Raw genomic sequence first — 71,112 nt, 5'->3', positions numbered from 1 at the left:
GTGTGCTCCGGCCCGCGGAGCAATCAACTGGAGCTCGAACACCTACCTAGAACAAATGGGTTGGTGGGGGACAAGAGGTGTGAAGAATGGCAGCAAGACAAAAGATTCTGATCAAGCTACAAACTTTATTTTTCCGAACTGGGTGTGTGTGTGTGTGTGTGTGTGTGTGTGTGTATATATATATGGAGGGAGAGATTAGGTTGCTTGCTATTGGCTAGCTTGAGACAAAGAAGGGCCCGCTTATTGATTACTTGGGTGCAACTGGTACTCGTGGACACCTCATGTGCCTGTAGCCGATTGGCTTGGGGAGCGCACAGGTTCCTGTAATCAATGCAATGTTTTTAGCTAGAAGCCAGGTGTAAGGTTCCCAACAGCTCCTCCCCTTTTTATTACTTTGAGGGCGAGGAGAATGTAGGTAGGGTAGACTTTAACCGGCTGGGGGAGGCAGAGGCCTGACTCCTCCTGGGCTCATTCTGAGCTTTAGGCTACCTTTTGGGAGGAGAGGAGTTGGGTACCAACCTCTTTGCAAGTCTGCTTACCTCTCAGGAGACTCGAAGTGGCCGTATGTACAGGCCTCTCCTTGCAGTGCTTTGCCTTGCACCCAGCGGTGTCTATCACAGCTACTTGGCTGTGAAGCATATCTTCGAGGGGTTATGCTGCTCCCGCAGGAGGGGAACCTGGCAGGAATCGTGGGCTAGCACCCCAGCGGCTGTACGGCTCAGAGTCCGCTCCATGTTCCAGCATTTCTAATTGTTGATAGTGCACCTGAATAGGTCTTCCTAGTACACTGTTAAGTTGGTCTTTGACTAAGTTGGTTATACGTCTAAGAATCCAGGGGGCAAAGGAGAGGATGAGGGTGATAGAAACTAAAGGACCTAAGAGGGGAAGGAGGTAGGGGAGAATTCTGTTGAGTCTACCCCAAAGGGGGTGTTCGGAAAGTTCTTTTCTTCTTTTTTCTAAGTCTTCTTGTAACTGTTTTATCTTGTCTCGGACGATGCCTGATTTGTTGGCATAGAAGCAGCAGTGTTCCTGTAAAGCCAAACAGATACCTCCCTGTTCTGCAGTAAGTAAATCTAGACCTCGTCTGTTTTGAAGGACAACTTCTGCTAGGGAGTCTACTTGGTCTTGGATGTCACTAATGGTACTGGACAGAGCCTGGACATCATCAATTAGTTGTTTAGAGAGCTTTGTGTATGAATGGACTGTGACTCCCAATCCTGCAGTCCCTGTGGCAACTGCTCCAGAGACGCCTAATCCAACTAATAAGGGTATGAATGTTAATGCTCTTTTCGTCACCCCGCAATATAGTCTAAGCTGGGAATGGGGACAGGCTCGTCTCCGGGGAGAACATCTATATCTGGTAGTAAGGTAGCCAAGACATATAGCCCGGTCCAGTTAGTGGGCAAGGCTGAAAAGGCCAGGTTGTTTCCACAAACGAATATTTGTCCATGACCTGGGCAAAGGGGGTTACTATAATTGGTTATGCTGCTACAACTAGTAAATTCTATAAAGCCGATGGGAATGTTGAAGCTATTATTTTGAGCTATGCCTTGTAAGCACCGGGAGGGTGGGTGTGGGCGCCACTAGCCCCCCTTGGCAAAGCCAGGGGGTCAGGAATACCCGGCATAGCTACTGCTCGTGGAGACGCGCTGTAAACCCCCCCTTGGCAAAGCCGCTGCCCGTGGCACAGTTTCTCTCCACCTTGCTTGGCTCCCTGCCTGGAACCTGCTGTGGCTAGACAATAGGTCTCCCAAGAAAGCTAGACAGCCTGTTTCCCTGTAGAAGGGTAGGTCATGCACCGGTGCTTGATAAACAGGGAAGTTTTGATAGCACCCTGTGTTCCCCTGTTGTTCCGTGGAGTAGCTTTGCAGAAAAGACAAAGAAACTGGCTTAGGTGCAGCCCCCTCCTGCTTATTCCCCATAATTGTAATAAAAGCCTTGAATAAACGGAGTTCGGGGCTCAGCGGGATGCTGAGACCTCTCCAACCTGACTCCCTGCATCCTTGACTCATTTCCGCCCCCTCCCCTCTCCTGGCGAGGCTGGTCCGCGGCAGGTGGGAATATTGTAGGTTGGACTGTAAAAGGTAAACTGGGGTTACATTGTAGCTGTGATTCATTAAGGGTGGATATATTGACAGGAATAGCTAAAGGCATGGGGGTGGATACGGTCAAATCAGTGAATTCTTTTTTTTTTTTTTTTAAATCAGTGAATTCTTTAGCCACGGCCTTGATTTCTCAAATGAGAATTAAGGCTTCTTGAATGGAGGTTTTTTGGAGAAGGGGTTTTTGGTGGATTGTTGGTGGCTCGGGGTTGTTTAGAATGGGGGCCAGAACACGGGTGGCCGCGGGCGGTAGGTTCAAGGGTGCATAGGGGGGCTGCCGAAAATCTGGGAGATCTTTAAGTAAGGGGGCAGAAGAGAGAGGAGGCCAGTCAAGGTTATTGTAAGAAGCTGCCTCTTTTTTGAGTTCGGCCTCTTCTGCTGGGTTTAATTGGTTGACATGGTTATTTGAGGAATTACGGGAAGGGTTAGGGGTTTTTTTAATCTCTTCCTCTATGTTAATAGAAATTGAGGGGCAAGTTGAGGGGGCCCTCGAAGGAGGCCGAGATTGATTTTTTGAAATTTCTTGTCCCTCTTTACAGAGATTTTGGGCTGAAGGGGCCCTTGAGGGGGGCCGGGATTGATTTTTTAGAACTTCTTGTCCCTCTTTACAGAGGCTCTGGACATCCAGAGAATGCCCATGAGTTACTAAGATTTCTTTAATAAGATTAAAATAACTGAAGGCGGTGATAGGGACGGTCTGGGGGCCAAAGACTCGATAATAGTCGTTAAGGCAATCTCCGACCCGGTTCCAACACCGCGGGTCAATCGTCCCCTCTTGGGGACCAGGGGCACATTTTGAATATAAAGTCAAAAATTAAAACTAAATCTTTTTTCTTAACTCGAGTTCCTCACACCTTGAGAGTTTGCTTTAATTGACTTATAAAAATATCATTTTGTGAACATGCTTGTCCCATGATTGGGCCTTACCTGGCGGAGTTCACCGTCGAGGGGAGGGGCTCCTGGATCTGTCTCGCGGTGGAGTAGTCGCGGCGATCCAATCTGTGTGGGGAAGTCACTGGCAAGGACGGCGCTTTGTTCCGGCGGCTATCGGGCCCCCACATTGGGCGCCACTTGCTCTGGCTCCGGCCCGCCCGCGGAGCAATCAACTGGAGCTCGACCACCTACCTAGAACAAATGGGTTGGTGGGGGACAAGAGGCGTGAAGAATGGCAGCAAGACAAAAGATTCTGATCAAGCTGCAAACTTTATTTTTCCAAACTGGGTATATATATATATATATATATATATATATGATGAGGGAGAGTTTAGGTTGCTTGCTATTGGCTAGCTTGAGACAAAGAAGGGCCCGCTTATTGGTTACTTGGGTGCAACTGGTACTCGTGGACACCTCATGTGCCTGTAGCTGATTGGCTTGTGGAGCACACAGGTTTCTGTAATCAACGCAATGTTTTTAGCTAGAAGCCAGGTGTAAGGTTCCCAACATCTGTGTGTCTGGGATCTGGAGTCTCTTTGGGTGCAGCTTCATGTCCTGGGAGGGTGTGTGGGGCCCATGTGCAGCTCTGGCTCTTAGCTCTGATGTGTGGAATCTGGCGTCCAGCATTTGCCATCAGTCCCTGGCATCTGGGGTGTGGCATTCAGAGTCAGTGGTCTGGCCTGGGTTGTGCGGACAGTTTTGAGATTGGGGCCTGGGTCTGGGGTTCAGCTTTTGGTTCTGGGTCTGCTCTGGGGCCCAAGTTCTGGAGTCTAGGGCCTGTGTCTGGTTCTGAGTCTGTCTGTGGCGTCTGGTGTCTGTGAACTGATGGTCATTGGCTCCAAGTCAAAGCCAGCAGGAGTTCCAGAGTTGGGGTGTGGGGGAGAAGGAAACTGTATGTAGTACAAATGTAATGGCCATTAGTAGTGGAAACATACAGACAGCCATTAGGCATCTGCAGTTCCTGAGACTGGGTAATGAATAAACATCCGGGAACGGTTGGGTTCAAAATTCTAGCCAAATAAGGTAACTAACCAGGGCCCGCCAGAAGAGGCCCGCCAGCAGCCGCACCCACCAATTCGGGACCTTCGCCGTTTTCAACTTAGCAACCTAGCTAATAGCTAACCGCCACATCTGCTTCTGTAAGCCCGCGCTTGCTTGCTCTGCCCTATAAAAACCCCATAGTCTGTAAGCCACGCGCGACTTCCATCTGTTAGTTCTGGGTAGCTACGTGGCTCCGGTCACATCTGGGAAGTTCGCCCCTGCGCAGGTGAAGCTTGGCCACTAAATTCATATTTGGACCATTATTTTGTGTTAATAAAACTAAAATTCTTTGAAACCAATTTCCGTCTCCAAGAGCGTGTATCGACCCATCTGTTGCCTACAACACAAATAGCTCCGTTTTGGTACTAATGGGTGTGAGTGCAGCATGGCTGTTAGGAAGCTCCATGTTGGTCCAGGTGATTCATGAAGCAGTACCTGTGTGGGTCAGCCCAGTGGTGCTGCTGCTTAGTTGTGAAGTGTCTTGGCTGTGAGGGCCCCTCCCCAAATGAGGCAGCCCCAGGGCAAGTTGCCCCTCAGGCTGTGCTGCCCAGCTGTGCTCTACTCATTCAGGTCTGGTCCAGTCATTTCCTCTCCGCTGGGCTGCATTTGCACACAAAGAAGTGCACTTTGGAGAAGGGGCCCCTCTGAGTGAGGAGATTGGGCTGGGAGAGCAGAGAAAAGGCCTGTGGTGTTGTTACCATAGCAGTCTGTTTATTCTTAAATTATGCCATGATTTCCTCTTGTACTGTTTTATTACCCAAACTGAGAATGATTTTTTTTTGTGGCAGCTTACTTGAATTATACATAAAAATAGAATGAATTCAAAATCTATTTTTTTAAGTATATCCCTTTCTAGACATCTCCTTGGGTATTTTCATTCTTCTACTTTCCAGGATTTAATTTATTTTTCTGGGTTTGTAGCATGGGTGCAAAACATGTGAATTTTCAACTGTTTCTGTTGTAGGCAACAGATGAGTCAATACACGCTCTCGGAGACGAAAATAGGTTTCAAAGAATTCTAGTTTTATTGATTACAAAATAATAGTCCAATTATAAATTTGGTGGCCAAGCTTTACCTGCGCAGGGGCGAGCTTCCCAGATGTGACTGGAGTCACAGTAGCTTCTCAAAGCTACAGATGGAAGTCGCGCGTGGCTCACAGACTACGGGGTTTTTATAGGGCAGAGCAAGCGAATGCGGGGTTACAGAAGCAGATGTGGCAGTTAGCTATTAGCCAGGTTGCTAAGTTAAAAAACGGCGAAAGTCTCTAATTGGTGTGTGGGAGCTGGGGGTCTCTTCTGGCGGGCCTTGGTCAGTTACCTTATTTGGCTAGGAATTTTTAACCCAGCCGTTCCCTGACATTTATTTATTACCCAGTCTCAGGAACTGCAGATGCCTAACGGCTGTTTGTATGTTTCTACTACTAATGGCTATTACATTTCCATGTAATGTGCAGATTTATTTCTACATTTTGATAGGTTTTTAAAGTATTTTAATATTATTCAGTTGAAATCATTTTTAAACTCCAATTGTGATTCATTTGGAGGATTACTTAGAAGTGAATTTCATAACTTCTAAGTGTGAGAATTTTCTGGTGACCTTTACAACTGATTTCTAGATTATCTACAACGAGAGTCAGCAACTTCATGTAATTTCAATCCTTTGAATATTTTTTGAAACTTCATTATAATATGGTCAATATAAAAAATGTTCCAAGTGTGCATCTCTGCTGCTGTCTTGTGGTCACTTTTGGGAATAACACCTTAGGGCAGGCCAGCAGGAAAAGCTGTGCATAGTCGGTTCTCTGTGAATGTGGAATCCAATTTGCTGCTCATGTGTTTCTCATATTCTTACTGAATTTTTTTGAGGTAGTCTCTTGTTTCTGAAAGAGGAATGCTGTATTTCTTATGAGAAAGTTTTGTTAAACCTATTATGACTATACATTTTTGTTTGTGTCTCTGTTCTATATAATTTAAGTTCATGGCATTGTTTATGAATTTGGATCTTCCTGGTAAATTAAACTCATTGATATGAAGTGCCCTTCATCTCTAGCCATTGTTACCTTGAAGTCCATTGCATGTTAGTATGTAATTTTCATGTGGTTTATGTTTGCATTAGACAGGGTGAGTACAAGAAACAAAATTTATTGTTGTGTTATTATTTAATAATTATGACATTATTGTTCATGTCATAATTATTAAAATTAGCAACTGTTTTGCTGCTTTTGCACCATCCTGTATGTCTTTTCCCATTTTTTCAGTTTTGATGTTTTTTCACTCCATGTTTTAGGTCATTCCTATTTTCTCTTAGTTTGTGTCTTGTCCTTTATTCTCTGAACTTTTTCAGAGTACTGTACAATATTATGAAGTATACACTATTAATATATTTCTTCATTACATTGCACGTCCACAAATATACTTGATTCCTGGCTGGTTTAGTTTAAATGGACCACTAAAAAAATCAAACTTACAGATGGGGGTGGGGTCTTAGGTCAGAGGCATGAGTGGGCTGGAGGTGAGAGGTCGCCAGGCCGCAGATGTGGGTGGGGCTGGGCGGGAGGCAAATGTAGGCTGGCAGGAGTGAGGGGCGGCCAGTTCTGGTGGAGAGATGAACCAGTATACGGGCTGGGGGTTAGGCGCCCCCGGCTCCTGGTCTCCGTGGTCACGAGGTGATGCTCACATCCTAACGTGATGCAAGCAATGCAGTTCAAGGACAGGAGGTGAGTTGCCTGGGGGCTATGAGGTGACGGGGCTGTGGGGGGCAGATACAGCCACCCTGTGGGGAGCACCAAGGGGGGGCAGACTGTTTCTGGGGTACATGTCTCAGGTCCAATTTAGCTGACTACTTCCTGTGAGAGCACTTTTCTTTATATATCTAGATTATATTTCAGTTATAGATAGCTTTGATAAATAGAGGTATAAAGATAGCCATTTTTTAACTCCCAAATAAGATGAAATTTTTTATTTGTTAAAGTTTGTTATTGCATAGCAATTTTCAATTTTGTTCATGCACATCCTGTACATTGCTACGCTTATTCCCAAGTTTTTGCCCCCTGTTTTGCTGTCATTGATTCTTTAAAAAAATTATATATTTAACTTACCATTTCTACATATTTATTTCTGCATGTTATTTTTCTCATCACTGCACTAAATTTTACTTATGGTACTTTTACATTGATTCTCATGAGTTATGAAGGTAAACATGCTCTCATGCAATCATGATCATTACATGGTCATAGCTGTAGGTGACCTAGAAACAGTTAAAGCTTGAAAGAAAACAAGAAGTGAGGTAATGTGAGGAGCTAGAAAAATTGTCTTTTTTAGTCATAAGTACATTAATGAGTAAATAAAAGAGTAACATCCTTCTTAGTATTTTAAATGAGTTTGGAGCATGGAAGCGCGGTGTTGCAGAAATCAGAAGTATTTTGTGACAGGCAATGTGCCCCAGGTAGGTCATCTGAGGAACACAGAAGGTAGCAAATGTGCACATTTTCAAAGAAGAAAACTTCAGATGGTCAAATGTGGAATTTAATAGTAAGATTCTTTGTTCTAAGTGACGTTATTGATATGGGAAACTTTGAAAAACCTCTGTTTAACCTTTCTTTGCCCAGGCCACAGGCACTTTAGAGAGAATGATGGGGCCGTCTGGGAGGGCGGGTGGCCGGATAGTGAGGACTGGAAATGAAGGGAGAGGTTCCAGGAGACCTTTGCTCACCCAAGACCCCAGGCGCCATAGGAGAACAATAAGGCCGTCTAGGAAGAGCAGATAAAGCAGATAGCCGGATAGTCACTAGGACTGGGGCTAGCACCCCCGCAGATAGAACCAATTTTCACATTTAGCCTTTGAACTCTGCTTCTGCCCCGAAGATAGAACTAATTACCGCATTCTGCTTCTGTATCCTGCTTTGCCACGTAGATAGGAAGACCCCTAATCTATATATTCCCTAAGAATCTTTTGTTCGGGGCTCAGAATTTGGAGACTGACTCCTCTGGGCCCGTGCACGTAAAAAGGAATAAACCTCGTACTCCAGAATCCCTCGGTGTCTGGTCTCTTCATTTCCCGTAACATTATGAGTCAGTTATTAAAGTGATATATGACCAGTGGAAAGAAGCAGGGATTCTCAGATGACTGCTGTGTTTAGTCAGACTGTGATCTGGTCTCCCAAGTGGACAGATCTTCCTTTGCCACCTGACCTATTGCCCAGGACACTTCTCCCCAATGATGGCAAGATGGCTGGCATTTTTTGTTTTTTAAGTTTTAGCCTTCATGCTTCTTGTTCCAAGAAAGGCAGCCTTTGAAATGGAGGATGCAAAGGGCTATGCTGTTTGTGTTTTAATGGAGTCTTCATGATACAGAGTAGGGGGTTTTATTCTCAGCACCGGGCCAGAGAATTCATTCTCCTGAGGGATTGTCCTCTGCATTGTAGGTGCCTGTTAGCATCCAATACCTCTGTTCACCCTCACTTCCTTTCCCCTCGGGACAATCTAAAATGGCTCAGTAAGTTGCCTGAAGTCCCCTTGGGGGCAAAAGTCACCTTTGGCTGAGAAACAGTTTGAAGCTTCTTTCATTTTTGAAATCAGAAGGATCTTGGTCTGGCATGCAGTATTTGTGTTATTTTTCTATGTAAATTATTTTCCACTCTGACTGATTTATTTTGGAAAGGTATTTAGAAGTGTATTTTAAAACATGTAAATATTAAGGACTTTGTAGTTACCTTGTGATGGGGCAAAGAGAGCCATAAAAATTGTTTGTGAGACATTTGTTGACACCTGCTTTATAGCTAAATGTAGTCCTTTAAAAAAAAGTTTCAAGTGTGCCTGAAAAGTATTTTTATTGTACTTTGTTGTTGTTCACTTAAACAATGAGAAAACATTTATTCACAATTCGATGCTATGAGTTAAAAAGAACTGCCATCATTTTATGTACATTCACTTGCAGATATGTCAATGTGTGTGTTTCTGTCTACTTTCTCTGGATTTCATTTACTATTTTAGTTTCTAAGTACGGGTATTACCGAACAACAAGAGGTCCGCGGGAGGGGCAATACAATATTTGGTCCACCTAGGGATGCCCAAAACTGCTATACAACAGGGGCCCCTCCCAAAAACAAAATACTAAAATCTACTGGGCCCTTCTGTCTGCCGCCAATTGGAAAGACATCTCTCAATGCCAGAGATTTGTGAAAAGGAAACAAAATGTTTATTTAATGCTATTCAGGCCTAATGCCTCCACTAAAATATCAAAGTCCTTTAGGGTATACTCCTACACCCACACAGCTCCCTTCTCTCACTGTTCCAACTCTGGGTACCGTAAATCAGGAAAAGAGCACACGTCTGTGTTGCAGGCCGCTGGCACCGTCAGCTGTGTCACCGTGCAGGCAGGATCTCGAGTTAATCCAAAGTACTGTGGTACCCTCTCATGGTCCACTGGCAAGAGTCCTTTGTACCCAGTTCCAGTCAAAGTCTCTCCTGCTTTCCAGGCCCCACGGCCAAAGGGGGCACCCCAAAGCCGCGTGGGCCTCTTCTGCCAAAGCTGCAGGAGTCCGCACTCCACCAAAAGCATGTGGCTTTCTTCTTCACCTGGCTGCAGGGATCTCCATTCTGGCAAAGCTGCGTGGGTTTTCCCTTTCACCTGGGAAAGAGGGGGTCCACACCCTGCCAAAACCACGTGGCTCCCTCTTTCACCTCACCAACAGGGGGTCCTCACTCTGCTGAAACCGCCTGGCTCTCTCCCAGGCCTTCTCACTCAGGAGTGCAGCCCCTCGTTACATCCTGAGTCCTCAAGTCCTTCTCCCTCAGGAGTGCAGCCCCTAGTTCCCATCTTGAGTCCCTGCCACAACCTTCTCCCTCCTCAGGAGCACCAACCCTAGTTACATTCTCCTGAGTCCCAGTCCACTCACTCAGGAGTGCAGCCCTTAGTTCCCATCTTGAGTCCTCCTAGTTCCATCCTGAGTCCCTGCTAGTTCCATCTTGAGTCCCCAAGCTGCTCTCTTCTTCCTTCTCCCTTCTTCTTGGCTCCAAACTTGGCCACTGCTATTTAACATATCTATGAAACCAGTTAAAGGTTATAGATATGTTAAATAACCATTCCTCCAGAGGTTAGCTCCAAAACTGTTGCTATGCAAAATAGTTCTCAATGGCCCTGGCTCCATTCATCCCTTCCCCCTGGGGGGGGCGGTGAGGACATCTTAATATGTCTCTCCAATATTCCTATACACCTTGAATTCTGGACACCATTCCAAATCTGTTTCTTTGGGCCCCCCTCCCCTCGCTGCACCCTGTATCATATATACATTACATATATATACACATACACATATAAATATGTAAGTAATATAAATATAGAAATATATATAAATTTCAGTCTTTTAAAGTTTGCTGGAACTTGCTTTATATCAAAATATGGTCAGTTTTTAAAAAAAATTCCCAGGGAGCTTGGAAAGCATATGTAATTTGCAGTTTTTGGGTTGTAGTTGTTGCATTCGATGGGCGAGAAATCAGACATCCAGAAACTTAGAGCTTATGATGGTATTTATTGGCCAAAAGTTTCTTTTTACCTGCGCAGGGGCGGCTTCCTTCCCCCCTGGGGAGTCAGGTAGCTTCTCAGGGCTACAACATGGAAGCCGCACGTGGCTTACAAACTATGGGGTTTTTATAGGGCAGAGCAAGCGAATGCGGGCTTACAGAAGCAGATGTGGCGGTTAGCTATTAGCTAGGTTGCTAAATTGAAAACGGCGAGGGTCTCTCTAATTGGTGGGTATTGCTGCTGGTGGGCCCTGGTTAGTTACCTTATTTGGCTAGAATTTTTCTTTTTTTTTTTTGAACCCAACTGTTCCCGGAGGATTATTTATTACCCAGTCTCAGGAACTGCAGATGCCTAACGGCTATCCCTATGTTTCCACTACTAATGGCCATTACATTCCCCCCTTTTCTAGTTACTAGTCAAACCCTTGACTGTTGTTCTTCTTGGGGCAGGATGGTATAGGGTTGAGCCAGGACCATTAATTTGATTGTGTTAACCCTATCTTTTATAAAGGCAAGCAACTTTTTGAGGATGATAGGCCCTAAAGTTAGGGCTAACAACAGCAGAATCAAGGGTCCTGCTAACGCTGATATTAGGGTGGTCAGCCAGGGCGAGGTCTTAAATAAAGAGGCAAACCAGTTAGGACTATCAGGTTCACTTTCTCTTTCTCTAAGTCTTTTAGTTAGGGTTTTAATACTCTCTTTAATTACTCCAGAATGATTAGCATAAAAACAGCATTCTTCTCCTAAGGCTGCACATAATCCTCCCTGTTTGAAAAATAATAGGTCTAACCCTCTTCTATTTTGTAGGGCTACTTCTGCTAGGGAGTCGACTTGCCTTTCTAGGTAGACTACCTGATCTTGTAGCAGGGAAATGTCTTTAGAGAAGGTCTGGGAAAGCACCTTCAAGCTATTGTCATTATGCACATAAGCTCCTGCTCCTACTGCTGTCGAGCCTATAATTCCTATGGTAGCTATTATGGGGATCAGAAGCGGGTTCCTCTTAACTCGCCTTGGTGGTTCTAGCAAGAAGGTGGGATCCCCTCTATAGAGGTACACTTGCGGGATAATATATGCACTAACACACAGGGTAGGACCGGTAGGAATCAGGCATTTGAATATTCCTTGGGTACAAATGAACCACACCCCTTCAGGAGCCCTGGGAAACTGGGGATCACTACTCCGGCTGATAGTGATGTGGACTTGATTTAAACAATAACTGCTATAGTTAGAAGAGGTGAGATTATAGTTTCCTAGTATGTAGCAGGTCCCATTTCCATGGAACTCATCTAAGGTTAATGTTCCATCTTCTTCACAGCTCTCTATAGCTGAGATTGGGACTGTGCCTAATGTTATCCCTGAGGTGTTTATCCCTATCCCTACATAAAAGGGAGACCTGGGGCTCAAGCACAGCCAGCAAGACTCAGTGATTTCTGGCTGGGTCTCATTTAGGAAGGGGAAGACTTTATCAAGTAATTCATAGGTAGACGTCCTTTCCTGTGGTCTATGCACATCCTTTGGGGGCCACGGTGCCCCCTTGTCAGTAAGGGGGGCTGAGCTAGTTCTCTCCCCTTCCGTTGGGGTAGGTGTCAGGGACGGATTCCCTGAGGGAAGTACCCTGCTGGGCGGTTTGGCTGGTCCAGGAGGTCGGGGTGGCAGCCCCTCACCTAGACCCCTCAGTAGTGGCCTGTTCCCGAAAGGTAGCCTTTTAATTGTAATGAAGGTTCCTGGGTCAGTTTCTCCTTCTATATAAAGTCTTATTCCCCAGGTACGGCCTTTTGTCCAGTCGGGGGCGTCGGGGGTTTAGGACAGTTATGGTGGTAGGGTTACAGTTGTCCTTTCGGCAGTCCTCAGGTTTGGGTGGCCTTCTTTCCCTGAGGAGGGTTATGTGCTTATCTGTTCCTCCCCCTGGCGTCCAGCCCATTGCGAGGGTTTCACAACCCCATGCTTTACAATAGAATTCTCTAAACCCTCCACACCTGAGTTGTGTTTTTCTAGTGGTCTCGGGGCACCCGTATGAATTAATAAACCACAGGCCGTAATTTTTGGCTGAGTTTTCGCAAGGGGAGAATGGGACTTGCCTTGGGCGGGGGACGAGGGTGTTCATAACAGGTATGGCCGCCTGGGAGTCACAGAACCGATCATCAAAAAACTTAGAGAAATCAGTCTTTAGGGAAACCGGAGCACCTCCCCACGTATAGTTGGTGGCAATCACAGTACCATCAGCAGTCCTGATCAGCACCCATTCTTGGATCCTAAACCCCCCTTCCCAGTAGGGGGGCCTAGGACTACTAGGATTGTCAGGATTTGAAGAATTTTACTCGTAAGGGTTCCCCTGAAACTGGCTGTACACTCCATTTTTCACTCTCGTCAGGTGTTGGGGCCGGCTTGATGTGGGCAAGATGTATCCAGTAGGGTTTTTCTGCCACTCGCACGGCTGAAGGTGTGCTCAACAGTACCTGGTACGGCCCAATCCAGCGGGGCTCGAGACTCCCCCTTCGATGATTTAGGATCCACACCCACTGTCCAGGCTCCGGAGCTTCTGCTCCTTGCTCTTTAGGATATCTCTCCTGCTGGAGAGCTCTCACCTCACGGCGGATGTTCTGCAAAGCCTGCAAGGACTTGAGGAAGTTAGAGTTAGTTAGTTCTAATTCCTCAGCAGTGAGTTTGGGAACTAGAGGAATAGGCTGTCCAAACATAATTTCATATGGTGCCCAAGTCTTGACATAAGGTGTACACCTTACCCTGAAGAGGGCGAAAGGGAGTAGCTCAACCCAGTTTCCGCCGGTCTCTTCCCTTAATTTCATTAAAGTTTCCTTTAAGGTTCTGTTCATTCTTTCTACCTGACCCGAACTCTGGGGCCTGTATATACAATGTAGTTTCCAGTTAATTCTTAGCCTTGTGGCAAGTTCTTGTGAAACCTTGGATACAAAAGCGGGCCCATTGTCTGATCCTATGGCTAGGGGTATTCCATACCTAGGGATAATTTCTCTTATTAATAACTTGCAGACTGTGGACGCAGTCTCACCTCTGGTGGGAAAGGCTTCTACCCACCCAGAGTAAGTGTCTACTAGTACTAAAAGGTATCTGTATCTAGACGTGCCTTTTGCCATTTCAGTGAAATCTATTTCCCATAGTTCTCTAGGAAATTTTCCTCTATATCTAATAAATGGAGGCAATCTCTTATTTTGGGCGTTAACCTTAGCACAAGCCTGACACCTAGCGGTTACTGAACGAACTGCATCCCTGAATCCTAGCCCTAGGTAATATTTCCTAACTAGCGTGTCTAGCTTGTTTTGACCTAAGTGGGCACTGGTGTGAATGTCTTGTATCACCTTCCCTAGTACTCCCTGGGGTAAAAATATCCTTGAATCTGGCAAAACTATCCACCCAGCTTGGTTTTTGTTTCCTCCTAACTTTTCTCCGAGTTGTTCTTCCTCAGCAGTGTAGTGAGGGGACGGTGGAAGGTTTGGAAGAGGAAGCAGTGGCAGCACAGTCCTTTTTTGCGCGGCTGCTTCTCTCGCAGCTGCGTCTGCAAGGTTATTTCCTCTAATGATTGGCGTCTCGCCCCGCTGATGCCCTCTGCAGTGGATTATGGCTACCTTAGCAGGGAGCCAAATGGCATCGAGAAGGGCTAAAATTTCTTCTTTGTTTTTAATGTCCTTGCCTCCTGCAGTCAGGAGGCCCCTTTCTTTATATATTGCACCATGTATGTGGGCCGTGGCAAAGGCATATCGGCTGTCAGTGTAAATGTTTACAACCTTACCTTCAGCCATCCTCAGGGCCTGAGTCAGTCCGATTAACTCAGCCTTCTGCGCCGAAGTTCCAGCAGGCAATGCCTGCTTCCACAATACCTCAGTCTCAGTGGCCACTGCCACCCCAGCAAGGCGTTGTCCATCTTGAATATAGCTGCTCCCATCTGTGTAGAGGGTGAGATCTGGCTTCTCATATGCCTGGTCCCTCATGTCTGGCCGAGACCCAGGAACTGCATCCAGCACATGGGAGCAATCATGAATAATGGTGGGATCTGGGGCTGGCAGTAAGGTGGCTGGGTTCAACGCTGTTGTTTTCAAAAACGTTACGGCCGGAGGATTCAACAGCTGAGCCTGATACTGGGTAAGCCGTGCATTTGACAGCCACCTGTCAGGCGGGGCTCTCAATATCTGCTCTAAATAGTGTTCTCCAATTATCTGAATATCTTGACCTAGAGTCAGTTTACTGGCTTCTTTCACCAGCACGGAAGTTGCGGCTAATGCCCGTAGGCAGGCCGGCCAACCCGAGGCCACGGGGTCTAATTTCTTGGATAGATAGGCCACAGGTCTCCTCCACGGCCCTAACTCTTGACTTAGTACCCCGAGGGCTACTCCCCCCTTCTCAGCTACAAAGAGCTGAAAGGGTTTAGTCAGGTCAGGCAGGGCCAGTGCAGGGGCGGTGGTCAGGGCCTCCTTTAATGCTTGGAAGGCCTGCCTCTCTTTCTGTGTCCATGTGAAAAAGTCCTCCTTTCCTCTGGTTAACTCATGGAGAGGCCGGGCTAACTCCGCAAAGCCCAGTATCCAGAGCCTGCAATATCCCACGGCCCCCAGAAATTCCCGTCTGCCTCTTGTTGGTGGGCTCAGGAATCTGCATCACGGCCTGAATCCGTTGGCTGGATAGCATCCTTTGTCCGCCCTGCAGATTATAGCCCAGATAACTCACGGTCTGTCTGGCAATCTGGGCCTTCTTAGCAGACACTCGGTACCCCTTCTCCTCTAGCTCTCGCAGAAGGTCTTTTGTCGCAGTTTCACATTCCTTCGGACTCGTGGCCGCGATGAGCAGGTCATCTACATACTGCAAGAGCACTACGGAGGGGTGAGAGGTGCGGAAGGGTTGCAAGTCCTTGCCCAATGCTTCACTAAATATAGTGGGAGAGTTCTTATAACCCTGCGGCAGGCGGGTCCAGGTGTATTGCCCAATTAGTCCATTTTCTGGATCATCCCACTCAAATGCGAAAATCTCCTGGCTTTTTGGCGCCAGTGGAATACAAAAGAAAGCGTCTTTTAAGTCTAGTACTGAGTAGTAGACATGGGTCGGAGGCAGTGAGCTCAACAGGGTGTACGGGTTAGGCACAGTGGGGTGAATAGTTTCTACTCGGGCATTCACTTCCCTTAAGTCCTGCACGGGCCGATAATCTTGGGTCCCGGGTTTCTGGACTGGTAGTAAGGGCGTGTTCCAGGCTGATTGGCATTCCCTCAAGATGCCTGCCTCCAGGAGGCGCTTGAGGTGCCGGGCTATGCCCTGCCTAGCCCGAGCTGGGACGGGATACTGTCGCACTCTGACCGGGCTGGCTGTGCTCTTCAGCTGGACGATTACTGGGGGCTGGTGCGCTGCCAGCCCTGGCGGGTTGGTCTCTGCCCAGACCCCAGGTATCTCAGAAAGCAGGTCTTGCGGGACATCATCCCCCTCCTTACCTTCGAGGAGGGCTGCGAGCAAGTACTCCTCTGAGATTGGCACGGTTACCTCTAGCTGGACCCCAGGCTTAGCTTCCGCTGGGCCTTCTCCACCCGGCTGGCCGCTCCCTCGGAAGGTAATAGTGGCCTGAAGTTTTTGCAGTAAATCTCTCCCAAGTAAGGGGTAAGGGCAATCTGGGATGATTAGGAAGGAGTGAGTAATAGTGCCTGAACCCAAGTTCGTTATCCGGGCCGTGGTCCACGGATATGTTTCCTCTTTTCCTGTTGCCCCCACTACCTTAGTTTTTGCTTTCTGCACTTTTCCTTGTGGCTGCTTTAGGACAGAAAAGGTGGCTCCCGTGTCGACGAGGAAGTTTATTGGTTTCCCCTCAACATCTAAAGTGACCATGGGCTCTTGGGAGCCTACAGGGATGGAGCCCCGGCCCCGTCAGTCCAAGGTTTGGAGCAGCACAGCAGGTCCCGCCCCCTGCTCCATCTTCTTGGGGCATTCTCGTTTCCAATGGCCTTTCTCCTTGCAGAATGCACACTGGTCTTTGTCTAATGACTGCCTCTGATTCCTGTGTCTCCTTTCCCTTTTCTGATTCTTGGGAGGGGGGTTTTTGGGCTGCAATCAGGATTTTTGCAACCTCCTTTGCCCTCCCTATTTCTGGGTCGTCCCTGTTCACATACACTTTCTGGGCGATCTCTACTAATCTACTGATATTTTCTCCTTCAAACCCTTCTATTTTTTGTAACTTCTTTCTAATATCTGGGGCAGCCTGGGTTACGAAGGCAATATTTAGCAGCCTCCAATTCTCTGGAGCTCTTGGGTCGAGTGGGGTATAGACTCTGTAGGCTTCTGTAAGTCTCTCCAAAAATGCCGCGGGAGACTCTTCCCTTCCTTGTATTATCTCACTAATCTTGCTAAAATTTGTTGGTTTCTTAGCTGCTGCCTTTAGCCCTCTAAGCAGAGCCCGGCGGTACTGGAGTAGCGCCTCCCTTCCCCCACTCGAATTTGGGTCCCAATCAGGGGGATCCTCGGGTAAAAGGTCTTGCACTTCCCGCCTCCCATATGCTGTCTCTCCCTCCTCCCCCATCACTGCCTTCGCAGCCTCCCTCATTATCCTATCCCGTTCTTCCGAGGTAAAGAGGGTCTGCAAAATCTGCTGACAATCATCCCAGGTGGGCTGATGAGTCCTGAAAATAGTTTCTAGCAAGGAAATCAGCCCCTGCGGCTTTTCTGAAAACGGAGGGTTTTGATGTTTCCAATTGTATAAATCACTGGTTGAAAAGGGGACATAAATTAGCCGGGGTGGTGCCCGCGGGGGGTGCATCTGGCGCTGGCGGTACTTCCCTAAGGGGTAAGAGGGCGGCGCCGCTCTGGGGCGGTGCCTCCCTCGCCCCGTACCGACTTCCTCCCCTTGTGTGTGGAGGACTTCGCACTCCTTCCCTCTGGGTGGTGTCGGGTTGAGGCTGCCCTCCCTTGCCCCTGGTGGTGTCAGGCTGAGGCTGCGCTCCCTCGCCCCTGGTGGTGTCAGGCTGAGGCTGCGCTCCCTCCCCCCTGGTGGTGTCAGGCTGAGGCTGCGCTCCCTCGCCCCTGGTGGTGTCAGGCTGAGGCTGCGCTCCCTCCCCCCTGGTGGTGTCAGGTGGAGGCTGCGCTCCCTCGCCCCTGGTGGTGTCAGGCTGAGGCTGCGCTCCCTCCCCCCTGGTGGTGTCAGGTTGAGGCTGCGCTCCCTCGCCCCTGGTGGTGTCAGGCTGAGGCTGCGCTCCCTCCCCCCTGGTGGTGTCAGGTTGAGGCTGCGCTCCCTCGCCCCTGGTGGTGTCAGGCTGAGGCTGCCCTCCCTTGCCCCTGGTGGTGTCAGGCTGAGGCTGAAAGTAGGGAGGGGGTGCCGAAGGGGAATCTAAGAACTCCTCAGAGTCCCCTTGCAAGACGGGGTAAAGCCTTGGCCCCCCTTTTTCCGGTGGCGTCTGCTGCGGCGAGCGTCCCGGGGCCCCTCTGGGCCTGTTGCCTCCGCCTCGGGGTGCCGCCAGACACACTGCCTGCCTTTCCCTGCGCCCTTTACTCTGGCACCGCCGTATATATCTCGGGCGGTCCGCTGCAATGTCCACCCAGACATTTATATATATTATTTGATCGGGGTGGGGCACCCGGTACACTACCCCTCTGACAGCGAACAGAAGGGGCAAATCAAAGGTTCCTTCGGAGGGCCACCCAACACCAAAAGTCGGCCACTCCAGTTCACTGAGGGTCCGGAGGATTTCAGGATCAGGTGCTGGTCCGCCGTAACCCTGCGCTCGCCTCTGAAAATCAGAAAAATTATTTAATAGACAATCGAGGGGCGACCCATGTACGGATCCACTCTGGCCCATCCTGATGCGCTGGACGACCTCGGGGATCTCAGAGGCGAGAACACTGACAACTATGACTAACAGAAAACACACACACACACACACACACACACAAAAAAACAAAACAAAAACCCAAGCACTCTCTTATCACACACACAGGCGAACCGCGGCTCTCAAGCATACATCTCGCAGCGCAGCGCAGCGCAGCGCGAAAACCAGGTGCGACCAAGTCGCTGGGAGCCTAGCTCCGTTTCCCGAGAGCGTCCTCTCCTTGGGAAACCCCCCGGGGGGTCTGCCGGTAGCGTCCTACCTACCCCCTCGGGGCTAAAAGGTCTAGACCACCGAAACCGAATGAGGATCCTCCCAGAACTTACCGGGCCCGGCTGCTCTCTCAGTTTCTGGACGAAACTTCCCTCCTGGGAAGTGGATCTCGCTGGGGCCTCCAAATGTTGCATTCGATGGGCGAGAAATCAGACATCCAGAAACTTAGAGCTTATGATGGTATTTATTGGCCAAAAGTTTCTTTTTACCTGCGCAGGGGCGGCTTCCTTCCCCCCCTGGGGAGTCAGGTAGCTTCTCAGGGCTACAACATGGAAGCCGCACGTGGCTTACAAACTATGGGGTTTTTATAGGGCAGAGCAAGCGAATGCGGGCTTACAGAAGCAGATGTGGCGGTTAGCTATTAGCTAGGTTGCTAAATTGAAAACGGCGAGGGTCTCTCTAATTGGTGGGTATTGCTGCTGGTGGGCCCTGGTTAGTTACCTTATTTGGCTAGAATTTTTCTTTTTTTTTTTTGAACCCAACTGTTCCCGGAGGATTATTTATTACCCAGTCTCAGGAACTGCAGATGCCTAACGGCTATCCCTATGTTTCCACTACTAATGGCCATTACAGTAGTGAGTACTTATGCACACTGAATGCCATTTTTTCTCATGCTATTTTTAAAATAATTGTACTGTTTTTTGTGGGTTTTGTTGATTCTGAAACAACCTGAATGATAGAGGTTGGATAATTCTCCTATTATGATTGTTAAGTTGTATATTTTTCCATGCATATATTTTTTAGTTTATGTTAGTAAGTGAATAAAAACTTGGAACTAACAGGTATATTGAACTTACTGATATGAAGTACTCATCTTTATTTGTAGTAGTGGTTCATTTTTTGCCTTAAAGTCTATTATATGTTATATATTTTTATTTGGTTCATGTTCGTATAGTATATTTTTCCCATTCTTTCACTTTAGATCTCTTGGTGTGTTTTAGATGGTTCTCAGTGTTTTATGTTAGTTATGAGTGGCTATTGAAATCAATTAAAGAATTGATTTTGGTGGAGGATGTAATGTAGGGGGCCAAACATTTTTCTCATTTAGTTGTTCCAACCCCTTTTATTATATGGCAAATATTTTTCCCACAGATCTAAGGGGATATCTTTATCATAGAAAATGACCACGGCACCTCACATCATCACTGCCTCATTTATGCTCTTGTCTGTGTGGGGTTTCTGACTCTGTCCTGTGAGTGAGGTTGTCCTGGCTGTGTGTGTCTGACAGTTGGCTATTATTACTTGCTAATCTGTGTCGTACCTGTTTGATTATTAGAGCAGCAGAAAGATTCTTGAGTTTCCAGAAAAGGTTGTTTCCCCACCACATAAGCAAGCAGTCAGGTATTTAATATGGGGTGAATTTAATATGGGGGAGTACAGGCATATCACCGTTTACTTCAATAAGATTTAACAATTTAAGTCAAGTCTGATTCTCAAAACTGAATGATTATGCCAGTGAAATGTGGAACAACGTACTAATGTAGGTGGTGGATATACAACTTGTATGTAAAGTATCAAGGGCGGTCATGAGAGGGCCAGCATTTTGCACTTGGCATGTTGATGTAACACTGGCTGTTCAGAAAGGCAAGACTGAGAAATTCCTTAGGATTTTCATCTCAGTTCTTCCTAAGAGGTTTAGTTGCCACAGTTTGGTTTAGGAAGAGAGCTTCAGCCCAATCACCTCAGCTTCAGACAGTGACTCCTGTCCTCGTAAGAGCTTGTTGACCCTCTTCCTATACTCCTTGCGTCTGAAAGTTCTGGGAGTTGCCCAACAGAAATCAACCTGGCAGGTATGCTGCCTTTTTTTCTAGATTACCTGAATGTGCCCCACTTGACCTTTGAAATCTCAGACTCTGTTCTTCCATTTTTCAAAATACCTCATATGCTCAATGTTATCTCATTATGTTTGGGATTCATTTTAATATGAATTCCCCTTGCCCATGTAGTAGATGTTGAATTAATCCTCTCATTAATTGGATTATGTGAATTTGATTGTTATTCCAGCTGTTAGTGATATGGGAAACTTTGAAAAACTTTGAAAAAGTGAATAATGGGAGCCTTTGAACACTGCCCCGTAAATAGAACTAATTATCGCATTCTGCTTCTGCCCCGTAGACAGCTGTGTCCTTTTACTCTGCTACCGCCCCTGGACAGAACTAAATTATCGCATTATGCTCCTGTGTCCTTGAGCCCTGGCTCTGCCCCTAGACAGGACTAATTACCGCATTCTGCTTCTGTATCTTGCTTTTGCCACATAGATAGGAAGACCCCTAATCTATATATTCCCCAAGAATCCTTTGTTCATTGCTCAGAATTTGGAAATGATTCCTCTGGGCCCGTGCACGTTAAACAGTAAACCTCGTACTCCAAAATCCCTCGGTGTTTGGTCGCTTCATTTCCCACAACATTTGGTGCATTGGCCGGAAAGGCGCGCGACCTCACACGAATTCAGGCCGTTTTTTGCCACCGTCTGGAGACGCTGGGAGGCGGCCGCAGGTCCAACTGGGGAAGCAGGGGTGCACGTGCCCTGAGATTTCTTAGGCCCCGTCCAGTTGGGGCGGCGGCCGCTGACCCGCACGGCCAGGCGGGAAGTGAGGGATCCGGATTACGACTTGACTGGAGGCGCCAAACTTGGTGAGTGCCCCGGGGACTTGTCCCGAGACTGGAAGAGGCTGATCACCTCTCATTGGAACCTTGGGTCGGATCCACTCCGACCATTTGACCCCTTCTGGGGGGGGGGGGGATTGTCCTGAGTTTAGGTCGGATCCATACTGGATTCGACCACTTGACCCCTTACTCAGGGGGGGATTGTTTAAACTCTCTCGGGGAGGGATTGTTTAAACTCGGAGTGCTTGAGCGTGAAAGTGTGCGCGACTGTGTTTGTGGCTCCACGGGCTGGTCCTACGGAGCAAGAGTGGGTCCCAACCTGCGGTTCCTGTGTCAGGTCATACGGCATAACGGTTGGCAGCTAACCCCGAATTCTGCTGGGGCGACCTTAGCCAAGACCCACTTCGTCCCGCGAGGGAGCAGGCCAGGCGGACGAGCGAATCTACCCCACCCTTTGTGTGTCCGCGTCGTGTGGGGCTCGGCGGGTATGAGTGAATGTGCCCCTGTCCTTTGTGTGTCTACACCCTGTCTTGGGGCTCGGCGGGTAAGCGCATATCCAGCGCTCCGAGCCCTTTCAGCTGTATAAGTAAACCCAAAACTCAGAAAAGAATTTCTTTGATCGGAGGGGGGCGCGCCCCCTCCCCCCTTCTCTTTTCCCTTATTGGCACTCCAGGTGGCGGGGCCGGGAGGAGGAGGCTATCTCCTCGGCACAATCGGGATTGCCGAGGTGCTGGGTCGCTCCTCCGGGCGACCGCTTCCCCCTCCCCAGCCCCGGAGGCAGGGTTGGAGGGCGAGAGCCAGGGGCCCGGCGGCAGGGGGCAGGACGGGCAGTCCCCAGTGCGCAGCGGGCTGGTCGAACTGTCCGGCCTAGAGCAGGAGGTTTCCCTGCTGGCGGGAGGCCTGGATCTTCTTTGGGAGTGCTGTACTGTGGACCCCCTCCCCGTCACCGTGCCGCGTCACGCCCAGGTGCGCCCGGCAAGTGCGTGTCCCCGGTAGTGACCCGCTGCCTCGAGGGATCCTGGCCTGACTTCGGTGGCCAGCGGCAGCCCCCCCCCCCCCAGGCTACTACCTGCGAGATTTGGAAGGCTGACCAGGGCGGCACGCCCCGCTGGCTGTTTCCTAGCAACGGGTAGGGTTTCAGCCAGTAAGTAGGGCTGATGGCACTGAAGTGGGTTTTCTGGTGCCACAGCTTGAGGCGTGAGGAATTTTTAAGTTCTGAAATGTTTGCCAGTGAGGACCTTGTAATTCGACTGGTCTGGCAATTGTGAGACAGGCTCATCATACTTTTAAAAGAGTCTTGAGCCTTTCCCCCCAAGTTTGATTTTATTGGTTATTTTAACTCTTAGCTCGGAGAGGGGAGTGTGCTGTTTGCCTTTCTGAATAACCTTTAGAACTGCAAGTGATGAGAGTGAAGCCATATCACAGAAAAGGCCTTTGCCAATGGGTGACCGATTTACACACATTAAATTCTCCTGATCCAGATTTCTCCAAGCTGTGTGGAATTCCAACCAGCGCCCCTGGAGTAGTCACCTAAGAGAGACTTTTTAAAGAGACTAAATTAATGCTGCAACCAAGCAAGAGTGTTTTCAGATTCTTCATGCTGAAAGTAACTTTGTAAAGTCTGTGCTAATTCTTCCAAAATTGAAATGTAACCAAACCTGTTACTTTTATGTATCCCATGTGTTTATATGATTTTTCAACTGACTGAATTTAAGAGTTTGAGTTATAACAACCCAGAAATGCCTTAATTAATTCCTGTTTGTACTCTATAATGTATATAGAAATTGTTCCTTGTAATTGCATTCGAGAATAGCAAATAGCAGATTTCACAGGCCTATTTTGATTTGATTTTATAAACAAGAATAGGGAGATATTGCTGACCGCTCTGCCTGATTTTGGAATTGTACCGCTGCCCTTAGGGTCTGGGGGCGAGAGACGACCTCTGGAGTGCGAGACTCCCTGGTGGCAGGCACTGCCTTGGGTTTCTCTCCCTGCCCCCCCAGAGCTTGGTCGGAAGTCGGTAGCGGGTGGGACTCCCCCCAGCTTTGACAAAGCCCTGAGTCCCCGTGTATTCTGGGAGAAGCGCTTTCTGACTTCGATCACCTTAGGCCTGAATGCCTACTGGGGAGAGGTGCAACTCCCGTGCCTTGCTAGAGTTAGGAAAAATCTGGCGTCACAAAGGCTTGCTGATGAACCTGTGAAATCTGCTCTGCTAGGAGTGCTTTCATTCATATGATAAGAGTCCGAGGGGTCTTGGTGTGTGGGAGGCTTAGATAGAGCCGCTGGGACGGCGGATGGGCTGTCTCTGGATTGGGAACAGGCTTGGGACCTTGTTTGCCCCTTCCCTCTGGTGCCCCTCGGTTGTCCCTGCGCCCCTGCACACTGGCTCGGCCACTGGGGCATGCTCTGTGCTAATTCCTGTCATCTGTCTATGTAGGGGAGCTGACCTAGGTGTCCTGGCTTCCCATGACTTTGGCATGGACTGCCCTGGTTGTGGATGGGTTCGGGGTTCCCTCCGGGGGCCGGCCGGCTCCGAAGGTCGGCCATTCTGGGGTACAAAACGTTTCTAGCTACAGCAGTCAGGTTCTCTGTGTAACTGGTTCTGATAGGAATAGCTCTAGTTTTGAAAGTCATGAACTAAGGTCCAAGAGAGACCACCTAATTTATAGGGTATTTGCAAGGTCTAAGCTTCAGAAAGGTTGAAAAGAATGTGCCTGCAAATCTAGGGACTTTTAGTAGAAGATGCCTATAGTACTAGGGACTTTTGGCTGTCAGATACTGAGTTTAAGTAGAGTCCTTCCCAGTGTGGGAAAGGAACAGAGATTAAAAGTGAATTATAGATAAATCTAGATAGGTAAAAAGGCTATAGAAGGTTTGTAAATATTGCAGAAAGTCTGTAAGAAGTTATAAAAATAAATAGAGATGTGAAAGTTTTGAAAAGAAATTATATAATATTAATAATAGAAGGTATAAGACATAGAGATGCAATCTTAATAGGTATCAGAAGGAAAAAGATTTTCCATCATGCTTTGTATTTTTCTCCTGACCCCTCCAGAATTTGGCATTGTCTGAAGGAATAATGACACTATAAGGTTTCTTTGCATAGATCCAATAAGACCAGCCATTAATAGTAGTTTTGTTAACCAGGACTTTGACTGGAATGTCACGCCTGAAGGAGGCATATGGGTTCTGGTCATTACCAGAAAGCTCAGAGGAACTGGGATTGACCTGTGAAGCTAGTGAAAGCCCACAAGAAAAGCCTGGTACTTTGGTTAGTTGTGTGGTTCGTGCCAGTCTTTCCAGGGGAGGAATGAAGGTTGCTTTCCTGAAAGATGGCTGAAAAGGAACCTATAAGCACAATGAACGCTCAAGGATTTGAGTGAAACAACTGGTACAGGCGAGGCCAGATGTGTGGCGCTGCTATGCCCTGAGGGGCAGATTGAAAAGTCAATCTAAGAGTTCCCTGGGTGAGTGTGTGAGTTCCAGCAAAGCAGACTTAAGGATCACAAGTGATCCAGGCTGCTCTTAGTGTGTTTATGCAAACGAACAGTCAAAATCATAAGCGGGACCCAAAGTAGTCCCTGTAATAACAGTGAGGGTAATCTTAAGGAGAAAAATTATAGTTCAAAGAAAATCACAGTGCTCAGTATTGGACATCAGAATAGTACAGCTAACTGTCTTGAAAATTTGCTCTCATTTAAAAGTTAAAACCAGGTGTGTGATGCCACCAAAGATATACAATTTACAGGTGCAAAGGACCTGTCAAATTGCCACTGTTAAATGTCATTGTAGGAAGGACCTTGCAATAGAATGTCTTCCCAAAAGACAGTCTCACAGGTGCAGAGACTGGTTTGGGGATTGTTGTGTGAATTAACCTGTGTGTTCTTCTGTTTTCATAGGGCCTATGCCTATGACTTGCCTATGCCTATGAGAGATTGGTTGCAAGATAGGCCTCACTTAAGGAGCCCATCTCCATCATTGCCCCACTGAGACTCAACGGTTTGGCTGAACTAAGTAGTTGGGTTAGTGAAAGACTAGGGCGGTTTGTGGGCTTCACTTTAGAACTAATTTTCTCTTTTCTGTCTTGATAGCTTGGACAGAAAGGGCTCCGAAACCTGAAAGGAGGGAACTCCTAATCATTACTGAAGTACCTGCCATTGTCAATTAATAGTTATGATTAAATTGTGCTTCCAATTTCTTGCCTAATCTGTCACCTCCAGAATATGACCTGACCAGAATGACAGCGGTCCAGTAATGCCAGCCTTTGGACACCAAGCCTGCGATGTCCGGGTGACAGCCAACTGACCAGTACCCTGTGAGGTCTTTCCCCTTACAGGAAGGACTCCCTCCGTGCTGCTCCCCTTCAGGGCACCCCGACCCAAGGGTAAATAAGACAGCGTCCATTTCCAACTTAGAAGAAGTTAAAAGAAGATGAGACCTCCGTCCCTTTTCCTTTATATAATTATGAAGTAGGTATAAATCTAAAAAGAAGAATATTGATACGGAGTACATCCACGGGGAGCCCCAGAAAAGATTTGGGATGAGATCTAAGGTTCGGAGTATCCAAGAGATATTGAGGTGTACTCACCACTCCCCGGGAGAGGGGGACGAATGGAGCGGGGCCATTGAGAGATGTTGTGCATAGCAACAGGTTTGCAGCTGACCTCTAACGTGATTATTTGACGTATAGCTTTTGGCTAGTTTCATAGATATATTAAATAGTATAGCCAGGCTTAGAGCTAAGGAAAAAGAAAGTGTTAGAATCCCTCCATAATAATAGATCACAGAAAGAGAAAAATAATGAAGAAAGAAACCTCATTAATACTCTAAATCTAAGAAAAGGGGGGACTTGTTTATTCTTACAAAAATATATATTATGCTTAAACAAGCAACCAGTGCTGTTTAGCATAAAAGGGGGGAATGATATGGGAAACTTTGAAAAACTTTGAAAAAGTGAATAATGGGAGCCTTTGAACCCTGCCCCGTAAATAGAACTAATTATCGCATTCTGCTTCTGCCCCGTAGACAGCTGTGTCCTTGAGCTCTGCTACCGCCCCTGGACAGAACTAAATTATCGCATTATGCTCCTGTGTCCTTGAGCCCTGGCTCTGCCCCTAGACAGGACTAATTACCGCATTCTGCTTCTGTATCTTGCTTTTGCCACATAGATAGGAAGACCCCTAATCTATATATTTCCCAAGAATCCTTTGTTCATTGCTCAGAATTTGGAAATGATTCCTCTGGGCCCGTGCACGTTAAACAGTAAACCTCGTACTCCAAAATCCCTCGGTGTTTGGTCGCTTCATTTCCCACAACAGTATCTTTATCCCCATTCTGTTTATTTTGTAATTCGAATCGTTGTATTTTTGTGGTTATTTGGAAGTGTATTACATAGCTACGAAATATAAGGACTTTCCAGTCACCCATTCGTAATAAATTCTAGCTTAAGTGCAATAGAAGCACTTAGAGAAACGTATATGCTTTCAATGCTGCGATGCTTGTTGAAACTATCTTTTTATTGGCTTGTCCAAAAGATAAAAACTTTTGGGAAGATAGAATTATGAAAGTGCCTGAAAGACTACAGAAAGCAGTGGGACGAAATGGTGAATGCCTTGTTCAATACAATTATTGGTGAAAACGAAACACGTCTCTTTCATTGTGTCTTTACCTAAAAATCTAATGAACCTTTTGGCTAAGGAAATGGTAGCGTTCCAAGTGTGCATCTCTGCTGCCATCTCGTGGGCCTTTTGGGAATAACATGTTACTGGCAGGTTGGGGGGGAGTGGTTGACTGCAGTGGAATATCAATGAATGTTGATTAATTTAGAAGTGTATTTAGTAAGTTTTATATATCAGGACTAACTAGTTAACTTTTGTTCCTAATTTCTATGTTAACAGCAATGACAGAAAGAAACATACTGTATATAATTTCAGTCCTTTGAAATTTGTTAAAACTTGCCCTAGCACAAGGATAGTCCCTTTGAAAAATGTCCCAAGTGTGGCTCTCGGCTGCCATGTCATGTGTCACTTGAGATGGCAGATCTTATTGTCCCACCTATGTGGCCGTGGCTCGCTTCCTGGTTGTGGCTTCACGGTCCCTTGCCTTGTACTCATGGGCCCGCTGCACTCTGCTGGCTGCAGGCAGAGGAGGACAGTCCACACTGCACTAGACACAGATGCTCAGACCTTTGACCCCCTGTGGGCGATGTAAGGCTCTCCTGGCAGCTGGTCGCTCTCCCAGGCTGTGTCCACTGCTGTTGCCACAAAATTTAACAATTTTAGCAAAGCAACCTATTTTCAACTGAATGATTGATTACGTTAATGAAATTTGGAAAAGTTTATTAGTTTAACTTGCATCCTATAGTTTGTAGGATTGCCTACCAAAAAGTAACATTCCATGAAGGTTGCACTGTTCATAAACTTCCTGTCTCTATCACCCATCTTACCTCTATAAGACCCTGTTTCCCCAGATTCCCAAAGGTCCTGTATACCTGATAACACCTCATTGTCTGGTATTCATTTGTATTCATGCATGCATTCAATGTTGAATATCTTGTATTGATCTTATGATACAAGATTATATCTTATATTGTGCTATTTTAATTATTATCACACAGGTGTTAGAGTCGACAAGGTTTGTAGAAAATAATCTCTTTTTGTGGAAAATAATTCCCCACAGGTTTGAAAAGCTGGCAGTGTGGAATGAATGCTGAGACAGTGCTAACTCCTGAACCTGTTGCAACTGAGAGACCATGGACATCTGCCTTCCAAGGTCAGCATCCTTTTTCTTGACTCTGTCTTTTGGCCTATTTCTGCTGGGTTTGGTAAATTTTGAAGTTTGCATTGGGAAAGACAAGGGTTTTTGAATCACAGGGTTGTGTCAAATGGGAGGAACTGGTTCAGCTCCTGCCTGTGGCCTCTGGCAACAGGGGCCTGGCAAAGGGCTCCAAGACCAAAATCTGGCCTTGGTGTCCTGGTTATAGATCTGCATCCTATGTCCAGGGCCTGTGCTCCAGAGTCAAAATGTATTCAGTTGTGGGTCTATAGTCTTGCAGCTCTTAGGATGTGGCTTTGTGTCCTGGGTTTGCATGTGAGGTCCATGTGCAGATAAAGCTTTTCATTTTGGTGAATGGCATCTGGTATTAAGGGTCCAATGTCAGTTCCTGGCATGTGGTGTTTGGCCTTTGGACCTCATGGTCTGGCTTGGGTGAAGGCCCGGGGCTTTGGGTTTGGGGCTTTGGGTCTGCAGTCCTGGTTTTGCTTCGGGTCCACTCCAAGGCCAACGTTTTGGAGTCAAAGGTCTGTGTCCAGGATTCTGAGTTTGGCTGTTGTCTGGTGTCTGTCAAGAGATGACCATTTTGACAAATTCAATGCCAATATGAATCCACAAGTGTATGGAGTTGAGGTAGGTTTTTAAAAAAATAGGAAAATTCCTTGGCAAGTGAAATGGACAAAGTAAGTTTGATAGCTAAATAAGGCCTAGCAATTTATAGCTAAGTAATAAATCTGAGGCCCTTATCTTCCCTGACCAAGAGCATTTGAGAGCAAATGGTTCACCCATTCCAGCCCACACAGGGGAAGACCCACCTCAGTCCCAGCCCTTCTCTGGTGACTTTTCTGAAGGAGAAAGTCACCAGAGCAGGACCCTGACCACTATGTGTGCTCGTTTTGTTGCATCAGCACATCAGTGACACCCCTGGTCCTGGGAAGCAGAGTATTGTGTGGCAATGACTCTTCTAAGACCTCCTCTAAAGTCCTCAACATTAGAAAACAGGTAAAACCCTTAAAAAAAGACCCACTGTGAGCTGTTCATTGAGTTCACATGCACCTTCCCTTCTCTTCTTTGCTGCATATCTTCACTGTTTCTCCTTATCTCAAAGGTCCCTGGGACTTGCAAGCAGGGAGCTGTGGGCAGCGGCAGCTTGTCCCGGGCTCACACCCTGATCCTGTCTCCAAGGAACTTCTTGCGTCTAATTTCTGTTTCTCAAGAAGCAGCTCCACCTATGCTCACTCTTGTTGCTGTGATTGTGCCTCTTCTGTCTGAAGCCCTTTCTTTGTTTCACTGTCCTTAGATTTAATATACAAACTCTCAAAATTCCCTAGCTTTCTGTTGTGAAATTTTGCTGCAGGAGGTCAAGAACCTACAGACATGAGACCTTTCCAGGGCAAACCCCCCTTGGGTCCAGTCCCTTTTCAGTGACAGAATAACCAAATTTTGTGTTATTTGTTTACCTGTGGATGGATACTTGAATACTTTCTACCTTTCAGTTTTTATTCACAGTGCTGTTATATATAATCATGTATGAGTTTGTTATAACGTCTGTCTTCAGTTTCTCAGATTGTATTTCAAAGTAGTTTTTGAACACAGGGTAATTTTTTTTGAGAAAATGTCAAACCATTTTATACAAGGTCTGCAATATTTTACATTTTCAAAAGAAATGGTCGATTGTTCTAATATTAGTTTGTGATCATGAAAATTTCTCAGTTTTGCTTTCTTATAGCCTTTGTAGTGTCTGTGAAGGGGTATTGTGCTGTGATGTAGCCATTGCACATCTTCTCTGGTATTTCTTTTTTTACCACTTCTATGAATGTCTTCTCAGTAGAAGGGACCATTCAAGTTTTTTTTTAATATAGATGTCTTCCTGGGTGTTATGGCTCACTGGTTTAGCACCTACCTGTAAACCAAAGGTGTCTCTGGTTCGATTCCCAGTCAGGGCACATGCCTGGGTTGAGGGCCAGGTTCCCAGTAGGGGGCATGTGAGAGGCAATCACAGATCGATTGTTTCCCTCCCTCACCCTCTCTAAAAATAATAAATAAAATGTTTAAAATAATATAGGTGTCTCTTCATTGATGAGTCATAAAATTCTTTGTTGTGGAAGAATGAGTCTGATCAAAAGTATAATGTGCAGTCATCTTCTTCAATTCTGTGGGTGGTCTTCTTATGCTATGAATAGCTTCTCCTGCTACCCAGAATTTTTTAATCAGGAGGACATTACATTTACTCATTTACTTTCATCAGTTTTGCTTTGGAAGGGTGTGCCTTGATATGGAAGCAGCAGCCTCATCCATTTTCAGGTCTTATGTATGCCATCATTGCATTATCTAATTTGCTTGATTTTAATATAACTTGTTTCACAGAAACCTGCTTTATGGTTTTAGAATTGAGATGATTACATTTCAAGGGTTTACAGGTTTAAATAGGATAAAAGACTATTCTGTGGTGTACAATGTCCAGAGTCAGGCATGTGGAGTCAGGGACAGGCTTTGGACACCCAGTCCTATGTCTGGTGCGTGGCATGATTCGTGGTTAGGATTAGGGGTTAGGGTTGCAGTGGATACCATGACTTGTCTTTAACTATTTGAAACCATCATATGAGACTGTATCACGACAGGTGTACTATCAGTGTGTGATAGAAAAAATATCATTACAAGTGGTAAATGTATGGTTGGCCATTTTCACAGAGAAGCATGAGCATAAGCAACATTTTCTGCCCCTTTGGCTTAGTCTTTCCAAGAAAGGTACAAAGGCAACTGTAAGGCAAGAAAAGATCTGTGGTTGTGTGGAGAAGATGCTGTGACTGACCGAATGTGTCAGAAGTTTATTGCAAAGTTTCATGCTGGAGACTTCTCCCACAAGTAGGCAGGCCAGGTACAGTGGAGAGCCCTCAATGGCAGATGTTCACTGAGGACAGATCACATCATGGCAGGTGGGAGACAGGCAACATGTTGAAAGTGTCCTACTCAGGCTTCGAAAATTATTTGCACCAGCTTGGTTACATGAATTGCTTTGCTGTTTGGGCTCCACAGGAGTTCAGCAGGATGGTGGGGGACCTTCATGAGTGGGTTTTTACAAGTGGTTCTCCACTGAAACATAAAGGAAATGTTCCATTTCCATGAAGATTGTGTGTGGGGGGGGAGGATGAGTCTTTGCTATTTGAGAGTAATGTGGAATCGGAGAGATTGTGGGCAAACAAAGGAACTGCCACTTGCTCATCCAAAGGGCAGTCTGCACCCACAGGAGGTGATGATGCCCTTGTGGTGAATTCGGGAGGGAGTCTTGCAGTAGGAGCTGGTTTCGGAAAGCCAGCAGGTTACTGGCAACAGGTACTGCGCCCCATCAGACCGACCGAAAGCTCCACCTGAGGGAAAGAGTCCGGAATTTGTGAGCAGAAGATGCAGAGGGTTAGGATTAGGTGAGAGAGCACATATCTCTTTGGTGACCAGGGAAAACGGTTCCAGCCTGGCTGCACAGTCCTGATTCCTCCACACAGTACTCAGAGACCTTGCTCCTTCCCATGGCCATGTAGTTTGTCTCTCTGAATTCTTTATGGGGAAAAATTTCTGTTCCCTGGAACACTGCATAAGACACATGAAAGAGCTCTCTGCTTCGATAGAAAACCATGTTGTGGGACGATGGAATGGTGAAATCGCGTGAAGGTGGCAGAGAGCAGTGGAAGAAGACGGTGGTGACATTGTGCAGTTCTGTTGTGGGGGGACAATGAAAAGTGTGCCTGTCTTTGTAACTCAAGATAAAAAGTGAAGGAATCTTTCAGCCAGGCCCTTAGTAGGATATGCATTGCATGTGTCGATCTATGCTTCCATCTCGTGGTCATTTTGGGAATGACACCTTATTGCAGGTCCGAGGGAAAAGTGGGTATAGTGTATCATCTAGGAATGTGGAACCCAATGTTATTTAGATGTACATTTCATCACTTTGACAAAGAAGGACTTTTTAGTAACCCTTTGTTACTGATTTCTAGGTTGACTGCAGTTAGTGTCAGCAATATGCTTTGCATAATTTCAATGTTTTGAAGTTTGTTGAAACTTGCTTTACAGTACAATATAGTGTTCCAAGTGTGCCTCTCTTCTGCCATCTGGTGTTCACGTTGGGAAAACACCTTGGTGCAGATCAGAAGGAAACGTTGACTATAGTGGGTCATCCCTAAATGTTGAATCAAATTTTGCTGCTCATGTTAAGTTTATTTTTAAAAAATTAAATTTGGGACTTCCGCCAAGATGGAGGCATAGGTGGATAAGCCGTGCCTTCTCACACAACCAAGTTTAGAGACAACTAAATATTAGCAACAGAAAACACAGCCAGAACACAGAAAATTGAACTTTTCGGAAGTCTGTTAACAACAAATTCTTCAGCGTGACTGGTAAGGGGCGAAACTAGCAGCTGGTGGAGCGGGGTTGCACAGGAAAACTAAGTCAGACGGACTCAGGCGTGCGGAATCCAGGCACAGGGTTGGACCTAGTGAGCGACCCAGCAAGTGACTAAGCAAGCGACCGCAGGGAAACAGCAAGGGAGCAGGGCTTCGGGTTGACTGTGGTCGTGCACTGATGCGCGGATAGACAAGCAAGGGACTAGGTGATTGGACCGGCACCCAGCGGGTCCCCGTGGCAAGCCCCAGGGAGAGCGCCGCCATTGCCCTGCTCTGACCCCACCTCCACATACAGCGTCATAACCCAGCGACTCTGAGTGGCCCAGCCCTGTTGAACCACCTAAGGTACTGCTCCTACCCAGCAGTGCAAAACAGCAGAGGGTGCTGCCATTTCCCCGCTCTGACCACGCCCCCCACATGCAGTGTCACAAACCAGCGACCTGGGAGTTCAAGGCACCGCTTCTCACACTTAAAGGGCCAGAACAGACCAAAAATGGCTCAAGAAGAGCTCAAAGCCCCAGAGCCCATAGATCTAAGCGATGAAGAAATAGCAAAACTCTCAGATGCACAGTTTAAAACACTGGTGATCACGATCCTCACAGAACTGGTTGATTATAGCCACAAATTAGACAAATATATGAAGGCGAAACTAATTGAAATGAATGGAATTGCACAGGAAACCAATAGCAATGAAAAGGAAACTGGGACTCAAATCAATGGAGTGGACCAGAAGAAAGCAAATAATGGCCAAACAGAAAAGAGTCAAGAAGCAAGAATTCAAAAAAAAAAATGAGGAGAGTCTTCGGAACCTACAGGACATCTTTAAATGCTCCAACATCCGAATTATAGGGGTACCAGAAGGGGGAAAGGAACAGCCACCAGTGGAAAACTTATTTGAACAAATAATAAAGGAGAATTTCCCCAATCTGGCAAAGGAAATAGACTTCCAGGAAATCCAGGAAGCTCAGAGAGTCCCAAAGAAGTTGGACCCAAGAAGGAACACACCAAGGCACATCATCATTATATTAGCCAAAATTAAAATGAAGGAGAGAATCCTAGAAGCAGCAAGAGCTAAGGGGACAGTCACCTACAAAGGAGTCCCCATCAGACTGTCAGCAGATTTCTGAAAAGAGACCTTACAGGCAAGAAGGGGCTGGAAAGAGGTATTCCAAGTCATGAAATCCAAAGACCTACAACCAAGATTGCTCTATCCAGCAAAACTTTCATTTAGAATGGAAGGACAGATAAAGTGCTTCTCAGATAAGATCAAATTGAAGGAGTTCATCATCACCAAGCCCTTATTATATGAAATGTTAAAGGGACTTATCTAAGAAAAAGAAGTTAAAGAAACATGAACAGTGAAAGGACAACAAACTCACAGTTATGAACGACCACACCTAAAACAAAAATAAACTAAAAGGACAGCTAGATCAGGAGTGGAAACATAGAAATGAAGATCTCAAGTACGGTTAGCAACAGGGGAGTGGGAGGAGGAGAAGGGGGGAGAAGGTACAGAAAATAAGTAGCATAGACAGTAGATAGAAAATAGATGGGGGGGCAAGAATAGCATGGGAAATATAAAATCTAAAGAACTTGACACATGGTCATAAACTAAAGGGGGGGGTAAGGGTGGGGATGGGGGGGTAGGGTGGAGGGGAATGAAGGGGGGAATAGAACAAATGTAACTGCATAATCAATAAAAAAATTAAAAAAGTTTAAGTCATAACCTAATTGAAAAAAAATTAAATTTGTTAGAGAAGGGTAAGGGAAGGGAGAAAGACAGAGAGAGAAACATCGCTGTGTGTAAGAGATACATCAATCAGTTGCCTGTCACACACCCCAAACTGAGAATCTGGCCTGTATCCAGCCATGTGCCTTGATTGGGAATCCAACTGTGACCGTTTGGTTCACAAGCCTGTATGCTCAGTCTACTGATCCACAACAGCCAGGGGTCGTGTGAAGTTTTTTTTTTTTATGTCTACAGGGTTGTTTTTTTTTTGGGGGGGGGTCAATAAGGCTGCAGGTTTGATCCCTGATCAAGCCACATGCAAGACTCAAGCAATGACTTGTGTGGCTCAGTGGGCTGGGCATCTATCTGCCTCCAAACCAAAAGGTCACCAGTTCCATTCCTAGTCAGAGCACTTACCTGGGTTTGAGGCAGGAGATGGTCAGGAGGAAACTAAGAGAAAGGACATTGATGCAGTACAGAGACACTGTTCTAAGACCAGTTGTTCCTGCTTTCTGAAAAAGCACTGAATCATGGCGAATCATAACTATACCTGCACAGAAGATGCTACATGACCCCTGCTTCATTCTAATAGCATTGTAATAAATCAGCCTTGTGGGACCCCCTTCTCTGGTGGTCAGTCAAGGAAGATCATGGGAGACCACATGTGTAGTAGCTTTAAAGTAACAGAACTACTTGTACATGGGCAATAAAACCCTGCTATAACTATCCAAGAAATATCACTCTGTAAGTATAGAATCCCTCCAGCTCCTGAGATCAGTCTGTTTGGAGTCAGCCTGCTCCCATGTTCTGTGCAGTGTACTATCACTTAATAAATCTGCTCTCTGTCTGCTATAAACTCTCTGTGTTCTATAAAATTCTTTGTTTGCAATCATCAAGAACCTGGTTACCTGTGCCCACCTGTGTGGGCCAGGTCACCAGTTGGAAGCATACGAGAGGCAAAGGATAAATGGTCCAAATGAAAAATAAGTCAATAAATTAAAAAAGTAAATAAAACACAATTTCTATGTGGATCTGTATATATTAATGAACCCTGTATTCTTTTCTTTTTTTTAAATTTTGATTATGCTGTTACAGTTGTTCAATTCCCCCCTTCATTCCCCTCCACCCTACCCCCCCATCCCCACCATTACCCCCTTTAGTTTATGACCATGTGTCTCAATTCCTTTAGATTCTATATTTCGCATGCTATTCTTGCCCCCCCATCTATTTTCTATCTACTGTCTATGCTACTTATTTTCTGTACCTTCTCCCCCCTTCTCCTCCTCCCACTCCCCTGTTGCTAACCCCACTTGAGATCTTCATTTCTATGTTTCCACTCCTGATCTAGCTGTCCTTTTAGTTTATTTTTGTTTTAGGTGTGGTTGTTCATAACTGTGAGTTTGTTGTCCTTTCACTGTTCATGTTTCTTTAACTTCTTTTTCTTAGATAAGTCCCTTTAACATTTCATATAATAAGGGCTTGGTGATGATGAACTCCTTCAATTTGATCTTATCTGAGAAGCACCTTATCTGTCCTTCCATTCTAAATGAAAGTTTTGCTGGATAGAGCAATCTCTTGGTTGTAGGTCTTTGGATTTCATGACTTGGAATACCTCTTTCCAGCCCCTTCTTGCCTGTAAGGTCTCTTTTGAGAAATCTGCTGACAGTCTGATGGGGACTCCTTTGTAGGTGACTGTCCCCTTAGCTCTTGCTGCTTCTAGGATTCTCTCCTTCATTTTAATTTTGGCTAATATAATGATGATGTGCCTTGGTGTGTTCCTTCTTGGGTCCAACTTCTTTGGGACTCTCTGAGCTTCCTGGATTTCCTGGAAGTCTATTTCCTTTGCCAGATTGGGGAAATTCTCCTTTATTATTTGTTCAAATAAGTTTTCCACTGGTGGCTGTTCCTTTCCCCCTTCTGGTACCCCTATAATTCGGATGTTGGAGCGTTTAAAGATGTCCTGTAGGTTCCGAAGACTCTCCTCATTTTTTTTTTTTGAATTCTTGCTTCTTGACTCTTTTCTGTTTGGCCATTATTTGCTTTCTTTTGGTCCACTCCATTGATTTGAGTCCCAGTTTCCTTTTCATTGCTATTGGTTTCCTGTGCAATTCCATTCATTTCAATTAGTTTCGCCTTCATATATTTGTCTAATTTGTGGCTATAATCAACCAGTTCTGTGAGGATCGTGATCACCAGTGTTTTAAACTGTGCATCTGAGAGTTTTGCTATTTCTTCATCGCTTAGATCTATGGGCTCTGGGGCTTTGAGCTCTTCTTGAGCCATTTTTGGTCTGTTCTGGCCCTTTAAGTGTGAGAAGCGGTGCCTTGAACTCCCAGGTCGCTGGTTTGTGACACTGCATGTGGGGGCGTGGTCAGAGCGGGGAAATGGCAGCACCCTCTGCTGTTTTGCACTGCTGGGTAGGAGCAGTACCTTAGGTGGTTCAACAGGGCTGGGCCACTCAGAGTCGCTGGGTTATGACGCTGTATGTGGAGGTGGGGTCAGAGCAGGGAAATGGTAGCGCCCTCCACTGCCGCTTGCAGCGGGGACCCGCCAGGCCCCGGTCCAACAGCCCACTCCCTCGCCTGTCCGCCCACGCACAAATGCGCGACTACAGTCAACACGCAGCCCCGCTCCCCCGATGTCTCTGCCGCGGTCGCTCGCCTGGTGGCTCGCTCGGTCGCTCACTAGGTCCAACCCTGCACCTGGATTCCGCGCGTCTGGATTCCACGCCTGAGTCCGTCTGACCGAGACCTCCTGTGCAATCCCGCCTTACCAGCCGCTGGTTTCGCCCCTTACTGGTCAGGCTGAAGAATTTGTTGTTAACGGACTTCCGAAAAGTTCAATTTTCCGTGTTCTGACTATGTTTTCTGTTGCTAATATTTAGTTGTCTCTAAATTTGGTTGTGTGAGAAGGCATGGCACATCCACCTATGCCTCCATCTTGGCGGAAGTCCTATTCTTTTCCATCAATCTGTCTATTCATGACGCATTAATCCACTGTTGTACTTCCTGTAGCTTTGTAATACAACTTTTCCTTCTTCCTTATTTTAACAGGTAAACTGAAACTGAAACTGAGCTTGTTTTACTTTAAAAAATTTTGCCGAGCCCTGGCCAATGTGGCTCAGTATGCTAGAGCATTGTCCTCTAAGGTAGGAAAGATAGCAAACTAAGGAAAGGAGGAGGGAGACATGTCTGACCCACTGACTCAGCCGTCCTAAGCCGGATTTGATAATAGTGCCAGGTGTTCAGAATATCACAAGAAACACATGGTAGCACAAGAGGAGGGAATTCTATGTATTGTTCCCACTGTCTGGGAAAGAAAGCCTTGGAATTAAACTGTGTTAATTCCAAGGTCTGGTTGGTAGGTGGGAGGGTGTCCACCGTGCCCAAAGAAGATGCCCACAAGGCAACTTTGGTTACTTGCCTACTTCTGGTCACTATCTGTTTTACAAGGAAGTACCTAATGTTTACAGAAAGCCCATAAATAATTTATAAGTTTAGGTTACTACCCAAGCTTCAACTGGCTCCTGTCATGTATTTGTTTTACAAGAGGAACAAATGGGGTCTGGGGTGAGATAAGAATTCAGGCTAACAGACGCCCACACATACCCACATTTGGGTAGTTACTTCCCCCATGGAAGCTGGCACCACCTTTACCCACCAATTAATATGTCACCATCTTCACCCCGATCCTGCCAACTATCTGATTCCTCAGGACCAAGGACCTGAGGCTCTTGCCACCCTTACCCTTGACTGTTGCCATCCTTACCTGGCCCTGCCCAGAATCTACACCTCTCACCCCCACCTTGGCAAGGCCTGTTCTCTTCCATGAAAACATATCACTAGTAAACCCTGCTTGCTCATGAATAGACTGGCTGATCTGTAATTCTTTACTGTACCAGCAAAGAGAACTGAGTTTCTCCCATAATAATTCCATAAACTGAAAGGTTATAGTTCAAGCTCTAGTCAGGACACAGGCCTAGGTTGTGGGTTTGGTGCCCAGTGGGGAGACAACCCTTTGATGTTTCTCTTCTTCCCTTCCCTTCTCTCTGAAATCAATAAGCATGTCCTCAGGTGAGGAATAAAAAAATTTTTTTGCTGATATTTTAAGCTAGATCATATTATATTTATAGGTAACCGTGAGAAATGGAGATCATTATATATTTTTCTCTCCAAGAACACGCTGTTACTTTCCTGTTGTTCAAGTGTCTTTTTGAAAAAAAGATTTTACTTACTTTAGACAGGGGATGGGAAGGGGAAAGAGAGAGAGAGAGAGAGAGAGAGAGAGAGAGAGAGAGAGAGAGAAAACATCTATTAGTTGCATCTCACACGCCCCCAACTGGGGACTGAACCTTCAACTCAGGCACATGCCCGGATTAATAATCGAGCTGGTGAACTTTAGATTTGCGGCACGGAGATCATCCTTCCAGGTCATGGGGGTTGTTGTCCCCCTTTGGTGAACCCACTGCAGCAGGAATGGGGTGGGTCATGCGTAGGCCTCCCTCATGCAGGAGAGGGTATGATGGGGTCCTCACTAAATGTTTGACATCTCTGTGTATTGAACTCAGCTCTGGTAGAAAAGTCTGGCCTCTGGGAGCTGTTGGCATCCTTCCTTATGTTTATGCAGATGTAGATGTTTACCCTGTTCTCACCTTGAGTCTTGTTGGACTCCCACCCATTGGGTCCATGGGAATTTTGTGCTCCTGGGCCACTGTGGACATTATCTGGGAACGGGTGGCCAGGAATGACCAACATTGTGCATGTCTATTATCCCATCAGACTTCACAAACCAGTTCAAAGATACAATAAGTAATAATTTTGAGATGGTGTCAGCGGTGCATTAAACTCTGTGGGGCCCAGGCACAAGGAGGGGCATTACAGAACCTGCTGTGTTGCGGGCTTCATGAATGCCATGTGCAGATTGGGTGCACCTGTCACAGGAGAAACTCAGTTCCTGCCAACGCAGTAAGGGATCACAGGTCATCAAGTGTTGGGAACCTTACACCTGGCTTCTAGCTAAAAACATTGCATTGATTACAGGAACCTGTGCGCTCCACAAAGCCAATCGGCTACAGGTACATGAGGTGTGCATGCGCTCCCCAAGCCAATCGGCTACAGGCACATGAGGTGTCCACGAGTACCAGTTGCACCCAAGTAATCAATAAGCGGGCCCTTCTTTGTCTCAAGCTAGCCAATAGCAAGCAACCTAATCTCCTTCCTCTCCCTCTCCCCCATATATATATATCCCAGTTCGGAAAAATAAAGTTTGCAGCTTGATCAGAATCTTTTGTCTTGCTGCCATTCTTCGCGCCTCTTGTCCCCCCAACTCATTTGTTCTAGGTAGGTGGTTGAGCCCCAGTTGATTGCTCCGCGGGCCGGAGCAAATGGCACCCAACGTGGGGGCCGATAGCTGCCGGAACAAAGCGCCCGTCCCTGCCAGTGACTTCCCCGCACAGATTGGATCGCCAAGACTACTCGACCGCGAGACAGATCCAGGAGCCCCTCCCTTCGACGGCGAACTCGGCCAGGTAAGGCCCCCAATCATGGGACAAGCATGTTCACAAAGTGATATTTTTATAAGTCAATTAAAGCAAACTCTCAAGGTGCGAGGAACTCGAGTTAAGAAAAAGGATTTAGTTTTATTTTTTGACTTTATATTCAAAATGTGCCCCTGGTTCCCCCAAGAGGGGACGATTGACCCGCAGTGTTGGAACCGGGTTGGAGATTGCCTTAATGACTATTATCGAATCTCTGGCCCCGAGACCGTCCCTATCACCGCCTTCAGTTATTTTAATCTTATTAAAGAAATCTTAGTCACTCATGGGCATTCTCCGGATGTCCAGAGCCTCTGTAAAGAGGGACAAGAAGTTCTAAAAAATTCAATCCTGGTTCCCCTCAAGGGCCCCTTCAGCCCAAAATCTCTGTAAAGAGGGACAAGAAATTTCAAAAAATCAATCTCGGCCCCCTTCGAGGGCCCCCTCAATTTGCCCCTCAATTTCTATTAACATAGAGGAAGAGATTAAAAAAAACCCTAACCCTTCCCGTAATTCCTCAGATAACCATGTCAACCAATTAAACCCAGCAGAAGAGGCCGAACTCGAAAAAGAGGCAGCTTCTTACAATAACCTTGACTGGCCTCCTCTCTCTTCTGCCCCCTTACTTAAAGATCTCCCAGCTTTTCGGCCGCCCCCCTATGCACCCTCAAACCTACCGCCCGCAGCCACCCGTATTCTAGCCCCCATTGTAAACAACCCAGAGCCACCAACAATCCACCAAAAACCCCTTCTCCAAAAAACCTCCATTCAAGAAGCCTTAATTCTCATTCGAGAAATCAAGGCCGTGGCTAAAGAATTCACTGATTTGACCCTATCCACCCCCACTGAATTACTCGCTTTCCCCGTCACCAGAAGCCAAAGTCAGGCCAATGCCCCCTCAAGCAGCCAGGCTGATGCGCCTTCAGGTAGCCGAGCCCGGGAGACCGACGGCTCCCAACATCCTCTCCCAAGTAGTGAGGATGAACGAGATTCTAATGGCTCTAGCTCTGACGAGGAAGAGGCTTCTGCCTCTGAACCCTCATACTCCCACTCCTATAAGCGGCTCAGTTTAAAAACCTTAGAAAAAATCAAAACGGCCGTAGCCAACTATGGTCCCACTGCCCCCTTCACAATGGCCTTAATTGAAAACCTTAGTGAACGGTGGCTTACACCCAATGATTGGTTTTTTGTAGCCAGAGCCGCCCTAAGCGGAGGCGATTTCATACTTTGGAAAAGCGATTACGAAGAGACCTCCAAACAATTCGCTGAACGTAATGCCCGTAAAACCTCTTCCAAAAGGTGGACATTAAAGAAATTCCTAGGCACTAGCCCATATCAACACAATGAAAAACAGGCTCAATATCCCCCCGGACTTTTAACACAAATCCAGTCCGCCGGGTTGAAAGCCTGGAAGCGCCTCCCCCAAAAAGGGGCCGCTACCACTTCCCTAGCAAAAATTAGACAAGGTCCTGATGAACCCTATAACGAATTTATTAGCCGCCTACAAGAGCTAGCAGAGCGCCTGTTCGGCACAGGAGAAAGTGAAAGTGCCTTTGTAAAACATCTCGCCTTTGAAAATGCCAACCCTGCTTGCCAAGATGCCATCCGGCCTTATCGCCAGGGGGAACTCTGCGATTATGTTCGCCTTTGCTCAGGCATCGGCTCTGCTCATGCCCTCGGGCTTGCCATTGGGGCTGCCCTTCAAAATTATACCCCCCAGACACCCTGCAGCCCACTCTGCTATACATGCAAGCAACCTGGACATTTTTCCAAAACCTGTCCCTTACGTACTCAAGCTCCATCTACTCCTAATACCCCTCAAACCGCTGCTGCCCCCAGTGCTCCTACCCCAAGGCTTCCACCCTCAAAGTGCCCTCGATGTAAAAAAGGCTTTCACTGGGCCTCTGAATGCCGATCCAAAACAGATATAAATGGACAGCCCATTCCACCAAAACAGGGAAACTCCAACAGGGGCCAGCCCCAGGGCCCCAACCCAGGGATGAACTCCGGGCCTTCACAGTTCATCCCTCAGACATACTGCCAATCAGTCCCTGCCCTCCCGATAATCAACCACACCTCCACGTCACAGACCTTTGGAGAGCAACGGCAGGCAGCGCAGGATTGGACCTCTGTGCCACCACCAACACAATATTAACATCGAATAATAGCCCCCTAATACTCCCTACTGGCATATATGGCCCCTTACCACCTGACACTTTTGGTCTTATCTTTGGCCGAGTCAGTTCAGCCCTTCGAGGAGTTCAAGTCCTCCCTGGCATTCTGGATAATGATTTCGAAGGAGAGATACATATAATCCTGTCCACCTCCAAAAGCTTAATCACCATCCCAAGAGGAACTAGATTAGCCCAGATAGTTATCCTTCCTCTACATCATATTAACTCTAACTTTCAACAAACCTTTCGAGGACCCAGTACCCCTGGGTCCTCTGATACCTATTGGGTTCAACAAATATCTCACCAACGCCCCCTACTTGAACTCAAACTTAATGGAAAACTCTTCACAGGCATTCTAGATACAGGAGCAGATGCCACAGTAATAGCTCAGTCCAACTGGCCAAAATCCTGGCCGCTAACTGCTGTCGCTACTCATTTGCGAGGCATTGGACATGCCACAAACCCCCAACAAAGCTCTCAAACAATCAGATGGGAAGACTCAGAGGGAAACAGTGGCTTAGTCACCCCTTTCGTCCTCCCAAATTTACCTGTCAATCTCTGGGGGCGAGACATCTTATCCCAGATGAAATTAATAATGTGTAGCCCCAATGAGATTGTCACAACCCAGATGCTAAATCAAGGTTTCTTACCTGGACAAGGATTAGGGAAGCAAGGCCAGGGAACTACCCAACCCATCGTCATTAGCCCTAAACAAGACAAAACAGGTCTAGGATACCAACAAAATTTTGCCTGACGGCCATTGACAGTCCTGTACCCCATGCAGATAAAATCCTTTGGAAAACTACGGAGCCTGTTTGGGTTGATCAATGGCCTCTTACTTATGAAAAAACTTTAGCTGCCATGATGTTAGTACAGGAACAGCTTGCAGCAGGACATATTGAGCCCACCAACTCTCCATGGAATACCCCTATTTTTATTATTAAGAAAAAATCTGGTAAATGGCAACTTTTACAAGATCTTAGAGCAGTCAATAAGGCTATGGTACCTATGGGAGCACTCCAGCCTGGTCTCCCTTAGCCTGTAGCCATTCCTATTAATTATTATAAGATTGTCATTGATCTTAAAGATTGTTTCTTTACTATCCCACTACACCCAGAAGACAGACCCTATTTTGCTTTTAGTGTCCCTCAAACCAATTTTCAAAGTCCCATGCCCCGTTACCATTGGAAAGTGTTACCCCAAGGCATGGCCAATAGTCCTACCCTATGCCAAAAATTTGTTGCCGCAGCCATTGCCCCTGTTAGAGCAAAATGGCCTTAGGCTTATATCCTTCATTATATGGACGATATCCTTTTAGCCTGCCCAGACCAAAATACTGCTGAAGCCTGTTATGCTCACATCATTTCTTGCCTTACCCAACAAGGACTACAAATTGCCCCTGATAAAATACAGACATCTGACCCATACTCTTATTTAGGCTTTGAACTATCCCACCAACAAGTACTCACCCCCCGTGTCTGCCTTCGAACTAATAATCTAAAAACACTTAATGACTTCCAAAAACTCCTAGGAGATATCCAATGGCTTAGACCATACCTAAAACTACCCACAGGAGTTCTCCTCCCACTTAATAATATTCTTAAAGGAAGTACAGATCTCCTATCCCCTTGAACACTGACCCCTGAGGCAAAACAATCATTAACCCTAATAAACAAAGCCATCCAAGAACAAACTGCAGGACAAATTTCCTATGCCCTACCTCTAATATTTCTATTACTTTCAACTACCCATACCCCCACAGGAGTCTTTTGGCAACCCAATACCTCAGACACCACAAAAAACGGCCATCCCCTTCTCTGGGTCCATTTGCCAGCTTCCCCCTCCCGAGTACTACTCACGTATCCTTCTCTCCTTGCCACCCTAATAATAAAAGGACGGCTCACCAGTCGCCAACTGTTTGGCAAAGACCCCGACTCAATAATTACTCCTTATACACAGGACCAAACAAACTGGCTTTTACAGACCTCTGATGAATGGGCCATAGCATTATCCTCCTTTACAGGAAACCTTGACAACCACTATCCCAGCGATCCCCTCATTCAATTTGCCAAAGCTCACCAATTTATATTTCCTAAACTCAGTAAAACAGCTCCACTTCCCAATGCCACCCTCGTCTTTACTGATGGGTCCTCAAATGGCACCGCTGCCTATGTCATCAATAAACAGACTTTTACTATAAGATCCCCTTATTCCTCTGCCCAACTTGTCGAACTATTTGCTATCCTAGAAGTTTTTACTTCACTTGCCAACCAGCCGTTCAACCTGTACACTGATAGTGCCTACATAGCACAGTCAGTCCCTCTCTTAGAAACAGTCCCCTTCATCAAACCCTCCACAAACGCCACCCCCTTATTTACCAAATTACAAAAACTCATACTACAAAGACAGCACCCCTTCTACATCGGCCATCTCCGTGCTCACTTAGACCTCCCCGGGCCTCTAACAGAAGGCAACGCCTTAGCAGATGCTGCCACACGAACCATCCTGCCCGTCCTCCGTGAGCCAATAAAAGAGGCTACTCAAGCCCACTCCTTGCACCATTTAAACGCCCATACCCTCCGCCTCCTCTACAAAATTACTAGAGACCAGGCTAGAGACATCGTTAAAGCCTGTCCCCAGTGTGTAACCTCAGCTCCTATACCTCACTTAGGCGTCAACCCTCGAGGCCTCATCCCTAATGCAATCTGGCAAATGGATGTTACCATTTTTCTGCCTTTGGAAAACAAAAATACATCCATGTTACAATTGACACTTTTAGTGGATTCATAGCAGCCACCCTCCAAACTGGCGAGGCTTCAAAGAACGTTATCTCCCATACAATCCACTGTCTTACCATTTTAGGCAAACCCCGCGCCATTAAGACTGATAACGGCCCCGGCTATACAGGAAAAAACTTTCAAATCTTTTGTCAGCAACTTCAAATTAAACATATTACAGGAATTCCTTACAACCCTCAAGGGCAAGGCATCATTGAACGAGCACACCAAACTTTAAAAAATGCTATCACCCGCCTAGCCCATTCCCCCCTTGGATTTACCAAACAACAGCCTCGAAACCTCCTTAATCATGCCCTTTTCCAACTTAACTTCCTTACACTTGACATTAAAGGCCGCTCTGCAGCTGATCGCCTCTGGCACCCACAGACCTCAGATCAACAGGCCACTGTTATGTGGCGTGATCCTCTTACCAATACCTGGAAAGGCCCAGACCCTGTTCTAATATGGGGGAGAGGTTCAGCTTGCATATATGATCAAAAAGAAGATGGCCCACGCTGGCTTCCCGAGAGACTACTAAAACAAATCAATCAGCTACCCAACACCCACCCTAAAATAGACATAGTACATAATACTAATCAAACCCAGGGATAAGCCATACTCCCTGAGGGACTTCTCTCTCCTTTCTATTACAGGAAACAGAACGCACCGAATAAACATCATTATACTACTCGGAACACTCCCATACCTAAAGACAGACGGAGGACGAGAAGGACCACCCCAAAACCCCTGCCTCGCCCTATTTGGACAACCCTGCGTCTGTAAAGGAAAAGAACTTTCCGAACACCCCCTTTGGGGTGGACTTAACGGAATTCTCCCCTACCCCCTTCCCCTCTTAGGACCTTTAGTTTCTATCACCCTCATCCTCTCCTTTGCCCCCTGGATTCTTAGACGTATAACCAACTTAGTCAAAGACCAACTTAACAGTGTACTAGGAAGACCTATTCAGGTGCACTATCAACAATTAGAAATGCTGAAACATGGAGCGGACTCTGAGCCGTACGGCCGCTGGGGTGCTAGCCCACGATTCCTGCCAAGTTCCCCTCCTGCGGGCGCAGCATAACCCTCGAAGGTATGCTTCACAGCCAAGTAGCTGTGATAGACACCGCTGGGTGCAAGGCAAAGCACTGCAAGGAGAGGCCTGTACATATGGCCACTTCGAGTCTCCTGAGAGGTAAGTTGACTTGCAAAGAGGTTGGTACCCAACTCCTCTCCTCCCCAAAGGTACCCTAAAGCTCAGAATGAGCCCAGGAGGAGTCAGGCCTCTGCCTCCCCCAGCCGGTTAAAGTCTACCCTACCTACATTCTCCTCGCCCTCAAAGTAATAAAAAGGGGAGGAGATGTTGGGAACCTTACACCTGGCTTCTAGCTAAAAACATTGCATTGATTACAGGAACCTGTGCACTCCACAAAGCGAATCAGCTACAGGTACATGAGGTGTGCATGCGCTCCCCAAGCCAATCGGCTACAGGCACATGAGGTGTCCACGAGTACCAGTTGCACCCAAGTAATCAATAAGCGGGCCCTTCTTTGTCTCAAGCTAGCCAATAGCAAGCAACCTAATCTCCTTCTTCTCCCTCCCCCACTATATATATACCCAGTTCGGAAAAATAAAGTTTGCAGCTTGATCAGAATCTTTTGTCTTGCTGCCATTCTTCGCGCCTCTTGTCCCCCCAACTCATTTGTTCTAGGTAGGTGGTTGAGCCCCAGTTGATTGCTCCACGGGCCGGAGCAATCAAGTGTATTGCTGTACAAGCAGGGTTTATTAGTGACACATTCTCATGGGAGAGGACAGGTCTTGCTGAGGTGGGGGTGAAAGGTAAGAGCACCAGGCCCTTTGTCCTAAGGACTTATATAGTTGGTGGGTAAAAGTGGTGCCAGCTTCCAAGGGGATGGACTACCCAAACGTAGGTATGTGTGGGGGTTGTTAGCCTGAATCCTTATCTTGCTTCTGACCCCGCTTGGTCATGTTGTAAAATAGATCCATGACAGGAGACAGTTTAAGTTGAGGCAGTTACCCAAAACTAACAATTGGCTCTTTCTGTAAGCACTAGGGACCCTCTCATAAGACAGTGGACAGAGGTAAGTAATTAACCAGATTTGTTTTATGGGTCTTTCCATGAGTGCTGTAGACCCCCTTCCATCTTCTAGGCCTTGGGATGAATACACTTTGAAAGCCTTTCTTTCCCAGATAGTGGAAACAATACCTAGAATTTCAATGTGTTAGCATGGTGTTTCTTGTGACGCTGGAACATCTGACAATGGAATTGGATGAGGCGCAGGACTGCTGAATCAGTGGGTGACACCCATCTTCCTCGTCCTCCCTGACTTGGCTCACCATCTACCCTAACACCCCAGTGCAGGCAGGTCCTGTTCCCAGTGTCAGTTCTCAGCAAGGGGTGGGTGAGGGTCTTGTTTCACAGCTCACTCTCAGCACCACCTGCCTGTGTTGAGGAGGCTCTGAGGATGCCCAGGCTCAGTGAGAGGGTGGTGATCAGGGGGAGGCACCTCCCCAACCTCAGGCTTCCTTCTCAGGGCAGTTCAGTGTGTGTGGGGAAAGCAGTGGGATGTACTCAAAATCTGAATTTAGTTAAAAACCCCTTGTCCTAATCTTCCCTTGTCCACCACTAAAGACCAGGAAGACATGGGCACTGAAGGCTGTTCAGTAGGGCTTGCAATGTCAGCGATCCTCTTGCTAGATTCTGTCTGTGCTGACTCAACTTTGAATGTCAAACCAAAAGGCTGGAGTTCCCATTTCCATTGCACAGACTAGGAAGCAGGCAGAGTGAAGTTGAGAATCTTGCCTTAGGTCATACAGCTGGAGGAGACAGAGCTGAGACTCACACCAAGTATGGACTGATGTGGAATCTGTATGCTGTGCACTAGGAAATACTGACCCTGAAAAGGGAGCAAGGAGAGTGAGGAAGACCAAGTGCCCAGACTGAGCAGCTCATGTCCATGCACAAGCATCCATCTCTCCCTGCCATTCATCTCTGAGAGTCCAGAGGTTGTAGGAAACCAGAAGAGCCAGAGAAGGCAAGGGAGAAGTACAGAGCTGATTAAGAGAAAAGGCCCTTTCCAGGAGTCTGGGGAATTACCTTCCCGGGTGAGTCTGTCTCAAATCCCTCTTTCGGGAGTAATGAAAGTAGACATTTACACACTTGCCAGAGTTGAATTTCTGTGGCTGACAGTATGAGCTCTTTGTGGCTCTTTAGGAATCCTCTGCTTTCAGTGATGGGGAAAACGAGAGATGTGTATGGAGACAAAACATTTTAGAATAGGTCAAAAAACCATGAACGAGTTTGGTGCTGACATCCCCATATCACTATGGAATAATTGTTTGTCCATTTCAACTCTTGTAATGAAACTGGAAGGTTTATTTAACCAGTTACTTCTATACTAATTACAATCTTGGGGGAGTAATAGGCTGTGGACTTCCTATGGCTATTGATATGTGACTTAATCTCATGACTCACTCACTCCACCTGCAAACATAGGGCTTCTCCCCAGTGTCTCGTCTGGTGTCTGATGAGATGTGACTTGCATGCAAAGCCTCGCCCGCACTCCCTGCAAACATAGGGCTTCTCCCCAGAGTGTGTCCTCTGGTGTGTGATGAGATGTGACTTGCATGCAAAGCCTCGCCCACACTCCCTGCAAACATAGGGCTTCTCCCCAGAGTGTGTCCTGTGGTGTCTGGTGAGATCTGACTTGCATGCAAAGCCTCGCCCGCACTCCCTGCAAACATAGGGCTTCACCCCAGAGTGTGTCCTCTGGTGTGTGATGAGAACTGACTTCCATGCAAAGCCTCGCCCACACTCCAAGCAAACATAGGGTTTCTCCCCAGAGTGTGTCCTCTGGTGTGTGATGAGATTGGACTGGCATGTAAAGCCTCGCCCGCACTCCCTGCAAACATAGGGCTTCTCCCCAGAGTGTGTCCTCTGGTGTGTGATGAGAACTGACTTGCATGCAAAGCCTCGCCTGCACTCCCTGCAAACATAGGGCTTCTCCACAGAGTGTGTCCTATGGTGTGTGATGAGATGTGACTGGCATGTAAAGCCTCGCCCGCACTCCCTGCAAACATAGGGCTTCTCCCCAGAGTGTGTCCTCTGGTGTCTGATGAGATGTGACTTGCATGTAAAGCCTCGTCCACACTCCCTGCAAACATAGGGCTTCTCCCCAGAGTGTGTCCTCTGGTGTTTGATGAGATCTGACTTGCATGCAAAGCCTCGCCCACACTCCCTGCAAACATAGGGCTTCTCCCCAGAGTGTGTCCTCTGGTGTGTGAGGAGATTTGACTTGCATGTAAAGCCTCGCCCGCACTCCCTGCAAACATAGGGCTTCTCCCCAGAGTGTGTCCTCTGGTGTCTGATGAGATTTCTCTCGCATGTAAAGCCTCGCCCGCACTCCCTGCAAACATAGGGCTTCTCCCCAGAGTGTGTCCTATGGTGTGTGATGAGATGTGTCTTGCATGTAAAGCCTCGCCCGCACTCCCTGCAAACATAGGGCTCCTCCCCAGAGTGTGTCCTCTGGTGTGTGATGAGACTTCTCTTGCGTGCAAAGCCTTGCCCGCACTCCCTGCAAACATAGGGCTTCTCCCCAGAGTGTGTCCTCTGGTGTGAGATGAGATATGACTTCCGTGTAAAGCCTCGCCTGCATTCCCTGCAAACATAGGGCTTCTCTCCAGAGTGTGTCCTCTGGTGTGTGATGAGATGTGAATTGCATGTAAAGCCTCGACCACACTCCCTGCAAACATAGGGCTTCTCCCCAGAGTGTGTCCTCTGGTGTGTGATGAGATCTCTCTTGCATGCAAAGCCTCGCCTGCACTCTCTGCAAACATAGGGCTTCTCCCCAGAGTGTGTCCTGTGGTGTCTGGTGAGATCTGACTTGCATGCAAAGCCTCGCCCGCACTCCGTGCAGACATAGGGCTTCTCCCCAGAGTGTGTCCTCTGGTGTGTGATGAGACTTTTCTTGCATGTAAAGCCTCGCCTGCACTCCCTGCAAACATAGGGCTTCTCCCCAGAGTGTGTCCTCTGGTGTGTGATGAGACTTGTCTTGCATGTAAAGCCTCGCCTGCACTCCCTGCAAACATAGGGCTTCTCCCCAGAGTGTGTCCTCTGGTGTGTGATGAGACTTCTCTTGCATGTAAAGCCTCTCCTGCACTCCCTGCAAACATAGGGCTTCTCCCCAGAGTGTGTCCTCTGGTGTGTGATGAGATGTGACTTGCGTGTAAAGCCTCGCCTGCACTCCCTGCAAACATAGGGCTTCTCCCCAGAGTGTGTCCTGTGGTGTCTGGTGAGATGTGACTTGCATGTAAAGCCTCGTCCACACTCCCTGCAAACATAGGGCTTCTCCCCAGACTGTGTCACCTGATGTGTGATGAGATGTGATCCATCATCAATGCCTTGCCAACACCCTCCATGCTCGATTGTTACAATCTTTGACATTCCTCCTTTCACAAAGAACTTGCCTGTGTCCTCTGGGTTCTCTTTCTGGCCTCTCCGGGGCTCTTCTTCCATCAGTCTCTCGTGCTCACTAGAGCTCATTTGTTCTTTGGATGGTTGGAAAAAGGGTTTTGAGATTCTCCTTTGACTGATCCTTGTAAGCAAATGTTTGGACCTTTCTTTGACCTCTTGACCTTCAGCTTTATCATTCCAGCTGTGCATACTAGTATGTTGCTGCTGCTGATTCTGATCCTCTGGACAGGGTTCCTCTGCTTGGAGCTGTTTTCTTGCAGATGTTCCCTGGAGAATCTGAGAGGGATGATTGAGTTTCACGTGTCGGCTGAGGAAGTTCTGACTGGAGAAGGCCAGAGAGCAGGAGGGACATGGGTGCACCTCTGGCTTTGGTTCTGCTGAAAGAGAAAGGTTTGGTCAGGGCAGATGTTGAGGACAATGCCTGGGCTGTATGATTAGTCTCCTGGTAAGACCTGCCCCGTGAGTCCTTCTTACTGTGGTGATAACGCAACCTCTGTCTCCCAGTGTCCACTCGCCGTCTATTTTCCTGTTTACTTTTATGCAGTGCATCTTCTTCAGAAATCAAGAAAGCCCACATCAAGGGTCTTTTCTAATATTGCCCAGACTAGGGACTTTTGGAGCATGAGGACAATTTACTCCCTTTGTGGATCAAACTGCAGTGCCGTTTCTCATCTACAGGTACCTTCTAAGTCTCGTTAAAGAGGAAAACCACAGGTCCCAACTAGGAATCGCTTCTCTCTGTTTCCCAAAATAGTGAAATAAAATATCCTTCCTCAAGCTTCACACCAAATATTTATGCTTTATCTCATTTAGTGCTAGACTATTTCAAATACACTAAGAAGACCTGTTTCAAAATATTTCAACCACATTTCTTACACGCCTGACTCCTGTTCCTCTCTGGCCAATCCACCATGCTCTCTTACTTGGAGATGAAGTAATCCCCCACTGGTGTTTATTTTCTAAAAATCAACAAAACATAATCAGAATAGAGAACACACCACTCCATAGCTGACAACTGCACACTTTCACTCAGGAAAGTCCCCAGTGTCTCAACTCGGGTCATCGGCACTGCATCTCTGGGCTGCTAAGCATCCGTCTGATCTTTGTTTTTACCCTCTGTGCCGAGGCGAGACCTGAGTGACCCTCAGCCAATTCAACGCCCCACCTCTTTCCTTCCCTGGACTAGCTGCTCCCTCTGCCCACAGGTATTTTTGTAAATGCTGTCTCCTGAGAGAGCCCTTCCCGGACCACCTGCCACACGCCTCCCCCTCACACTGATCCCCAGGCACCTGTCCTAGACTAGTTTTCTCCAAAGCACTAACCGCTGTGTGGTGTTATGCACACGCAAGCATGTGTGCCTGGGTTTCCCTCCTTCACCTGTCAGCTGCTCAAGAGCAGTGATTCTGATCCTCACATTAACCTGTATTTCCAGGTCCCAGGACGCTGTGCACCACAGAGTATCATAATTCACTGAAATGATGAATGAATGCGCCCTGCCTGATTGGTGTGGCCTGGTGGGTTGGGTGTTGTGTGAAAACTGAAAGGTTACAAGTTCGATCCAGTCTTAGGGCACATGCAGGGTTGGGGGCCAGTTGGGGGTGTGCCATAGACAACTGGTTAATGTTTCTCTTACATATTGATTTTTCCTTCTCTCTCCTTTCCACTCTGTAAAAATAAATCTTGTTTGAAAAGTTTTATTTATATATTTATTTATTTTCAGAAAAGGGGGAAGTGAGGGAGGGAGGGAGAAGGAGAGAAACATCAATGTGTGGTTGCCTCTCACATGCCCCGTACTGGGGACCTGGCCCAAAGCCCAGGAATATGCCCCAACTGGGAATCAAACTGGTGACCCTTTAGTTCACAGGCCGGTGCTCCATCCTCCGAGCCACACCAGCCAGGACAAAATCTTTAAAAAATAATGAATGCCTCCAAACAAAAATGTTTTATTTAGAAGTATGGAGGGAAATTAAGAAGAAACAACTATAAAAGTGTCAGAAAAACTGCCTTGGTGAGAGAACTGGTTAGTGCTTGTAAACTTTTCTTTTTTGCCTCTCAGTCTTTCAGCACTACATGCGGTTGTGTATTTTGTGTACGAAATATTAAAAAAATAAAAATTATAAAAATTTTCCTTAAGAGTCAAAGGCATATGAATTTCGGAAGCATGTGATTTGAAACTTTACTGACTTTAGATTTTACTGTACTTAAGAGTTGCATCATAAATGTTTCTATGGAGAATTCTCTCTTTTCTTTCTGTTTTGAAGAACAGTGGTGCCCACCTCTTCCGGCCACGGGCTCTCTTTTCCACTTGCCGCCCCACTTGCTGCCCAGCTCCTGGCCATACTCGTCCCCGCACCAGACCAGCAGCTCATGGCCCGGCCTAATGACACGGCAGGTTCGGTAGAAAATCTGCCTGTGGTACTGAAAGGCCACCAGGTTCTGCTCTTCATCATCCCGGGCACAGTTCACAAACCTGGGATTGAGGCAGATGAAGGGAAAGAAATGCACAGTGATGCTACATGTTACATCCATGTCCAGCCCCTCACTGATTCTGAAGGCCCTCAGGCTCTGGTGTTGCCCACGGCCCCTAATGCTTCCGGGGAATCTTTGTTCAGTGTCTGAGCGTCTGCCAGCATGTCATGTGAATTCTTACGTCCAAGTCCTGCTTGCAGTGTTCATCCTGCCTATTACCATTTTCTAGAACCCAGTTCTAGACTTAACCTCCACCATGACTGGCCATAATATCCAGTGATACTGGATTCTCCAAACTCTAAATCAAGTTGTCTCACACCACAGAACCTGGTGCTTGATCTAGGGCTCTGCTTCTGAATTAGCTCATTAATTATCCAGTACTCAACCCACATCTGTTTTCTCTTGAGAGGCCTTTCCCTAACCCTCCTACACTTTATTTAGGGCACCATTCACTTGACTGCTCAAGATTACCATAGAAAATTGGAGGTCTTTTTGTCTACATGGGTTGTGTGATCTGTTTAAGTAATGTATTCCTTCACCTAAACTGGAATATACTAAGTGCTTAATTAATGTTCATTTGATAAATTAAAGTGTAATCCAGTGTTCCTGGTGAATCTAGGCTCTTCAAGGACCTTTCCAGAGCCAAAGTTGTGTCTAGTAGAGAGCTTTATATTTTGAGGACATATGCTATACTTTCTTCCTAAAAGTCCCCTAAAATGAAAGAACACTGCGTGGAAAAAAAGAGGGAATAAAGAATGGAGGGAAACCACTGAGGGAGGCATGATGAGAGGGACGGATATAGGGGCTCATGGGGGATGAGTGTCCCCTCTGACACCCAGAGACCTGTTGACCTCACCTCATCCAGTTGGCCCAGGATCTGTCCTTTCCATCCACATACTCATAGCAGTTTCTCCCTTTGGTGATCTATGTTTTACAAAAGAAGGTAAAGACCTTTTATTTTTTTGGTGGGAAGGTAATAGTCAGAATTATTTTACTCCACAGTCATCAAAGCTCATTCATCCTGCATGGGGATTCAAGTGCCAGCTGTGACCACATGATATTTTTCTTACTCATCACCTACACAGCCGAGTCTACCTGTCCAATCAGAGCAGGAGCCCCACAAGGGAGGAGCCACTCCTTTGTGTCTGCACCACTTTGCTCCCACTTACTTTCTGATCCTTAAACAGGAGCTCTGTGTTCATGTGAAGTCCAGTCAGTACACAGATCTAACCAAGTCTCCTCCATGTCTAGCATGTAGGAGGTGAGGTCCCTCCAAGCCTCAGAAGGAATGTGGGAAGTCAGAGGACAGTGGAAGAGGTAAATAGTTCTCACCAGCCAGGAGTATCTGCTCTTGGCTGCCTCTTCATCTTCTGTGATGTGTCCTTCATAAGGGCCAAAGTGCAGACCCACTGGCAAATCAGCTGCCTCATTCCACACTCCAAGCCCAGCCTCAGGGATGCAGGATGGCCCGATTCTCAGCCCAGGGGGGAGGGTGAGGGCTGAGCGGTGGGGATGCCCCTTGTCCACTGCACTGTCCTTTACAAATGCAGGGGGCCCATGCACAGCACAGCTGTCGATGAAGAAGTTCTGACAGTTCTCACAATCTGGAGGAGAGCAATGCAGGGGTTGGGGAACGTATAGCACATGTTCCTGGACACAAAGAGCTTCAGAGGGAGTCCAGCACTAACATCAGTGAGACTCAATCCTGTATTCCAGGTCACTGGATTGAAGGACTAGATGAAATTATTGTATCATAACTTGCTTCTTAGTGAGGGTCACTTACAAAGGTAGTCATCATCCTGGGGCTCGGTGACCTCTTGGTACACACAGTCCTTTCTTTCTTGTAGGCTGTACATCTTCACGTCCATCTCCTTTCTCCTGAGGTCTGAGTTGGAGAAGAGCAGGTGAGCGAGGTTGGTGGGGCCTATAGTGTTAGTTCCCATTTTATCAGATTAACACACAATCTCCTTCCATCAATTTATTACCTGTCCTTTTGCACACTCTGGTATTTTACTGTTAACTATTGGTTCAGAAAACTAAGACACCACGGTAACTACAGATGAGTGATTCAATGTTAGTTTCTAGATCTTCCCATTACTAGGTTTAACTTGCCAACCTTTAATCATTCATAAAATGTTTGTGTGTACATTATGTGTTAGGCATTGAGTAAAGGCCTAGGCACACAACACCAAGAAAGTGTGGTTGCTATTATCACACATGGATTTTTTGGACAACTTGCATGTGTCACCTGTTTTAAACTCAATTTAATGTTTTCAAACAATATATGAGTGATGTTTCCTTATCTTCACTTTACACATTAGCATGCAGGAGCTCAGAGAATTTATAGGATTTGCCCAAAGGTCCAGTGATAACTTCAGTCTCAGCTTAGCCCAGCTTAAATCCAGGCCTACCAAAGTCTGCCCCACATACCTAGGTCATACTTATCAGCCCCTCTGTAGGACTTAGAGGAACTAAAGTTTCCAAATTATTTTCTTACCCGATTTTTGTCTAGTGTGCTTTCCAAAGGCACGTGTTTCTCCAGGAGGGGACACTGGTTTCTGGGCCTGCTCTGAGTCACTTGCAGTCATGAAATTTGCTGTTCCTGACAATTCTTTCAAACTGTATTCATTGCTTAATGGCACCCTGGATGTTGCCTTCAATATAAGAATCATATATTAAAAGACAAAACGTATTTAATGTTTTATGGCCTATCATATAATTTACATGCATGTTTTTAATACTTGAATCCTTGGAAATACCTCAGGAGTATGAATATTAGAGGGTATAGGGCCAATGTGGGTAATGAATCTAAGATTAGAACCCATGCCTTATGGCTTTTCTTTCAACTGTCTATAAAATTGAGAGTGAAGGATATTAGAAAGAGAATAAATAAATAGTTGGCAGAAACATGTCTAGACAATAGCTAAAATGATAAATGTTTGCAATACCTTGGAAAGAATATTTGTACTTAGATGAGCTGGTTCCCACCAATTGTTTGAATAAGGCTGTAGCAGTAGCTAGTTGTCTTCAGTGTCCACACCTATAACATGCTCATTTTTAATGTTATAGTGGATGTGTACTTAAATAATGTTCAACAAAGTGTTCTGTGAATTATGTAATACAGCATGAATGTGCTATCAATTTACCCCTCATGTCTCTCCATATTTCAATCCCACAGAAATAACCTTCCGTGTTCATTGATCATCTTCTAATTTATTTTCTAATTGTGAAATAATTCATTCAGCAAACATTCGGGGACCCCCAGGGACCCTGATCTGGGCCTGTGACCTCTGAGAAGTCTCAGGTATGGACCAGGCCCTCAAAGAGCTCACAACACAGAGTAGGCAGGCTGAACAAATGATTCTAAACAGGATGAGAGTGGCCTCATGAGAACTCAGACAAAGCTGTTACTTCACCCTGTAAGGGGATTTGAAATCAGTTCCAGACGGATTAGTTTCTGTTGAATAGTGTGTAACCTATATGAAATCCTTAAGTCATTTTATTATTTGTTATTCCTCAATCATGAAACCTGAAGCTCCTCAGGGGTGGGAGATACTCTTTATTAGAGTGGGAGGCTGTGATCCTGGACACTTTACATTCTTCTTCATCTGGGAGCATCCACTGTACAAACTGCCTACACATTGTACGCTTTCCTTAGAGGGTCTTAGTGCATTTCTCATTTCAGCATAGCAAAGAACTCTGGTTGAAATCATCAGTCAGATGAATGATGTAATGAGATATGGATAAGACAATGTAAACTTTAGAAAACTATGAAAGTGTATTTTTCTAATTTTTAAAAAAGATTTTGTTTATATTCTTGGGAGACAGAAAGGGAGGGAGAAAGAGAGGGAGAGAAACATTGATGTGAGAAACATTGGTCACTTGCCTCTCCCAAGTACCCCAACTGGGAACCTGTCCCACAAGCCAGGTATGAGCCAGTGACCAGGAATTACACTGGGGCTCTTTCGCTTTGCAGGATGACACCCAAGTGAGTCATGCTGGCTAGGGTAAAACTATGAACGTTTCAATGAGTTCATAAGTAATTTAGAGAAGCAACTATGGATTAGATTGCACTACCACTGATACTGTGATCATAGACATATAGTCAAACATTTCTGTATCTCTAAAAGCTGACTTTCCTCATCATGAATGGTGAGTTATAGTACATACCTCGTCGGGTTGTTGTAATGTTTAAGTGAGTTTATTCACATAGAATTCTTAAAGTCTGAAATATTGTGAGAATGAAACAAATGGTAGTTACTATTGTTGCTGTAGTTGTTAACTATTAAGATGATGATGAGCCCTGGCTGGTGTGACTCAGTGGATTGAGCGCTGGCCTGCTGAGTGAAAGGTCACCAGTTCCATTCCCAGTCAGGGCACATGCCTGGGCTGGGGACCAGGTGTCCCACTTGGGGGAGTGTGAGAGGCAACCTATACAGGTGTGTCTTGCACATGCTTGTCTCCCTTACTTTCTCCCTCTCCCCTCTCTCTAAAAAAATCCATATAAAATGTTTTTAAAAAGATTATAATGTTGACAATGCGTTGAGAAGACCAGGAAAGGAAGGCAGCAGTTCCTAGGATACTCTCTGCATTTTCCTACTCTTACCTGCATTTCTATCCATGAGGAAAATTTTCTTGTCAACAGGGTTTGGGAAACACTCACCTTCTGGTGTCTACTCTGTTCCCTTCTAAAGGCCATGTTTCAGGAGGTTTCAATGAAAGATGATGAGAAATCAGTGTTTTGGTTGGTAACTGTTTCTAAAATCTGGAGATTCTTTTTAGGGACACAGAATTGTAAATAAGAGTAGTGCAAGAACAATCCAAGGATGGTTGGAAAATGTTTTCTGAGGTATCATTAAGGCCTATGCTTCTATTGGGGCCATCCACTAATTTTGTTAGAATGATAAAAAAAATAGACAAAGTCTCTTCTACACTTTCTCCTATGTTCATAAAGCATCTATTACATTTATTAAGAAATAAATTGGCCTCTCCTGACAAAAACATAATAAAAGTAACTGCACAGAAACTCCAACCATATCTTCAACATAACCCTTTCTCTGCTCTGTTGTCTTCATTCAAACTGGCCTTGTCCAGGCTAACGGCCCTACCAACCCCTCGCCTCCTTTCTGTGGTATCCTCCCCCCTGTGCACATACTGGCCATCCATGCCCTTCCTTATCATTAGACTCTGCTTGGCATCCACAGTGTGCTGATCACAGAAACAGAATTCCAGTCAAGTTAAAGATCACGTCTTGACTTCAGCTGTGTTTCAACCCGACACCCATGAAAGTGGACTGACCCCATCAATCAAACACTCATGATATAGGACAGAATGGCACTATAGCTGATATCAGGAAATGATACAGTGATCTGGCACTTCCTACCCTGGCCCTCCCCGCAGCTCCATAATCACCATGTTAATACTGTTCCCTGTCTGTCTCCATGCAGGCCATGTGGCAGCCCCGTATGGGGACACTCCTCACCGTCCAGACCTGCCTCTCTCTCTTGTGATGACAACTCTTCGTAATTAGTTATTTCTTATTCACTTGTATATTCCTATACATTTACTGGTTATTAATGTGTCTATAAATATATAAGACACACTGAAATATTTTGCACACTTGAAAGTTTATAGGAATATCCCCTCACTGTACCACACACTGTTCTGCATCCTGCGTGTTCGCAGGACAAGCAAACCCTGCTGCCTGGTTATGTCCTGAGATGCAGCCTGACCTAAACCAGGTTCGTGTCAGGAGGGCAGCTCAGGCTCCTCCTGCCCCTCACCTTGCTGCCTTGGAGCCCATTCTTCATCAGAGTCCTCAGGGTCCTCCTCCTGGAGCTTGGTGGCCTGCCTGGGGTGGTGACACAGGAAAGCTGGTCGCAGGGCTTTGAGACCTGGAAAGAGACAAAACCTTTGTCCTGAAAGCAAAGAGCCTGGAGGAGCAAAAAGCACCAGGAAGCCCGTGGGACTGGCTCGGTTGGGATGGGAGAGTAAAACGAGTTGCTGTGAGCGCTGCACCATCAGCGCCAGCCCTGCTGTGACCGAAGGAGCAAATTCCCCCTGATGGGTGTCCACGCAGGAGGGAGCTGCAGGCGGATGGAGCCGCCTGAGCCGGAGCCAGCCCAGCAGCCTGGCGGGTTCCCCAAGCCCCTGGGCCCAGCGCCTGCGCGCTACCGAGGCTGGTGAGCACGTGGAAGTTCCTCTTCACGTCCGGGTGCCGCCTCTTTCCCCGTCGGCAGGGCGCCCAGAGTGGGGACCGCGGGCCTGGACTGGCGGCGGGGCCTTTGTTCCCGCCCTTCCCTCCATGCGCCGCCACCGCTCTGGCTCAACAGGCCCGGGGGCCTGTGGCGGCGCCAGGAAACGCGCTTTTCCCGAGGAAGGGCTCGGAGGTGCACCCGGGGGCCGGGAGAGGCCCGCACGAGACGCAGGCGCGGTCCCTGGCAGACCGCCGTCTCTCAGGCTGACAGGCTTGGGGTCCCTGAGACCCGATCCTGCGTCTTCCCGTCTGAGGACACTGAGGCCTGGGGGGAGGGTCAGACCCTGCGGCTGAGGAGATTTGGGGCGTCTCATCGAGGGGCTTCAGGGTCCCCACCACTGAGTCGGTTTCCAGGACGACGGCATTCGGGGTCTCTGAGTTTGGGGAGATTCGGTCTTTCCGGGCGAGCTGCAGGTTGGGGGCCCCGAGCCGAGGGGAACTGGGGTTTTCGGGCTGTTTGGGGGTCCAGGCGTTGGGGGTCAGGAGATGTGGGTCCTCCGGGTTGGCGGACGCGGGCCCCTCGATGCTGAGGGGGTTTGGGCCCCTCAGGGTGAGGGCGTCTGACTTTGAAGGTCTCGGGCTAAGGGCGCCACGTGGCAGGGCTCCCCGCTTACCCGTCAGTCTCCCGGGGCCTCTGCTGCACCGCCCACCAGGGACCAGCGTCCTCTCCGAGCTCCTGGGCTTCCGGCCTTCGGAAAGAGTGCGGGCGCCTGGGGCGAGATTCTTACCAGGGTAGCCTGTGGGAGCAACCCGCCAATCAGTGCTGCGATCCCGGGGCCCTGCCCACCAATGAGCGGTCAGAAGAAGCTGAAAGGGCGGGGCAGGAGGCGGAGCCCCTTGGTTTCGGCGGAAGTCCCGCCCCACCCCTCGGGGATTGGCTGCTCTGGGTCTCCCGAGCGTCTGTCACTCAGCCTGCAGCGGGACTTGCAGTTTTCTATGGCTAGTTTTCCAGAGGCTGGTGAGGGACCCGCTCTGCAGGGGCTGGGAGCTCCGAGCCCGGGCCGGTTTTTAGGGTGGACGTGGCCCTCCTGCCGCCTGACAAAGTGTCTTTGTTCCACCAGACTGTAGTCGGGATCCCCAACTTTCCTCTAGGCCCATCTGTGCCCTCTCTTACCAAAGCTACTTTCAGCAAAAGCTGCATAGCCAGTGAGGATGTGGTCAAGACTACACTGCATTCCGTGGAAACTTAAGTCAGTAAATTCTGACCACGCAAGTCATACACACAAAATAAGTCTCAGAGGGCTCAAATATTTAAACACAGCGAATGACATAATAAGCATACTGGAAAACACTGAGAATTTCACCTCTCGAGTAAGTGACTTTATGAGTAATAGGTATGTTTAAGTAACTCAGGTGCGAAAACGTTTCAGAAATAGGGAGGCAAGATAAAACCAAACAACACTAAATAAATTTAGAAGTATTGGAAAAACATTCAAGTATTTTGCATACAAATAACACGTCAAATTTGGGGGCAGGTGTCCACAGAGCGGGGTTTGTTTAGCTGCTACAGGCTTTCACGGGAGAAAGTGGGAAGAGTGTTTCTGGCCCCTACCTCGTTTTGAACACGTAAATATAACTTGATTTCCATGGACTGGAACTGCGCCAACTAAATGTAATTATTACTGTGAAACTGCATAAAGGGAAACCTCACTAAAGAGGAGTTGGGGGTCAGTGGGGGTGTGCCACATAGCACCACCCAGAGTCAATTACAGGAAAAATTGTCTCAGGCCCCAATATGAATATGTACTGTGTGCTTCCAGGAGAAAGCGACTCCCCAGCAACTCTGCCAGATAGAAGCCATCGTCACCCTGAACTGAGGATTTTCTGCACTGCACTTTCATTTGAAATGACCTCTGCCAACTTCCTCCTTTCTCCCTGTAAAATAACGTTCCTCTCCTTTACTTGTGGAGCTTACCTATCCTTTGCTAAAGCTTGCTTGTCCTAAATTTTATTTTTTGTTACTATATCTGAATAAACCCCTTACCTGCTGGTAAAATAACTGCCTGCTATATTTTTAAGGTGAACATAATTTGGTGGCTCCTGTGGGGACCCAGAGGACTTCTGAGATCTCTGAGGCTGATGAGTAAGCAGGTGCAGTGTCCTTGCTCTGAAAGACTCGGGGGAAGGTCCTTTGGTGCAGACTCTCTGGATCATTTTGAGAATAGCTATTCAGAAATAATATCCTCATACCCTCTGACCAAGAAATTCCACTTTTCAAAATTTTTTTCTAGTAGCCCTGGCCTGGTAGTTCAGTTGGGTAGCGTGTCCTGCCTATATGCCAAGGTGGTCAGTTCATTCTCCAGTCAGGGCACATACAAGAAGCAATCAATGGATGAATGCATAAGTGGAACAACACTTTCTCTCTCTTTCTTTCAAATTAATAAATGAAAATTTTTAAAAAGCATAAAAATCCCCCTAGTTATGCTTCCCTGTGTATGAAATGAAATATGTTTAAAATATTGTATCCAACACTTATATAATAACATAATTTTAAAGTTTTCAGTAGAAGAGAATTTGTTAAATTATGGTTTGATCACACTGTGAAATATTGTAGAATGTTGAAAATGGGTGAGGATACATGGTATTTCATTCAAGAAATAAAACCTCGGTGTGGTTCTAGTGGAATATAACAGAGAATAGTTTCTAAGAAATGTTGTCATGTGAGAAAAGTGACCTGCAAAACAAATTGTGTTAAAAAAAAAAAACAACCCAGGCAGAAGACATGTGCTGAAAGGAGACACAGGGACTAGTAGTATCCACAGGGATCAGGGTCTGGGCAATGTGCAGGGGAAAACTTGCTTTTCCTTCATGTCATTTGGAACATTGTGTCAATGTTGTGTCAGTTCTTTTCTCTTTTACTTAAAAGAAACCTATCTATGCATATTTTTTGTAGATAAAAGAATGAATAAGATCAGTAGTTGGTTATATATGTATGCATTTAAAAATGACTCAACAAAAATGCTGCACATCTTCATTACATCCAGTGCCCGGTGCTGCCTTCTTTATCTGAATAGCACCTTAACCACCCAGAGTGTCCATTTGCACCCAAAAGTCTATTCCAGCAGGAACATTTCCACAGTGCAAAATAAACTGTCACACAGTTACTGTTTGTTTGAGAGATGCAAATAATTTATTATGAAAACAATCAATTTTATATTTAAGTACTGGATCCAAGGTCATTTACAGAAACGCAATTAAGAATATTGCAAACCCTGACTAGTGTGGTTCAGCTTCTGTGTCTGGCATCTGGCAACTAGGGTTCATTGTCCAGCTTCCACTCTGGAGTCTGGCTGTGGAGTCTTGGTTATGGATCTGGGTCCTGTCTCTGAGGTCTGTGGCCTTGGTTTGAATCTATTTGGCTATGGGTCTCAGATCTGGGGTCTCTTTGGGTGTGGCTTTGGGGTCTCTGGGTTTGTGTGTGGGGTCCCTGTACATGTCTATAAATGTATAGTCGTTGGCTCCAAGTCAATGTGAAGAGGTATTCCAAGGTTGGGGTGTGGTGAAGAACACTTTAGTGCAAATATCTCAATTTTAATATAGAATGGCCATGAGTACAGAATGGTTGTTAAGAAGCTCAGTATTGTCACAGGTGAATTATGAAGCAGCACGCTGTGTATCAAACTCAGTACTGCTGCTTCTTAGTTATGTAGCATCAGGGCTGTGAGGAGGCCCTGAACTGGGGCAGCCCTGGGGCAAACTCCCTCTCCTGCTGAGCTGCTTAGGGCTTCTCTGCTCATCTACATGACTTCTGGTCTAGACCTTCATTTCCTCTTTGCTGGGTTGTATTTGCATATGAAGAAGTGAAAATTGGAAAAGGCTGGGCGAGCAAAGAAAGGCCTCTGGTGTTGTCACCACAACAGACTAGACTATTAATATTATTTTAAAATTATGCCATTGTTTTCCCATTGTAGTTTTTAAGCCCTGAGACAGCCTTTTTTGTTGTTGTTGTTCGTGCTGCTTACTTAAATTATATAGAAAAATAAATATAATGGAAAATCCTACACAAATAGGTAGTAGCTGTGATTATATTAAGTGTATATGCTTCTAAACAAGGTGGGGGTGTGTGGGGTGGGACGGGCAGAGGAGAACAAAGGGGAAAAATTGGGAAACTGTAATAGAATAACAATAAAAATCATTTAATAAAAATATATATATACCCTTCCAGATATCACTAGTTGCATATTTCCATTCTTCCACTTTCTCTGGATTTCATTTATTATTCCAGGTTTGTAATATGATGCAAAATTTGTGAATTTTCAGGCTTTCTCCCTAATGTGTGTATTTATCAGTACTTTTTCCCAGAGTATTTTTATGTACAGTTTTTATTATCATTCCGTTTAAATTATGTTTTAAGTGCAATTGTAACTTAATTTGTGGGTTATTTAGAAGTGTATTTCATAATTTTTAAATATAAAGACTTTCTAGTTATCTTTTATTACTGATTGCTCGATAAGCTGCAATGAGAGCAAGAAACATACTTTATATAATTTCAATCCTTTGAAATATTTTTGATATTTTTTTGAAACTTGCTCCACAGTAGAATATAGTCAATGTAAAAAAACAAAACAAAGCAAAACAAAAAAGCTCTCCAAGCTTGGTTCTGTGCTGCCATCTCTTGTTTATTTTGGGAATAACACCTTAGTGCTGGTCAAAGAGAAAAATGGTTGATTCTGGTGGAATGTCAATGACTGTTGATGGCAATGGTATTTTGAAGTCCATTTTACAATATCTCAAGGTATGGACTGTCCAGTTACCTTGTGACTGGTTTCTAGATGAGGGCAAAGGATGCAATAAATGTGTTTTATGTGCCATTTGTTGGAACTTGGTTTATATCACTATATGGTAAGTTTTTAAAAAATTCCCAGGGTGCTTGGAAAGCATCTGTGATTTGCAGTTCTGGGGTGTAGTGAAGTACTTATGCACATTGAGTGCAATTTGCTTCTCATGTTATTTTTTAATGTTTTTACTATTTTTTATGGGTTTTACTGGTTCTGAAACAGAACCTGAATGATAGAGGTTGGTTAGATCTCCTATTATGGTTGTTAATTTGTGTATTTTTCCATGCATATAATTTTGAGTTTATGTTATAAAGTGAATACAAATTTGGAACTGGTACATTGAACTTTCTGATATGAAGTACTTCTGTTTATGTGTAGTATTGTTTTTTTGTCTTCAAGTCTTCTATGTCATTATATAATTTTCATTTGGTTAATGTTCATATAGCATATTTTCCTGATGTGTATAGTAAATGCACAGATCCTGGCCAGCAGCATCTCTGTGTGTTGTGGCTGCTAGTGAACAAATACACACAGAAAACAGAAGTCCTGTAGAGAAAAAGGGATAGCATGGTCACTCTCCGACAGAGAGAGGGCAAGAGGGCCAGAGGCCTGTGTCTGGACAAGCTTTTATTGTTTTTCTGGGTATATTACATGGAGGGTAGTCCTCATTTACTATGCACAGGTTCACTGCAGGGGACTCCCTTTTACAGATAACAAAGGAAAGAATGCTGCTAATTACTTCAAAGAGAAGGATGTTGCAGACCAAGGGGAAAAGTGGTTGAACTGATCACACTCCATACTTGGGAGGTTTAGCTCAGATTTTAGGAAGTCTCAGTGAGCCTTTGCCGCCTCAATTCAGGGTGAGGGAGTTTTAGCAAAAGAAAATCTCATAGCAGTCTAGGTACAATGCAGGCCTGACTATGCAAGGAAAAACCTCTTGGTGGGTGTGGCCCTGCATGCCACTTGCTCCCCACTGGTTTTCTACATGAGTGCTGAGCTACAGTTCCACGCCACTCGAAACAGCTCCTTACATTTCCCCCATTCTTTCACTTTAGATCTTTTTGCATATTTCAGATAGCTCTCAGTGTTTCATATCAGTTATGAGTAGCTATTAAAACCAATCAAAGAATTGATTTTGGCAGAGGATGTAATGTAGGGGGCCCGGTATTTTTCCTATTTAGTTGTTGCAATACCTTTTATTATATTAGAAATATTTTCCCACACATCTAAGGTGAGATCTTTGTCATAGAAAATGTCCATCTGACTTTGCATTTATTATTGGATTTTGTATTCTGTCCCATTAATTTGTCTATTTAAAGGCCATTAGCCCGCTGCTTAGATTAATGTAGATTTATAACACAATACATGGTTGTGTTCGGTTGGGCTAAGTTGTATTTATTACATTGCTTTTCCAGAAATCTCTTTTCATTCCTCATTTTAACGAGTGTACTGAAAATGAGTTTGCTTTACTTTTAAAATGTTGATATTTTAAACTGTATCACAATAAATTTATAAGCAACTTTGGGAAATTGACATCCTTATATTTTTTTATCAAAGAACACGCTGTTACTTTCCAGTTGTTCAAGTGTCTTGTTTGGGCATCGTTTTAACATTTTGTTCACAAAGATCATGCGCATTCTTTCTGAGGTTAATGTTAGGCCTTGTATCTGGTTTGTAACTATTGGTTCTTTTCGATTCTATCTTTAACTTAGTGTTTATATATATATAATGGATTTATTGCTCTGTTATTCCCTCTCACTGTAATAAATTCTATTATTTGTAATCTTTACATTGCTTTTCATGATTCATCAAGGTAAATAAGGTATCATACAATAATAAAGTTGTATTACTTTAGTTATGTAAAAAACATGTAAAAATAGACAACGCTTGAAAGAAAATATGAAGAAATGAGGTAACGTGAGGGGTTAGAAAAAATTTTGTTGGTGTTCATTAATGATGAAATAAACGAGGGACAGGATTTTTATTTTTAAGTGAGTTCAGGGCTTGGAGCCCTGGTCTTGTAGAAAGCAGAAGTGTTTTGTGAGTGAAATGGCGCCCCCTCTAGGTTATCTGAGGAACTCACGATATGGCAAATGTGCCCATTTCCCGTAAGGGAGATTGTAGATGGTGAACTTTGGACTGTACAAAGCAAGAGTATTTACTTTTAGTGACCTGACAGAACAGTTATTAAGGAGTGACGTGTGAGCAATGACAAGAAACCTGTCATCCTCGCACGCCTGCGGAGCTTCACCACCGTGACTCAGTCTCCCCAGGTGTGCGGTCCCTTCCGCCCGCTGCGCTTGGGCAGGTGCCCGCTTGGCCTGGACGCTTCCACCGCGGCTCGGCCACAGGCCGGGACAGTGAGCTCCACGAAGGCACGTGTGTCCCTCTTACCAGTGTGTGTCCTGCATTACGCACTAGATGCCCGTGCTCGGGCCTGACACCAGCAAATGCGTCTTCACAGGCACTTACCGAGTGAACGCGCTCCCTTCTCGGGGCCGAGACCGCCCTCTGGTCCGTGTCCTCCGGGTCCGGGTGGGGCCGCACCTGTCCGGCGCTGCGCTCGGCCTCCCTGCGGACCTGATGTTCCCGCTGGTCCTCCATCCCGGAGCCCTTCTCAGACCCAGCCTGTCCCGCCTCGACCTGCCCGTCGCCTCTCTTCCCTCCAAGCGGCCGCAGGACGGAGATGTGCTGGGCGGAGGATCCCTCGTGGGCAAAGGGGCGTCGGCGGGAATCTGCGGGGGCGAAGGTCTCGGGAAGGAGAGCGGAGGGGGGCGAGGATGATGCGGGTCCCAGAACTTCGAGAACTTTGAGAGGCGGAGTGACCAGAATCCTGCTCCGTGAGGGACCAGGGGGTCGGGGAGGGGTGTTAGGATCCCGGAGGTGCTGGCCTGGCGGAGATCCCGGTGGGTCGGGGTCGGGGTTGGGGGGCGAAGCCGGCGTGAGAAGGGAAGGGTGGGGAGCATCTCGGAGGAGGACTGGACCCTGCTGGGAGGCGGCGGGTACTAAGGGGCCTGGACCCGAGCCGGCTGGGGGAGGTTGGAACCGGTAACACTGGGGAAGGGACGGGGAAGGGTCCGTGCAGAATTCGGGTGCAACTGAGAGAACGGAGGTTTGGGGACGGGGACCTGAGCGTGGGCGGAGGTGCCAGAGACTGTAAGGGACCGCAGGACAGTCTGGGAGAAGGGCGATGGGGCGGGAAACCGGACGGTGGGCTGTGCACTGGTACAGGTTTGGGGTCCTCTCCCTCGTGGGCGGGAAGGGAGAGCGCAGGGGAGCGGCCTCACCCGGAACAGCGCTGCGCGCCTGGACCGAGGCCTTTCACGGGCGGGTGGGGAGCAGCGCAGATCCGGGGGGTCCGGAGCCGGAGCGGGCGGAGGGTTCACATGGATGCGCTCTCAAACCCGCTTAGCTCCCCACTCTCTTTGCTGGTGGTGAAAGACAAAAACCCGGGAGAATCGGAGTCCGGGGAGCGTGGTAAAGGGGTGAAGCTCTACTCCTTTCTTCCGCGGTGCGTGAACAGGGGGAGGGTCGTTGGACCCCACGTGCGGACGCGGAGGCTCCGGACCCCTGAGCAGGGGACCTGCGCACGGGCGGTCTCCAGCAGCAGGGTCGTTACACGCGCGTTTTTCTCCCCAGACATTCTGCTTGTTTAGGTGCCAGTAGGGAGAGTCGGCGTTTATATGTCAGAAATGCCCCTGGTGAGACAAACGTCCCTGTCCGAGGGGACGCCTCCCCAGTGGGGGTCTGGTTCTCACTGTGTGTTCTGCCTGGGGAAGCGCCGAGGTAGAGTTTGGGGTCAGTTCTGGTCCACTGAGTGAAGTGGTTGACGGTGAGGGTCTTCTTTGCTGTAGCCACTGTGAGCAGTTCTCTCTAAAGATGAAAGTGAACTTTGCTGTTGCAACAAAACTAGGCGGGTGGCATATGGACTGGAGGAAACAGGCAGAAGGCGTCAGAGGATAGTAGCTCCCGCCCAACCTGGTTGCTGAAGTTGGGACCTTTCTTTACAGAAAGGCAAAGAAAGGTAACTCCTACGTCCGTCTTCCGGACGCAGGAGTTACTGCGTCCGGAATTCCTTGGGGTCCGTGTTGGTCTGTGACTTGCATTGCTGAATAATTGGGACCACAGCGTTGGCTGCCTTCTTCTGCCCTCTCCTGTCTCCAGTGTGACCGGACCCCAGCGTCCCTGCCCCCAGAGCTGATGTGACAGGACCCCCTGCACTCTCTGGGAGGGACCATTCCCCACAATGAGGGGCACTAGAGCCAAGGTGACAGGAACCGGTCTTCTCCCTGGTGGGACAGTTTTCCAGACACACAGGGGACAGAGCCAGTGTGACAGGCTCCCTACTCTGTCAGGTGGGAGCGCTTCCTGTGTCCACAGGACTCGGCTGTCAGGCAGGTCAGGTCTTTCCCAGGTCGGGTCCCTCTTCACTGTGACAGGACCCCACTCCTCGAAGGGGGAGGCCCCTTCCCACTCTCCCAGGACTCAGAGTTCAGATGGCAGGGCCCCCTACTTTCTCAGTGAGGGGCCCACCCCACATTCATAAGACCCCGAGGTGATGAGACAGCACCCCAGACTACCCCTTGTTGAACCCCCACACATTCTCTGGGACCCTGGCTGATGTCAGAAGACCAGGTGTCCTCTCGGGTGGGGCCTCTCCTCCTGCTCAACAGTCAGTGCTGATGGGAAACCACAGCTTCGTCTTCCTGGTGGGGCTTCTTCCTGCAATTCCCGAACCCAGGGCTGAAGTGACAGGACCCACAACTTTCTCTGAGAAGCCCCTGTTACCGCACCCACAGGACACAGGTGATGGGACTGGATCCATCACACTCACAGGCAGGGATATTCCCAGACATGGACCCAGTCATGGACCCAGAACCTTTGTGCACCTGTCAATCACAGGGGGTGTGTGGCAGAGCCCTATAGTCTCGTAGGGGGGCTGTGTTCAGGCTCCCAGGACCCAGAGTTGAAGTGACAGGACCCCCTGCTGTCTCAAGTCAGACCCCTCCCCACAGTCACCAGGCTCAAAGGTGGAGGTTCAGGAGGACACTTACATCTCACAGACAGGGACCTTTCTCAACCCTCACATGACACAGGTGTGCAGTAACAGGACATTCCTGTCTCTCATCTCTCATGTGGTCCTCTGCAAACTCAGGTGACCCAGGCCTGAGGTCATAAGACACTTGGACCCACAGGTCTCAGGTGAGGCCCCTTCCTTTGCTTATAAGACCCAGAGGTGACTTGACATGACCTCTTATGGTTTCTGGTGAGGACCCAGAGCTCAGCCCACGAGGCTCCATCCTCTCTTAGGTAATATTACTTCTCCCAGCAGTCAGAAGACCCATGGCTGACTTGGCAGGAGCCCTGGACCCCTGGGAGTGGGACCCTTTTTCACACTCTGCTGTGTTTGGAATAGTATCTGAGTTGAGGCCACCAGGAAATGCTTTTTTGTCGCCACCTTGTGGACACCTTGGAAACAGCACCTTTTTCACAGCATCTGCTCCTATTCTTTTTTTGCAAGGTCACTTTGAAGCTCTGTGGCACCTCACACCATCACAGCCTCAGTACATTTTGTGTGTGCACGTTTCCATTCTATCCCTGACGCTGTTCTGCATGTGAGGTTCCTAAGTCTTTCATGTGAGCGAGGTTCTCATGCCTATGGACTTCTCAAATTTAGTTGTTTTCATTTGGTAATCTGTTTTATACCTGTTGCATTATTAGAGCAGCCCAAAGATTCTTGAGGTTAGAGGGAGGGTTGTTTATCCACCACGTAAGCAAACAGTGAAATATTTATAGGAGGTGGATGTGGGGAGTACATGTTTGTCACCATTTACTTAAGTAAGATTTACTAATTTAACTGAAGTAACTTATTTTCAAAAGTGAATGATTATCTGAATAAGACATGGAGCAATGTACTCATTTAGCTTGTTGATACAGAACTTCTATGTAAAGTTTCAGAGGCGATAATGAAGAGGACCAACATTTTGCCTTTGGCATGTTGACTTTAAACTGGCTGTTAGGAAAAGGAAGACTGAGGGAATTACTGAGGATTGTTGTCTTACTTATTCCTGAGAGATGTAGTTGCCAAAACTGGGTTTAGGAAGAGAGCTTCAGTGCAGCTGTAGACAGTAATACTCCTAGCAAGAGCTTGTTGACCCTCTTACCTTAGTCCCTGTGTCTTAAAGTTTTTGGAAGATAGAAAACCTCATCACAAGTGGTGAATGTGTGTGTGGCCCTTTTCCCACTGAAGATGCATGAACATAAGCAACATTTTTGATCACTTTGTCTTTGTCACTTCAAGAAAGGTACAAGCGCAACTGCTAGGCAACAAAATGTTCATGGTGTATGTGGAGACATTGCTGTGAGTGATGGAATGTGTCAGAAGTGTTTGTGAAGTTTCATGCTGGAGATTACTTGCGTACAGTTGGCACATGAGTCAGCAGACCAGGTGCAGTGGAGAGCCAGGGAGGGGAGATGTTCACTGAGGACAGACCACATTATGGCACACAGGAGACAGGCCACCTACTCAGAAGATCGAAATCGAGTATCAAGAATTGTTTGCACTACCACAGTGATGTTAATTGCATTCCTGTTGGGTTCCAAGCAGTGAAATGGGGCTCTGGGGGACCCCTTTTGACTGCATTTCCAGACGCGGTTCTTTACTGAAACCTAAGGAAAACACTGTACTTCAAAGACAAATTTTGAGGGGGATGAACTGTTGATATGGTAGAATAATGTGGAATGGGAGAGTTGAGGGAAGGAAAGGGACCACCACCAGCAGCTCCTCCAAAGGCTGGTCTTCATCCAAAGGAGGTGATGTTGTGTATGTGGTGGATTCCCGAGGGTGTTGTGCAGTGGGAACTCCTTGGAGAAACCCAGCGGGTTCCTCCCATCAGAGCCACTGAAAGCCGCCCGTGGGAAAGCGTTCAGAATTTGTCAGCGGAAGACGCAGAAGGCACAAGGCCATTGAGTTCAGTCTTTCCAAATTTGTCTTAATGGAGAGAAATTTCCATTCCCTGGAAGACTGCAGAAGGCACCTGGAAGAGTTCTCTATTCCGAAAGAGAAGAATGTTGTGGGATCGATGGAATGGTGAAGTTGCCTGAAAAGTTGCAGAGGGCTGTGGAAGAAAGTGGTGACTATGTTGTCCAGTCACATCGCTGGGGAAGAATGAAAAGCGTGCCGGTCTAGGTACCTGATGGTAAAGAGAGAAGTAACCTTTCTGCCAAGTTCGATGTGTTCCAAGTGTCAGTTTCTGCTGCCATCTCCTGGTCATTTTGGGGAATGACGCCTCAGTACAGGTCAGTAGTAAAAGTGGTTGATTCCAGTGGAATATCAATGACTTTTGATGGCAGGGTTTTTTAAAAGTGTCTTTTTATAGATTTTATTTATTGTTTCCTTTTTCCCCGTCCCAGGCTTCTGATGACCAGTGCCTTTTGTGCCC

General features: G+C 46.8%; 1 protein-coding gene across 6 annotated transcripts; it reads right to left on the bottom strand.

The window, feature by feature from the left end:
• Positions 1 to 30,103: 30,103 nt before the first annotated feature.
• LOC119034582 (histone-lysine N-methyltransferase PRDM9-like) lies at positions 30,104 to 58,717 on the bottom strand. 6 transcript variants are annotated; one of them, XM_053670972.1, is made up of 8 exons: positions 57,300 to 57,500; positions 55,134 to 55,290; positions 54,420 to 54,521; positions 53,969 to 54,240; positions 53,493 to 53,560; positions 52,444 to 52,637; positions 50,161 to 50,544; positions 30,104 to 31,437 (listed from the first exon to the last, which is right to left on the bottom strand). In XM_053670972.1, exons 1-8 carry the CDS (start codon positions 57,333 to 57,335, stop codon positions 31,289 to 31,291), a joined length of 1,362 nt encoding a protein of 453 aa, XP_053526947.1. In that variant the 5' UTR covers positions 57,336 to 57,500; the 3' UTR covers positions 30,104 to 31,288. The 6 variants fall into 6 exon arrangements, with proteins under 6 accessions (XP_053526947.1, XP_053526945.1, XP_053526944.1 ...); XM_053670970.1 differs by lacking the exon at positions 30,104 to 31,437 and adding an exon at positions 47,864 to 48,197 and having other exon boundaries at positions 48,277 to 50,544; positions 57,300 to 57,506; XM_053670969.1 differs by lacking the exons at positions 30,104 to 31,437; positions 57,300 to 57,500 and adding an exon at positions 58,420 to 58,717 and having other exon boundaries at positions 47,864 to 50,544.
• Between the last annotated feature and the right edge of the window lie 12,395 nt (positions 58,718 to 71,112).

Source organism: Artibeus jamaicensis, unplaced genomic scaffold, assembly GCF_021234435.1.
Source record: "Artibeus jamaicensis isolate MK-2021 breed Jamaican fruit bat unplaced genomic scaffold, CSHL_Jam_final contig_650, whole genome shotgun sequence".
Classification (NCBI taxonomy): domain Eukaryota; kingdom Metazoa; phylum Chordata; class Mammalia; order Chiroptera; family Phyllostomidae; genus Artibeus; species Artibeus jamaicensis.
The sequence above is the reverse complement of the archived record's forward strand: the minus strand, read 5'-3'. Positions and strand labels throughout refer to the sequence as shown.

Excerpts from the sequence above, each read along its gene's own strand:
- LOC119034582 (XM_053670966.1), bottom strand. The coding sequence starts at position 57,335 with ATGGCCTTTAGAAGGGAACAGAGTAGACACCAGAAG. Across the intron at positions 52,638-53,492 it reads TCCTGGGCCAACTGGATGAG|GTTTGTGAACTGTGCCCGGG; the intron begins GTGAGGTCAACA and ends CCTCAATCCCAG. Across the intron at positions 50,545-52,443 it reads AGAGCCCGTGGCCGGAAGAG|CAGAACCAAAGCCAGAGGTG; the intron begins GTGGGCACCACT and ends TTTCTCTTTCAG.